Below are 55,621 nucleotides of genomic sequence, written 5' to 3'. Positions count from 1 at the left end.
TACCGTGGAGTACAAATATTGCAAAGTAGTCCTTTTTTGTTGTTGTTGATACCCTGCACACGGTGAAATGGAAATGATCTGATTTATTTAATCTCACCACAGGATTTGGACAGACTAGATGAGGCAAACGACCTTTTTGATGATGCTGTACTTTCGAGCTCAATGGATCAAGACAAGAAAACCACTTTGAACTCAGATGCTGGCAGTGGAACATCATCTAAAGTAAAGGTAATGTCACCACAGTGAAAGCAGAGGAAAAGGAATCAAACCAGGCACGGAAATTCTCACTGTATATTGGGAATTTCTCTTGGGTAAGTTTTACATTGTCAGTTATTGTCAACCAGTGTGCCGGCGCACATTAGTGTGCGGTGAAAGGCTGAGAGCTCAACAAATAACAAAAACTATACTTAATTGGTTCAAAAACGTCTTTTTTTCCGAATAAATAATAAACATTTGTCATCTGTCTATGCCAGAGACTAAAAGTGACAAGTGATCTTCTATTTGAAAAATAATCTTCGATTAGCTGGCAGAAACTACAAGTATAAAAGCAATATGTGTATCCTCTTGCGTGACATTTTTTGTTTTCTTGGTATGCCATGAGCTTTTTCCGAACTCAAAATGTGCGCCTTGGCTTAATAAAGGTTGGGAATCACTGCAGTAGCCTTCTGTACATTAATTAAGATGAGTAGTTAGTCTGAGTACATGAATTTCATCGGCTATTTGGGGGGTTATTAGAGCGGATGAAAAAGTATATAAACACTATAAGCATTTTCATTGGCTATTTGGGGTTATTGAGTAGGAAAAAGTATATAAACACTTTGGAATTTCTTTCATCTCTGCATAAATTGGTCATGCAAACTATCTACTGTAAAGTAACCGGTCCTTCTTCCCTTATATCCATTACCATTTAGTGGACATCTGACAAGGATCTGCTGCTTATGACCCATAAATTAGGGGTGAGGGATATTGATGAAATAAAATTTGCTGAGAATAAAGCAAATGGCCAATCAAGAGGGTAAGTGACTTTTCCATTTCTTCAAGTATGTTAAAGCCTAAATATCCATCCATCCATCCATTTTCACTGTAATAATTCTACTGTTTTACGTTTTACTTATTTAGTTGTGGTCTATATAAAGTGGAACAACGATGCTTTTGTCTGAATTCCATCACGGGTCCCTCTTTTCGACTTGTTCTGAGGTGCGGCTCAGAGCAAGCCGTTTTGGGGCGGTCTCTTTAATTGCAAATGAGATACTTCACACTCCCAAGGCCGCAAGATGTGCACCTCCCTTTCCGGTTGACATTTGTAGTTATGTGATGTAATAGATAAAAAAAAACGTCATAGAAAACGGAGAAATCACTCCTGGATGCTCCAGATACACAAGAAAATATTTTTTAAAAGCAAAGAAAGTTGATTTTCCATGATCTGCGTCTTTAAGTCTTGAACATTTTTTAATGATTTTAAAAACAAAAAAAGTTGCTTTTCCATAATACGTGTCTTTAAGCCTCAATTAGCTACTGAATACCGCTACTTGATCTTCATGCACATTTTCATCTCATAACTACAGCTATGCAAAGGTGGTGGTGACTTCAGAAAATTCATTAAAAATATTGTTGGAGAAAATTCCCCTCTGTACACTGGATGGGAAAGCATAGACTGCCGTTTCGCCACTTATCAAAACTTCAGCGTGTTTGAGGATGTCGCTAATAAACGTAAGTGGACCAGTATTTTTGCGCATGAGTCACATTCATGGCAAATGTTACATGGATTCACCAAAAGTGCTCTGTGCTATTCACAGGTTTCCCAATGCGCGGTAATTCCAAGGACACCGATTCACAAGTGTCCTCGTCAGTTTCATGGGATAACAATCCTCCCAGCATACCCACTCCGTTTCCATCACATCCAATTGGAAATGTATTTCCCCCACATTCCAGCCCGTATCCTGGCCAGCTACCTCCTCCCTTCCCACCGGTGCCGATCAACATCCCTCCGCCGCATCTGTTCCCCCCTCCACCTTTCAATGCACCAAGCCAGCCGCCTCCAAGTCTGCATATAAATCCTGCTTACTTTACCCCAGCACAAGACAGATACAGAAGTCAAGCTTACGGTCAACAAAGTGAGGATGCGTGTGATTTCAGTCTTTTTCCAACCACAATTCAATATTCATAGCTATGAAACAATATCTTAGCATCTGCATTATTCATTGATCAGATTGACTGTATCTCTCTTTGTGCATTGCAAACATTTCAGGGTGACAGAGATTATGAAGAATTGTTGAAGAGAAATAAAGCTGTGGCTAGCAGTGCCATTACCAAGGCTGTGACAGGTGCAACAGCTGGTAAGTGCACCCGATCCCATCGTGTTTCGCTGCAAATCTGAGACATACGGTACTTCATTACAAAAGAAAGAATAGCCTATTGAAACAAGTTTGAATTCTCGGGGTACTATAGTATGAAGGTTGGACTAAACCCTAATGTTGAGGACTCACTGGGACAACTCAACTGTGTGGGATTTCCCAGCATCTTTCTAGTCTATGTATGTGTACGCTACATGTTTTTGCAATCTGCGATCAACACTTTTTGGACACTGCAAATGTTTGCAATTACAGGAGACCAGAGAGTGGCGATGGAAACGCTGTTGACAGCCATTGCTATCATCAAGCAGTCCAGCGTGTATAGGGATGAGCGCTGCCAAGCCCTCGTCACCTCCCTCAAAGACTGCCTGGTGTCCATCCAGGGAAACTGTGGCTATAGGTTTGTTTGCTTTTGCATGCTTCATACCATGCATGGAAATTGGGCTGAATTCAGACAAAGTACATGATTTATAAAAATAAGGGATGTTCGATATCACTTTTTCAGACCGCTACGAGTAACAGTACTCAACTTTTGGGGACCCAGGTAACTGATATAAATAGAGAAGATATAAATGAGAAGGCAGGCTCAATACTTCAGTATCACACCTTTTCTATAGGAGTGGCAGTAATTCTGGAGACCGGGACAGAGACAGAGATCGGGAGCGAGAACGGAGAGAGAGCGCCACAGAGAAGGTTCGCCTCGTTGGGAAGGCGCTGGAACGTCAAGAAGGCACAGAGAACGTTCTTGGAGTCGAGAAAGGACCGGGGCCGTTCACGGGACAGGCACAGAGATTACAGAGAACGCTACCGCTGACTTTGTAACATTGTAGCCAGCACATCCTCGTGAGCCACTCTAACTCTCGGACCGCCATCAAAACCAACAATGACCGACTGGTATGCCCGCCGCCTGTACATTTACTCTCGAGTGGTTACTGATCATTTTACCACCAGAACAATTGCATTTCATTTTAGGTTATCATGTCACTTGAAATTGCAAAATGTCAAAAATTGCTTTCAGAAAGTACTTAGTCCCCCTTCAATGTTTTTGTTTTGCCTTTATGCTAATTTTTTTTTTTTAATTGTTACCTAAATAATTTGAACATTTAAAAAAAAGCAAAAGCAGAATCTAACAATGTTTCCTTTTTATCATAAAACTGAAATGTCACTGATTTTTTGATAACTTGCTTTGACTTGAAATTTAACTCCGGTCCATCTACCTCTTGGTCCCATTTGAAATATTTGTAAGTCCACCTTTTCAAAAGAATTAACCAGATGTGATTTGCCTGTCTGCATAGGGCCTCGCAGCTGACCAAGTATATCGGACCAAAAGCACCTGGTCAAAGCAACTATTTGAAGAGCTTTTGTCACTAAAGTTCCTTCTGTCCCATTTTTGGGTTAGTGTCTGAAATGTTTTGTCAGGTCTTGATATCGTGCCTTGGAAAATCACATGCATCAAGATATGGAAGAACCTGAGTTCAGTTTCATACATCTGAAAAACGGGGAGTGTCAAATTTTGAGGAAAACCATGTTTTGAGCATAATGTTGAAATAATTTTGAAGGGGGTGGAATACCTAGCTCATATTTTGTAGGTTTTTTTTAAAATTAAACTAATTTCTTTTTAGATTCCCGTTGACATACATGAAGGTTACAGATTTTTCTTCCGACACAATTTTTGTTCTGACACAATCTTTTAAAAAGACAAAAGATGTGTCTCCAGAAGTTTGCATCGTCTCTTCATTCTACTCTTACGGGGACTTCAATTGTTCAAATTAAATACTGTGTGCATAGTCATTCGGATTAGAAGGAATCCTTGCATGTGCAAGACACTTAAATGTATTTAACACAGTGTCATTGTTGTCTTTTGTAATATAAAACAATCCACCCGAACATCTGAATGTGTTTGTCACTCTTGTAAGATTTTTCTTCAGGTCTACCAAGGAGATATCTAGGGATACATTTAAATTCCAATTGTTTCGCCAACATGTATGTTACAGTTTTTGTTACACTGGCTATGTTAAAGTAAGCTTATAATAGTTCTCCAAACCTATTTGTCGAGAATGAGCTGTGATGCCGTCTTGGCTCGGCCATCTCAATTCAATACGGCATTTTCTTGGTCTGGTGAATTTGAGACACTCCGTTTTTCAGCATCAATACTGATGGCAGCAAAATATCTGACATCTCAATGTCAAATGAGGAAGCAGGTGGGACCGACAGGCTTACTAACTAGGGTCACCTCATAATTGAAAAAATAAATGATAGATTTAAAGACATAGGCAAGTGATGTGGCATATCTGCCATGCATTAAAATAAACCACAGGGACTATTTGGGCCAATACAAGATGCGACACAAAAATGGTATTATATAATAAAATATATTTATCAAACTTTACAATATTGCTCCCTTAACCCATCAAGACCTCAATATGGGAGCTCTGGAAGTACACTTTAAAATGGCAAAAGTATTATTATTGTCGGAGTTGAATTTGAAAAATTTACAACAAACTATGTATATTTGTAATTAAGTCAATCTGATGCTCCTCCATTTCTTTTATCGAAGTCTTCTTTGATGGTTATCACAGGACATACAGTACAACACTAAGGGGAAATGTGACATTTATCACCTTTATTTAAAAAAAGAAAATATTGTGGTCAAAGCATTTTTGCATCAAAATAAAGAAGACACCTTCCAAAGATCACATTCTTATTAAAGGAGGCCGGTAGCAGTTACTTTTCCAAGGGGGCATAATTCAACAACTTCTCAATAAGATCCACATGAGACAGGAGCATCCTTCGACAGCAGTATCTCTTCAGCCCCAGGGCATCAAGCGCATCACTGAGGAAGTGAGAAGAAAGGGTTCAATTTAATGAAGTTAATGACAGACTGCAGGCTGTAAATAACCTGTATGTACTATAGGCAATCGACATTTGTTAGGAAAATAAAATACTTTTAGATTTGCTTTTCTTACCCCTCGGTGTACTCTGCCTGGAGTAAGCCAAGGTACATCTCCCATTTGTTACCCACGATCTTTCCACATGTGAAGCACCGCACTGGGATGATCATTTTCAAGACACCTAGAAACGTAATTACATTTAAAAAAAACATTAATTCCAACATACATGGAACTTGTATAAATTGGACACCTCACTAGGTACATTCAAAATAACTTCTACCTACATAACTCTAAACACATTTAAAATCGACAAGAGTTTGGTATTTGTTTTTATTTATAGTACCAGCATAGGTGGTGTTTATGTGTACTTCTAACTGCTACAAAGCTGTTTCTAATGTCAGCTTTTTAATTATTTACTTCATTACTTTTCTTCTGTTGTCACAAATTTTGGAGATCTTGTGGCTGGCTACATTTTGTCAGACAGATTCTAATGATTGGACCGGACTGGAGGTGAGAATGAGTCGTGGTTATTAATGTATGTATTACAATTATTTATTATGAGTAAATATTTTCAATTGTTGGACCACTTTAACGGTGGTAAAATCATAAAAGCTCTCATAATGTCTGAATATAGCGTCCGTGACTGGTTCTGGTGGGCTCATGCTAAGCTAACAACAAAACCCCATGGTTTGGCCACGATGTTAGCATCAACGTGGGTAGCTGACTCCATGCACGAGTTTACGAATTACTAACAACATTGAAGAACAAATGTCAAGGTCTTTTTGAACTTACCCTCAGTGGTTCAGTTGCAGTATGTCAAACCAAGTATAATAGCGACCAAAGAGCTCCAAAGCACGAAGGTAGAGTTCTTCGTTTTAGAAAATATTCCCGGTAAAATCAGGTACACGTACATCACTTCCGGTACCATGTTTCATGTAAAAATAAAAACATCTGCGGCTGTTCCTTGAATGATGCATTGTGGGTTACATTCATTACATTATTATTATTATTTGTGTAGAGGCAAAATGAGTATTTTTTACATTTGTCCTTGTTGATGCAGAAGCGTTCTCAAAAACGTTCACGACAAATACTACTCACAGTTCTTTTAAATTGAATTCACAGGAACATTTGTTTTAAATATATATTCCACATACAAATGGGCCTGCTTTAATAGCCATACATATATAAAGACATCAGAAAAGGGTTATTTATGCAAAGGTCTCAAGAATTTGTTTACATAATTATTAAAGGACAAGTCAAGTCAAAAGAAATTCTTTATATTAATGTTCTACGCACACCCACTGAGATTAATACTGCGTTCGTGGAACATGAGTTAGGCAGATAAATCCACCCATATTTATCTAATTCAGGGTACTGATATTTTTCCATTTATTGGTACTTGTTGTTTGACTGGGAATGACATTAAAGTGCCCCAGGCAACAACCAGCACGGCTCACCTGAATTCTGGGTTTGGTCCTGTGATGTTTGCAATTAGACTATTGGTGGCACATGGATATATTCTCCTTAAAAGTAGGTAAGCCAGCAACAACCTTTCCCAATTTGCATTATCTTTGGACTCTCAGAGAAAACAAATACCCATTGGTTCACTTCCTTTAATAAAGGTTGCATCACAACCACATTCTTTGTGTACACTGGAGGAGAGAGTAGTAATATATCAAAAATATAACCATCATTACAGTCACCATAAATACATACTGTACTTTCTATCACCTCTAACATCATTGCCATTTTATGAAACATCATACTTGACCATCACTAGTGTTATTACATCGCATCATCTATGTGAAATAACTTGCTACAGCACAACATAATGTGCTAACTGAGGAATCCTACCTGAATTATTGCATTTATACGCTGCTGTTATTAAGTTATTAAAAGAAGATGGTTTTTTTTGGTACACTTATTTGTACAAGGTCAGATGAAGTTAGTTCTAGTTTTGGCATTGTATTGTTTGGATGCATTAGGGTGTAGAATGCAACAATGTACACACATACAACATTTGTGATGACTATGTTGCAAAAATGTTCACTTGCAACCAGAGAAAAGTGGTGTGTAGTTTTTCAACTGGGACATTACTGTGTGAATAGACAATGCTGGGAACACATGCAAGGGCGCAAATGTGTGCAGACATAGAAATGACGACTGCTTGACTAATCCACTTCCTTTACATTAGCACTCTAATTGTGCCCGGCTATACTTAGATATTAATAAGGTACTGAAACACAAAGGTTGTTCTGGATAGTTGTTCTTGATGGAATACGCACAGTGAAATGAAGCCTGATTCAACTGCAGGCTCTGAACTCGATACGGGACCATTAATGACTGGTCCGCAATAAAGTATTTACGATAAGAGGTGAACATATAGATGCAGAACATTTTCAGATGTTGTGTTGTACATGAAAGGCTATTGATTTGTCACATCATTTGATTCTAACATAAAAATTCTTCTTATTCTACAATCTACTTCAAGAAATAACATTGCAACACTAGTCTGCCATATACGTCATATTCTCCCACAAGACGTTCATAAACCTCAGCATTCTGAATCCCTTAGTCTTTTGTCATATAATGTAACATTTTTACAACTCTGCTCTTTCAAAGAAAAAAAAGTGAATTCTAGAATCTGCATTTTCCACACCAGGAGTACAATTTTCTGGAGCTCTTTCGAAATTGAACATACGACGCAAATACTGTGTGTTTTTGTCAACATTTGAGGAAATAATAAAAAGCAGATATAAGCAACCAGAAATAATCGTCTCGTATGTTCAGCACTATGGTGTAGTTTTAACAGATTGTAAATTAAAATTTCATGCATAAAATGTTTGCAATAAAAAAAAATTAGCTGCTTCATTGCTTAGTAATATTTTACATATATGTTTGCTAGCCAAAAAAAAAGAGCAACTCCCCATCTTCAAAATCTACCATGATTATTTGTGAACCAATTTTACATAGAGTTAATTTTTCGAGATTAGGATTTTAATTTCTCTTTGCTAGCAACATCGCCCCAATCAAAATGGCTCCAACTGCAATCACAGCACCACCAATGAGGAAAGGTTTCAGATGCTCCAGAGAGTCTGTGCAGCTGCCCGCAGCCCCATCACCTGGATCACCTTCTGCCGCCCCATCCTGGGGAGGAGGTATCTCTGGTTCCGGCGTTGCTGGGGCAGGTTCAACTTTACGTGGGGCTGCTGGCTCCCTTTTCTCTGCTTTTGATGGCCCTTTGGGCAGCAGACTTGGCCTTGGCTTCCATGGATTCCGGGACCAAAGTGTGGGCTTGTCGGTGATGCTGCTGCTGCTGCTAGCTCTGTGTTGCTTCACTAAAGAAAAAGAGGGAAGATAATCTCTCCAAATCGGGGTCAGACTTCACATGAAATCTGCTAAATGGAGGAAACACAGACATACTCACAAGCCTTTATACTCATAATCACTGTATTGCATTAGCAGCCCTGTGATTGGAGGGCCTTAAATATGACCTTGCAAGAGCTATCACTTGGATGGGTGCATTTTGAGGCTGTATACATTGTTAGTATTTTGGTTGAAACAGCTATGACATAACCCTTATGTGAAATTGTGCCACTACTGTCCTTTTCAAAACCATAGCTTTCAGGATAACTAGCGCATGGGAATATTAGGCTACTGCAGCTTTGCAGAGCCTAAACTCCTCTTGTCTTCTGAATTTTCATTTGTTCTTCTATGATCAAATCTAATGCAGACAACAATGCAAATACAATGCAAAACAATGCAATGCAGTAATCTGTCAAACTTCCTGAGTCATAGCTCATAGGGCCTATAAATGGAGGACAAGATGGAGGTGAATAATAAGTACTGCGTGATGACTGGGGCATCAGTGAAATATACAGAGCCCACTGAACAAACATTAATGCATAGTAACTGAAAATGAACGTGTCAATGCAGATTGGACACGTTTTACATAAATAAGTGTCAATAAATGCTGCTGTCTAATGAGACAAAATGGACATTACGTACCTCCTCTGCTGCTTCCTAGCAATTACTCGGATAATTAAAAGATGCAAGGACCACAGGACCACAAGGATCACAATGCCCTTAACATTAGAAAATGACAGAACGCTGGGAGATGGAGGGCACTGAAGGCAGAAGGGAGGAGAATGAAAACGCGACCGGAATGTACCATCTGGGGCACAAGATACGGGGGAGTCTTTTCTTTGGTCTGATTTTTCTTTGGTTGTATACAAAATAAAAAATAAATACATGGCACAATTTTTGTATGCAGCGTGACTACAACCACAATAGTTTGTGTCAAGGGAGCTGTTTGAATTTTTTCTACTTATTTGTAATAGAATTATAATTAAATATATATAATAAATTATAAAATAAACATGCTCAAGAAATGTTTCAGTTCGTCTGTCAGGATCTTTTTTCAGTCGGGAAATTGTCTTTGTATTTGAATAAATTTTCACCTTTGCAATGGTGCACCTGCCGTTTTATCACATTGCTTAAAACCTTGAATGCCTGCAGCTGCAAGCATTATTACACCAATGCACTATTATACAAAACCGCTTGTCATTTTTAAACATTTGATTTCACGCATGTACAGATGAGATCTGCGTTCAAGGACATCCTTAAAGAATATGGCAATCTTTCAAACATCGCTACCTGGCCATGGCCCGGCATCGCTTACCCAGTCACGAATCACGATTTTTTTTTTTTTTTTGTAATTACTGCAATACGGACAAAAGCTTCACAATTCGCAATATCTCATTTAAAATTGAAATTAATGAGATTTGCTATGTTTTCAAAATCTTCCAAATGTAGTTCGTTTCATGTGTTTATATTTTGACTTGACAGGGATCCACCCCAGTGCACGACCTATCGAAGAAGACTATGTTTCGAGATAGAAATCAGTCTTGTGTCAACGACACGAAACCCACATTTCAGTATATTTGTGTTGAATTGAAATGCAGGTCTCACTGGCTTTGTTTTCAAGCCAAATCGACAAAGGCAGTATTTTCTTATTTTAATACAGTGTTTCATTATACATAAATACGTTTAACAGACAAATTACAATGTTCAAATATTTCCTTAGTATGAACGCGCACTCTCTTGGTAGGTAACCATCTTGCCATGGCTGTCTCATCTTTGAAGCAGTAGCGAAATTCTTGATATTCACAAACCACCAGTGGCGCCGTTTCTCTGCAATATTCCCGAGTGCCTTCCGTTTAAGAAACGGGTCAGGTATGCGCAATCAAAACGCGCTACGTGATGTGCGCAGCGAAACGCGGAAAGGGGCTTGCATCTTCTTAATACGCAGTTTAATGTAGTACCGGGCCCGTTTCTCGTGGAATGCTGCCTGTTTTGCCTCCTGGCGTTGCTGGGGTTCGGGAGTTGTCCGGCGGCCGGGAGCACATCCACGCCACTGACAATAACGTGACACGGATTCCGTTCTTTCCATTTCTTCTTCAGTGGATTTGATCCAATCCCGAATATTTCTCACTGGTTTGGAGGAGCACAGAAAAGGAGTCACTGTGCTGCCACAGCCGAAGACGTGTTGCTCTGAGGACTGCTGCGGATCCCCGCGACCCGATTATTTGACGTTTCCAGGTCCATTCATCAGCTCGAATGACAGCTGCTCCGTTGTCATAAAACCTCTCCCCGAGGCGTTTACAGACTTTCCTCTCCCTCCTTGCATCTTTGAACTGGTGTCGAGAAGAACGAGTCTGAGGAGGCTTGTCTCCAGTCGGGGGGATATGGGCGAGCAAGCGGAACCGATGCAGTGGTTCGTGTCAAGGCAGCGTCAAAATTCAGGTGAGAAGCAGCGAATACATTTCAGTAAATGGGCACCCACCGTTTCTGTCTACACAGTGTGAGATTTCATTTGGACAGGCCACCTTAATATTTTTTTCCCAAAACTGATTTTGGACACATGAGTAGGCCACATCACAACTAGCTTGGCCCGCAGGATGCTCTCGTTACTGCAACATTGCTTGCGGTCTTACACGTGTTTGTAGGATGCCGAGACACACGCACGCACACCCACACACACACACAACTACACAAACCTGAACTCTTGACACAATTGCATTGCTTCCGATTCATAATTACACTTGCTTTTTTTCAAGGTGCCCGGTGTGTCATCGCAAGGAGGATGACACCTGTCTTAGTGTCACTTCGGAATAACACTGTAACCAAGTGACTGACAATTTCCCTTTGGTTAACTCGTCGACAAATAATCTGTCACGAGGTCCAACTACTACATACAAACGAAGTGCTAAAATAGTATATACAAAAGTAAAGCCTCAAACCAGACAACAATATGCATTTTGAGAAAAATATGTGGGTCACACAATCGCTAATCATCCCCCTTAATTGGCCCGTGGGCCACATGTTTGAGACCCCTGTTTTTTTTTCTGTGCAACAATACAAAGCAATTCATGAAAGAACTGTGAAAATTTATTTGTTCCACAAGTTAGGCATTTAGCAGCCAGGAAATACCCCTGCAGGCGGATTGATTCCAATATCAGATGAGAAGAACAAGAGGATACATTTGAAATGAAAATTCACATGGTTTGAGTTTTGGAAGAAACTATTTAAAACAAGGCTTGAACTTTTCTGATATACAGCAAACTGAACACATGAAGCAGTAAAGTGTCAATTCTTTAGTATATTCATTCACTATAGCTATTCCTGTGTCATTTAAAAGTGGAAGTCAACTCCAAATTTTCCTTGTAATTATTCTGTGGAGCCAAACTAGTTGAAACACAGCGTAATGTTTCGATTGTGGAATATGAATTATACAGGCATAAGCCATCTGTTTTTATCCATCTCAGGAGGTCTGGTACCTGTGATGTCATTTGCTATAACCACAGTCTTAGGAAAGTGGCCATCTCCAGGGTGAATTGGCAAATACGCCTGTCTGTCTCTGTTTGGAAAAACAGTGCGTATTTAAGAATGCCACTACCGCTTTTCTGTTGCCCTGTGCAACTGTTCTCTTCTCTATTGTGCTGGAGCAATAGTATATACAATAGTATATGCAGTACATACTATATGCTATCCATTTATCTGTAAATTGATTTTGTGTGATATGTTGGTTCGATTTCATTTTAATCCCATTTCAGGTATACCGTATTTTCCGGACTATAAGGCGCACCTAAAAACCTAAAATCTTCTCAAAAGCCGACAGTGGGCCTTATAGTCCGGTGCGCCTTATATGGACCAAATTCCTAAATTTAAACCGGCCCGAAGCATTGTGTCATGAAATCAATCATAAGTGGCCCGCTGAAGTCTATGCATCATGAATCAAAACGACTACGGATCATTATTTTATGATTATAAAGTAATTTGTTGCGTCTGAAGTTGAAATAAAAAGATAAAATGGAGAATGATTTGATTTGGATTAAAAATCTGACATGATTAATGGTGCGCCTTATAGTCCGGTGCGCCTTATATAAGGACAAAGTTTTAAAATGGGCCATTCATTGAAGGTGCGCCTTATAGTCCGGAAAATACGGTATATATTTTAATTCAGGTTCCTTCATTTTAGACATGACAATTGCCCCTCAAGAGACAATTCTCATCAACTGCTTTGAGTTTAGCGCCGCCATGTCGGTATGTTGTTTCTGCCCCTTTGAAAAGAGTGCAAAAAAGTCAAAGCAGCATTTGGTTTGTTCTTGTTGTTTATTTGTATTTGTTTCTTAATGAAATAGTCTATGAGACTGTTGCTATTTAAAATGCTTTTTGACAGATGAATAAACGGATACAGTAAGACTCAGATAGCAAGTAGCAACCCTGCATGTATCATCCCTTTATAATGATGATAATATCCTCTAGCTGTTTAATCTGGAGACTCTGCTACTCGTTTATTTGAAATGTGTATTGATGTTGTGAGTGGGACCAAATCAACACGTTGCCATTTAAATAGAAGGGCAAATTTAGGTTCTTCAATAAACCATGTTAGTTCTGTTTAATCTGACTATACGGGAAAGTAAAGACAGGGGGAGGATGTATTGCAGGACCTGCGGATTAGTTTGTCAATCCAAATATTGACAAGGTGAAGTTGAATCTTTGAGTTGGTACGCAAAGAAACAACTTAATCTTCCTGGAAATTATTTTTGTTCTTAACTTGTTTCGTCCATAAAATGATTCAGAATGGCAGCAAATGCATAACAGCGCTCCGTTATTAACATCATGCTGTGTTGTACCCTTAACTTGAGTTGTATTATTATTTTTTGCGGAAAGAAATGTAAATTTAGCTCTATTTGCTAACTGTACAGTAATAACTGGTCCTGTTACAATCGTGGAGAATTAGTTTATTAGTCTTCTACTGACTACATAGCCAACGTAAAATATTCCTTGAGGATCCACATGATGAAATATTATCTTGAGTGGGATACTCAACGGGACTAATGTTTGTTTTTCGATTGTTCATCTTTGCTAAGTGGTTAGTATTTCTTAAAGGGGAAGTCAACCCCAAAACATTTTCTACAGTATGTTGTATGCGCCCCTAGTAGTCAAAACACGGCGTTCTGATGAATATTGCATTTGCAGAATGTGAGTTAAGCAGCAATTTCACCCGTTTTTATATTAGGGGACAGCCATTTTGCCACTTGCTGTGGACTGACATCACAGTTGCTTGTCAGGTCACAACTAATCACGCCTTACTAGTTTTTTGAAGCTGCGATGTCATTTCAGTCTACTGAGAGTGACAAAATGTCCAAGTCACGATTGGCTCCTCTTCACTGAAATTCTATTGCGCTTAATGATGTCGGTTTGTGCAGTTTAATGGAATGGAAAAACAGAAGGAAAAAAGAAATCTTTGGCTGTAGTCATCGAGCGGCCACAGTATCTCGACCGAAACATAGTTTCATTTGCTTTGTGGTTGTCGGCTACAGCCAGGTTGGCAGCTCACCTTTGCAACCCGGCGTTGGCACGCATCCATACGCACAAACAGCCACACGTTAACACTAATGCATCGGCTGCAACACGAGGAAAATGGATAAGGAGGTGAAAAGGATTGAGTGGGTGGTGGCGGTGGGAGAAAAAGATGGAGAAAGAGGCAGAGGGAGTGTAGGAGTGAGTGGCACATGGCTTTCAGTCTAAAAAAAGATGAGCAGTGGTAAACCAAAACCAAAATCTGGCTTTGTTAGATAAGGAAGAGCAAATGTAGGTTTCTTCTGTAGCGGTGCAGATGCACTCACTTGTTTCCATGCTCACAAATGTCCTCTAAAATATGAATAGTGAATGAGTGTGTGGGTAGGAAGGAGAAGAAGAGCATTAGGACAGGGAAGAGTGAAGAATGGGAGGGAGGGAGGGGGGAAAGGAGAGGGAGTGTTCGATTTGGATGGACAGCATGCTGCTGTCTTGTGTGATGGCTTTGCAGAGACAGGCTGATTAGAAACAGCGAGATGTGGATGTGACAAAAGCTGAAGCGACTCTTAAAGCTGTCATTCTCACCCAAGCAGGAATGAAAGTGAACATAGAGGAGATTGAAATTGGAACTGCTCAGTGTATCCTCGCCACTCGAGTCAGACATTGTCTAAATCCTCAATGCATGCATAGAGGAGACTCTGTTTTCATTAGAATTAATATATGTTTCTAATATATTATGTTAGTGAATGATACAAATAAGGCTCAAGCTTCTTCAAATGGTATTTTGTCTGAAAGTGTTGACCAGTTCTGAAGCATAACACAGTACACCCAAATCTCGATTTTACGCGGCTTTGGGGTTCAGAATTTGGGAATCGCGTTAACCCCGAAAGTGCGTTGGATAGAAAGTATTGTTTTTTTTTTTTGTTTTTTGTTTTTTTTAGAAAGGCATGCTATTAGGCAGCTGAAGAAGTTCTTTGTTACGTTAATTTACGCAAGGAACATTGTTGGGCAGCCAAAAGGGTTCATCACCTTGAACGCTCCACTCTCATCGACATTTTATTAAAATGGAGCTATACGCAAATGACAATATCAGGCGGATTGAGTAAGTCATTTTGATGCTATGTGAATTGGATGGAAGCCAGAATAAATCATCCACTCCTTGTCCTACTGTGTCCGGCCACGCTCTTTGACTTGGGGAGTGACTGTGTGGATGAGGTGCTTCTCTGAACTTTCCCCTTTCCGAATCAAAACGAATCCTAGCTATCTGTAACGCTGTAATAAAGCAGTCATAAAGATACGAAAAGATAGATGTCCACAGTTGAAGCATACTTTAACAGGCAAATTATTTGAACCATTTTTATTTATCTTTCATTGTCCATGTCAAAGCTACAATGACGGACTGAGAGCTCTGTCATTGTTGTTACATCATTGTTGTTGGGTCACGTGAGTCGGGGTGAGGGCCTGGCACGCAGCCATACACTGGCTTGCACAAAGGCACTGCTCACGTGCAGGGATGTGTGCGTCTTTTCACAAAAATGTACGAATGACCTTTAGTTTCACAACGACTCCGATGATAATAACTCATGTAGCATTGTCAGTGTTTGTCAGGCTAAGTTTAGCATGATGTAAACTGCAAAACCAGATTCAGATCAGGTACTGTAATTAAATACAATTATTGCTCAAGAAAATCATGAACAATCAAAATTGCTTTCCAACCAACAGCTAATAAAATGTGAAAAGTTAAAGTAGCATCCATTTTGTGGTGTGGTTTGTGTTCTGCTAAAAGGCACAAGGCTTCTGAATTACACTGGCATCTCTTCACTGTTTCTAGCTGCCAAATTACAGGCAGAGAATTACAATAAATATATGCAAATTTGCCACACCATTGCTTTTGCAAGCTGTCAAAATACAACAGAGCAGAAAAAAAGAAGCTGACAAAAGACCTAATTGGTTAAGTAACTTCACATCTGTTGGGTGAGGAACAATTATTTTATCCATATGTGCAATAAAGAGCATTTTCCATATGACCCCTGTAAGCCTTTAGCACAAAGCAGAGAAAACACATCAGTGGATATGATTTGAATCCAAATGTTTTTTTGGTTTTTGTTTAGTTAGGGGCGGCTCGGTGGCGCACTGGGTAGCACGTCCGCCTCACAGTTAGGAGGGTGCGGGTTCGATTCCACCTCCGGCCCTCCCTGTGTGGAGTTTGCATGTTCTCCCCGGGCCCGCGTGGGTTTTCTCCGGGCACTCCGGTTTCCTCCCACATCCCGAAAACATGCTTGGTAGGCCGATTGAAGACTCCAAATTGTCCCTAGGTGTGAGTGCGAGTGCGAATGGTTTGTTTGTCTCTGTGTGCCCTGCGATTGGCTGGCAACCGGTTCAGGGTGTCCCCCGCCTACTGCCCGATGACGGCTGGGATAGGCTCCAGCACTCCCGCGACCCCCGTGGGGACTAAGCGGTTCAGAAAATGGATGGATGGATGTTTAGTTAGGGTCCCACCCTCTTCCAAATTTTTTGTTGTTTTTGCACATTGATTTTCTCTCCTTTGTTAATGAAAAAGCAGGTGACCCTGACCGTACTCCTTATTGTCATCTATTGCAATTTGCCTGGCTGATGTTTGTTTTCCAGACCAGCATTTTTTACAGCTTATTTCACTTTCAAATGTGTCCTTTTTTTATTCCATTTTGGAAGAATATGCTTTGTCATAGCCAGAACCTTTTAATACCGTCTCTCCTGTTGACAGTGGTTCAACTCCCCTTAAATGCTATTAGTTCCCCTTTGAGTAATTCTATGTGCGACTGAATTACTGAAATGATTTCACATAGAATGTGTTTCTTTAAATTGTGTTTTCCTGTGGTTGTTGGAGTGTGCTGTCCTCCAACCGTCTTTGAATTTTACATCTGATATCACCTGACAACTCATTATTTAATGGCCTTTCTAATCACTGTTAATCATCTGGTTTTTCATAATGGAATTCAGTCTGGGTCTCTGTTACGTACCGGTTAGCTTAGTTTATTTTAATTAATGAGGTCTGTCTGTGGTTTGAGCATGGCCAGGTATTCTTGTCACGATATGGAAGCAAATAATTTAGTCTTTCATTGATGACCAGTATGATATTTGCATAGTTACCATTTCACTGATGAATGACAGAAACATGCCCGGCCTGCCAGAAGACTGTGCATTTCGATGCTTCCAGATCTGCTGCGAGAAAATGCTGGTATTTTTCTGTTTTACACGTCCCTGCTGAGTCCTAAGTAGGTGGTGTTGCAAATAAATCAATGGGTTGATGTACTGGTATCCGTCTGACAAAAGTGGTATCAAACATTCCCGTCTTTATAATCTAAAGAGAAAACCATTCTGCGCATGTTGAAAGATGTTAAACATTTGTCTTTTGTATGTAAATATCTGTAAAAATGCATAATTGTTTCCACACTTTTGTCAAAGCACCTTCTGATATTGTGCTCATTCAATTCGGATGAGTCTATCAACGACAGACAATGATTTATTTATTACAATATTTACCCTCTCTTAGTTTCAAAAGCACTCCTAAATAGCTCCCACTCTCATTTTCCCAGAAGATGCCAAACGTGCCAAATATTGACTGACTCCACCTTGACTAAAGCACCAATACCCTTTTCCAGCTGAAGATAAACAACCCTCAAGTTTAATGCTGCCACCACCATGATTGGTATTGTGCTAATACTTTAGAATTAAAACATTTTTGAAGAAGACATAATGCTTTATCTTTCCCATGAACTAAAAAAAGTCACGTCTTCAAAAAGGTCTCTTGCATGCTTGAGTCAAAATAACAATGGGGAAAGAATAGTAGCTCACGTGGTATTCACTTATTGTGGTTGCAAACATTCCGTTTTGAGTTCTGTCTTTTGCAAATGTAGAGAGCGTCTTTCTGTTACCATGACAATTGGGGGAGAAACAAAGCCAGCGGGTGTGCCGTCTTGGCCAGTATGCAACTGTCGCTACATTTAGTGACATTTCCCGATTCACTGTCAGAACTGGTCCTCATTTTTTGATTCACTGATTAGTCAGAGCAAAACATGTTACAGACAACTTAGCCTCGCAAATCACATTTGTAGCAATATGAATAAAAATCAGTATTTCTGGTGAGTATTTTTTTTACATCCTTTTTTTGTCAGACAAATGTGATTTGTCTTTTTTTTTTTGCTCGACAAATATAGATTCATATTTATAAACACCCACAAACCCACACATCCCCTACAAAGCGAGTGCCTATAAAGATTTTATTTCCCTTTTAGTCATCGGGTAGCATTTCATCAACAAGCTGATAAATTACACTTTGTCAATTAGGGTCGCGCCTCTGACATGAGTCAGCCCTCCCCCACTATTCAAGAACTGAGTGCCATTTTTTTTTTTTATCGGTGGCTATTGGCGACTTGACCCTTTTCTCCCACAGCATCCATTCTGCTTGTAAGATACTGTATGCTAAAAAATTGCAGAGTCCTGCCGTGTCACTGTTTTATGGATCCACAGTGCACATCGAAAGGTGGTGACAATTTGGACAGCCCTAACTAGCTTGCTAGTCGGAACTAGCGGCTCCATAGTTGGCTAGCTTGTCTGGTTTGCAGATCGGTGGCACACATTAGGGATATTTGAGAAAACATTTTTATTACCTTAGCTGGTGGCTAGCTCAAAGGTTATCAATCAGCACGTTTTTTTGGTGTCAATGTGAGTCCACATAATCCGTTGAATTGCATCGTATATATCACTGCTTTTTTGCTGCAGTGTAAATCAACTTCTCACCTTCAACAGGGCAATGATGCAGCTATCTCATGGCATTTTAATTAGTATGATTAATTTTTGATGGCACAATGCCACGGAAGACTTTAATAACCGTGATGACTGTGCTATTTAAGGTTGGAACAAGAAGGGTACTGGCACTCTGTTAACGACTGAAAAATCATTGCAACAGACGGAGCAGAACAAGCAATATAAGTCTTGTGCTCAGGATTTCTCCTCTTTATTTGTCTTACATTTATTGTAAAATGTAAATCTTTCTTTTGAGTGTTTGTTTTAACAAAACAAATCTTTAAACAGATATACTGGAGTAGCTCACCGTAAAGGCTCGATCAGCCTGCATCGGCATCATAAGGCCTGCATCAGCCTCTCTGTGGCTCCCCTCTTCCTTCCTTCCTTCTTTCTGTGGCTTTGTCATTTCAGTTCATTTTAGGCCAGAAGCAACTGCAATGAACTCTGCTTTGTTTTTCAACGAGAATGATCAGAGTGATGTTAAGGAATCTTTTTTTACAGGGAACCATCTAATGTCAAAGCAGGTTCGCTTTCTCTTGTTCACTAATAATATTCTCAAAAGCTCTACTTGAACTTGCTCTCGTGACCCTTGATCTCCAACAAAAAAACAACATAGCATTTGAAGACGACCGCCACTAGAGCGCCATCTTGGAAAATTGTACCAGGGAAAGGATTCAGCTTTGCATGCCAAAATGCATCCTGGGTGCCAAAAAGAGTGGCTGAAAAGTACAGCAATGCCATTTTTTTTTAAGAACTGTGTAGTTGGTTAAAAGTGCATGAGGAGTTCTGTGGTGTGTGCCCCCCCCAAAAACATTATTAGTGTTGCGTTTTACTATCCGATCTAACCAATAAATGCTTTTCAGTGCCTATACCAGGTCGTTACGCCATTGTTGTGTGACATAAGGTCAACCACTGCACATCATACATGTTTTTTTTTTTTTTTTTTTTGCGAATAGGAACACTGACTTGGAGCAACATTTCATTGCACTTTTCAGACTTTCCAGTTTTCTGGGCCTGCCAAAAACATTATATTTGTTATTTTTGATGTTACGTCTTTTTCCCACAGGGCAGTGATGCCTGGCATGGTGATGTTTCGGCGGCGCTGGTCAGTCGGCAGTGATGACCTGGTGCTGCCTGCCCTCTTTCTGTTTTTGTTGCACTGCATCTGGTGAGTTGATCTCTGTCACAGAACAATTCTTCTTGACAATACTTAATTGTACTGTTATTTTCAGGCTGGTCGTTCTCTCCGTGGTTTTGTTCGGCCTTCCCTATGGCTCTGACCAGTCCTGTTCTATCACACTGGTGGACCATGGCCGAGGGTACATGGGTATCTTGGTCAGCTGCCTTATCTGTGAGAGCGCCATCATGTGGTTGAGTATGAGAGGCAGCATCCTATACACACAGCCCAGGGAAGCTGTGCAGTATGTCATCTATATCCGACTAGGTAAGCTGCCTCATTTTAAGATATATCTATATATATTAGTATATGTACAATATATCTGTGATATTTTGTACTTTGTGTGATTTATTTTTATTTTTTTTCGCTGCAGCCATTCTCCTGGTAGAGCTCGTATATGCAGTCGTGGGAATTGCCTGGCTTCTTCAGTATTACCAGCCGTGCTCTGATGTCACCGCCAAAAATCTAGCTTTGGGTGAGTCACACAAGGGCTTTAGGTAGATCGTCTATGAGACGGTTAAAATGGTATAATCAATTCTCACTGGAATGAGTTATATTTGTAGTCGTTCATCATCTGCTTCAACCGCCAACGCATATTTTTTTTGTATGCATATGTATATGTATCAACTTGGCAAAAACATTTGATCATCTTTCAATTTGAACGAATTCATGATTTTCTGGGGGGTTATGAAGGTCTGTTGAAGCTTAATCTTACAAACTTAAATTCATTTGATGTACGTTTCTGTCCACACATATTTAAATTGGATCGTGGGATATATCGTGCTTGATTTGAAATGTTATTGTTGTGTTTTAGGGATTGTTGCGTGCAACTGGCTAGTGATATTGAGTGTCTGCATTACACTTATGTGCACTTTCGATCCCACCGGTCGGACATTTGTCAAACTGAAAGCAACTCGCCGGCGTCAACGAAACCTTACGACATACACTCTAAGGTACTAACAAACCTCTTTATTTTGACACATCATTCACATTCATATCCCAATTCTCATGTATGTGTGTTTTATTTCTTATTTCATCTACATTTAGACACAGACTTGAGGAAGGCCAGACCAGCAGCTGGAGCAGGAGGCTGAAATTCTTTATGTGCTGCACAAGAGCCCAGGACACACAATCGGTGAGCCACATGAATTCTGCTTTTGGGATTAGCAATATTACGGATATGGCGATATTGTGATATTTAAATTGCCACAATATAAATAACACAATACTGGACATGACAACCACTTAGTACATACACATTCTGGACACTGTGTAACCATAGAAACTGAACTCTGCGAGAACCAAGACTATATCCGTTTTTAAGTTTGTAGTATTTAAGATACTCTTCATAGCACACCGTGCACTCAAGTCTGCTTCTATCTGCTGCAGGATGCATATTCAGAGGTGGCAAGCCTTTTTGCAGAGTTCTTCAGAGATCTGGACATTGTGCCTAGTGATATTATCGCTGGCTTGGTACTCCTTCGTCAGACACAGAGGTCTAAAAGATCATCTATCCTGGACCAGGTATGATAGTATGTTTACATCTCCCTTTTGAAGGAATTTTTTTAGACACTTTTCCCGTGAAACACAGTAAAAAATTGAATATCACACGTGCAGTCAGCACTTCATGACCAATCTGCCAAATTACACCCTTATGTAATATTGTGCATCTTTGTAAGCATGCAGCAGACTCATTACCATACAAGTCACGTTTCCTTTTAATGCTTGATTTGAAACGTTATTCTGTTATCTTCCCTCCACAGGGCAACAACGATATCTTAGCCTTCCTGTCCGGGATGCCTGTTACTCGCAACACTAGATATCTGGATCTGAAGAATTCGGTGAATCCTTATATATGATGAATACATGAAGCCAAAGCTGAAAACCATATTTTCATTCACACTATGCATCTATGCTAGCACTTTAAAACATTCTCTTTTTTTTTTTTCCAAAAAAGATAGCTCTTTCCTTGTGTATGTGTCTTACACGTGTATTCTTCTGTCGCAGACTGAGATGGGCATGTACAAGGATGTGTGCTACTACATGCTCTTTGCTCTCGCTGCATATGGTTGGCCCATGTACCTGATGAGAAAGCCAGCATGCGGACTGTGCCTCCTTGTTAGCACCTGCCCGTAAGCACTCAAACATGCACCCACAGTTTTCGCATAAAGCAATGGGATTGTGTATTTTACCTACATTAAAGTGGAAGTCAACAACCAAAATATTTATACTGTATGTGCCCCCACGAGTCGGCATTCTGGGTTCTTCTAGTCTGCTTTTAGATTATGAGTTACGGAGCAAAATTCACCCGCTTTATCCATCTCAGGGAGCAGACGCTTTTGCCACTTGTTGTCGACTGAAAATGACATCACAGTTGCCAGGTCTCAGGTCACAACCCATCACGGCTCAGCTTCAGAAAACTGGTTGGCTCTCACCCGAGTCATGGCAGTTGCGATGTCATTTTCAGTCGACAGCGAGAAGAAAATGGCTCTGTCCCATCCTATGGATAACAAGACGGGTGGGTTTTGCCTGTTTAATTTGGATTATACAAGCACACATTAATCAGAGAAAAGGTTTGGGGTGACTTCCTTTTTAATCAACAGTTCCTTTTGTTCCTACTTAATGTTTTACAATCTTTGTATGTCCTGATTTCCCTTCTATCCCCAGCTGCACATCAGTGTCTGGCTCACGTTTTGTCCCAGTCAGTGACAGTGGAGGAGGACAATTGTTGTGGTTGTAATGTTTTGGCCATACGCAGGCAATTCTTGGACCGGGATCTCAAGCAGGTTCACATTGTCTACACTTCCTGCCATGATGCTGTGAGTACTTTACCGTTTCAATTATACCATTTTTTCCGGTCCTTACTAGACATTACCATTGTAAACATTTAAATGTAGTAAATAAAGTGGAGTTGTGGAACCACAGCAACTGAGGCATAGAAAGCAGATGGCACACATTGTGAAGTTAAAGGCCAAGGTCGCGGAAGGATGAGGTGCACAGTGTGTAAGAGTTTCCACTGTCTTGCTGAATCAGCCACTGCAGCATTCCAACTTCATCTGGCATTAACATCGGCACCTAAAACTGTAAGCTTTGGGATTCGTGGCAGTTTCCATGGGCGAGCAACTGTATAAACGCCTTACATCACCAAATACAATGTCACGCACTGGATGGAAAAATGTAAAGTATGCCATCACTAGATGCTGTCGCACTGGAAATAAATTCTGTGGTGTGACAAATCAGGCTTATGCTATAAGACATGTTAGTTTAACATGTTAAAATTCAAGAATTGCTTCAAAGTCTGTACATGTGTAGCTCAGGGAAGGGCGATTTAAATGCTTGAGGGGACCCCGTTTTCCATCAGTGCTGCAGAAGGGCCACAGCTTCTATGAAAGCTCCACTATCCCAACCCAACTACAAAGGCTTTGCAGCAAACAATAAAACAACCACGACTTTATATTTCTTCCAGTGCTTAAGGCTCTTTTCATAAAACTTACCATTCAAGGATGGCACAAAGCTGCTGAACATGAAGTGCAAGAAATAATTTTGAGCATTTTTTTCCACAAAAGCAACTCACTTTTAATATAATTGAGGTCCTATGTTTGTATTGCACATCAATCCTAATCCACAAAAAAATGATTAGGCCTACTCACGTTGTGAGTGTAAGATCCAGTGACAGCACAACAGTGACAGCACAACAAAGACATGTCTGCCATCTAGTGGTGATTGGTGATATTACAATTAAAAACTACAGTCTGACCCCTACATATTTGCAGTTCGGCACCCGTAAAGTCTGTGTTTTGGGGAAAATTTGGAAATTCATATGCTTTAATGTCACAGTGTCACAAATGCCGCCTTTGCATGATTATAACATTACTTCTTCTCAAGTGAGTAACCTCACTTTACCTCCATATCCTGTTCTGAAACCTTGCCTTGTTCAACTCTATCTCATGAGGCATATAGTACTTTCAGACCTGACAAATGACATTTTCTCTTCATAGCATAAATTCAAACTTTTAACTTTCTGTAATTATCTTCACCTTTACTAATGACTCTCATCGCCGCCACCTCACCTTAAAATATGAATATTTTCGACATTTATCAGAGCAACTTCCCACTGTTTGTGAGACAGAGCCTAATAGTCTAATAGCAGAATTGCAGTTATAAATGACACCTGAACTAGTGCATTTTTTTTCCTGAGGTTTTAATAGCCAAGTCGGCCCAAAATGAAGTGTGGCTTCAGCCTCAAAATTTTAGATGCAGAAAAACCCTGGTATTGTGTCATTGCAATGTTAATGGCTTCACTGTCTTTTGTAGTTTTGCCTGTCATTTGTATCTGTTTTGATAACACTTCACTCGCCAGTTCAGTTGCTGAGAGATGGGAAGTGGGGAGCGTTTTAGTGGGTGTTGAAGTCTACTGAGACTGCGTTTTGTCACACTTTTTCTCGATTGTCATGGACTGAATCTCAAGATGCCAAAGAAGAAAAAAAGCACTCCATCGGACTGTAACTGCTAGTATTTTCTGATAGACCTTAGCCTGAAGGTCAATCCGGCTAAATGGTTTGAAATGATTAACTGTGTGATGTTCTGTCGCAGAGACAGTGTATTGATTCTTTCTTTTTTTTTTTATTTGTTATAGTCATGTCACAAATTGCTATGGAGTATCAGTTTCAATGAAACTCATTCAGTCACCGCCCCTAGTTTTATCTTTGCTTTTCTCCTATTATCCATTTATACAATATATTCTGCTGTTTTCTGTCAAATTTCCATCCAGGTTTATGAGACTCCATTTTTTGTGGCAGTGGATCATGAAAAGAAGAAGGTGGTCATCAGTATCAGAGGGACATTATCACTAAAGGTAAATTTAAGCTTTGCCCAGTTGTACTTCTACAACCTTGAATCCTGTGTGTGCCCTAATCTTCTCTCATTGCTGCATCTGCACTGAGGTTCAAGGCAGTGTTCACAAACTCCCACACTGTGCATGCATCGTACCAAAGCAGCACTCCGATATAAATGTGCTGTCCATTGTTTACGTAACACTGAAGCGCTGAAGGGAAATGTTGTAGCATTTAAGTCTATGATTGAAATGTCACAGTCTTGACTCATGGCAAACAACTCATATTTTCTTTTGTGTGGCATCAGGATGCCTTGACTGATTTGTCGGGAGATTCTGAGCGTTTACCAGTGGAGGAGCAGCAAGGGACCTGGCTTGGACACAAGGTCAGAGAGAAAAAAATTTCGCTATAGACTATAGTACATTGACTACAGTCGTTCTCTTTTAATAAAATCTCAGTGCAGCAGGATTCTTGCCCGTACTTGCACCACATTTAATCCTTCTGTAATTTTTGTCTTAGGGATGGTTTACTCAGCAGAGTACATAAAGAAGAAACTGGAGCAGGAAATGATATTGTCGCAAGCTTTTGGCAGAGACTTGGTACATGGACGCATTCACACGCATTGTCTAGCTAAGTGCTTCTCAACTGTTGTCACCACTTTGACAGAAGTGACAAAATTAGTTTGAATATAGCCTCTGCAAAACACATGCAGAAATATTTTTTACACGGCTTTTAACATACGTTTTACTGTCAAAAGCATATTGTGAGCTTTGACGTCTTTTGCATTGTATTTGTTTTACAGAGTTGCTTTAATTTGCTGCTAGAGCGCTATATTCCAGAAAAAAAAAAATTAGTTATATTCTGTTTTGCAGTGCAATTCTAATTTCAATGTATAATTGTTAAAACTATTCAGAGTCTGGTGGCACATATTTCAGCCCATATTAGTGTGCCAGTGTGATGATTGGGGCCATCTCTCACAGAACAAGGGCACCATGCATTATGGACTGGTGATAGTAGGCCATTCTCTTGGTGCTGGGACTGCTGCAATTCTCTCCTTCCTGCTGAGACCTCAGTATCCCACACTTCACTGCTACTCTTACTCCCCTCCTGGTGGCCTTCTTAGGTAAGCCCCCCCCATTCCCTTCGCCCATTTTTTTGCACATACACATGTAGACACAATTAAAGAGAAAGAAAATACTAATCATAATAATAAATTAAGAAACATGATACAAATTAACCAGTTAAAATCATACATTGTTTTTGAAAATGTTAAAATCATACATTGTTTTTGAAAGTTGTTTCAGTAGAATCGTTAATTTAAAATAAAACTCATAATACAAGTTTGGACAAAAAATGATGGTACCTTTAACTTAATAATTCCTCTTTCAATATTTCAATCTTTTGAGGCAATTACTTAAATTCAGTGAGACTTGCTGCACCTCTCAGGAGGTGTTCAATTGATCTACTCTTCATAAGCAACCTGCTCCAAGTGTCTTCTCAGTTTTTTCTGCTCTTTCACAGATGTTCAATGAAATTTAGATCAAGGCTCGTAGAATGCCACCTTAGAATCGTCCGATGTTTGCTCTTAGTCAATCTTGGGTGTTTTTACCTGTGTGCTAAAGTCAAGTAGCGGTTAAGATGCAAGAGGAGCCAAGGATAGATTTCTCAATTAAACTCAACTTCATTTACATAACACTTTAAAAAGAACCACAGCCGTGGTAGAAGTTCAACTCCATGCTGTTATTTGGAAGTGCATTTGATTCAATTTGATAAATGTTAATGCGTAATCAGCCATTTTCCTGCATGATTTATTTCCCTTCTTCTCACCCATTGAGGATGCCATGGAGTACTCCAAAGAGTTTGTCACCTCTGTAGTATTAGGAAAAGATCTAGTACCAAGGTATCCCCTTCATTTGTGCATTGCAAATCCACTCCTTGGAGTCATGAGCTTGTCACAGTCATTTGGGGTGTTGTCTTCCAGACTGGGCCTGTCACAATTAGAGGGCTTTCGTCGCCATCTGCTTGAAGTTCTACAAAAAGTAACAAGCCAAAGGTACACCTCTTCCTGTATCATCATTGATTTGCAAACATTGTTTCATGTACTGCATAAAGTTCAGAAGCCCTGCCCAAGATAAAATGTACTATTCCACAAAGCTGAGATAATGAGTTGTATTGCCACAGTGGAGGATCATCGTGGGAGGTACTAAATGCGTCCCAAAGTCGGAGCTTCCACTGGAGGAGGAGGATCCTCCGTCTCAGCAAGCAGCACCTCCCAGTCGCCTGTGGCTCCATCCAAGTGACCTCAGCATCGCCCTCTCAGCCTCGACTCCCCTCTACCCTCCTGTCGCATCGTCCACGTGGTGCACAACCATCCTCCAGAAACCTGGTGAGAATGAGAAGATGATTTCTGATTTGTGCATTTTTTCATTTTGTGTCATACTTAAGTCCACTCGCTGTTTCTATAATTTTTTTTTTCTTTCATTATACCTCTTTTTTTGTGAATAGTATGTAACAGTCTCATCTTGTTATCTTCATTCATTCCTCACCAATGTTGACTAGAAAAACAATGATCAATGTCCAGTCAACCTTGACTGTCTTATTGATTACAAAACGGTTTCACTCTCTCCTGTAGCTGTGGTCAAGAAGAGCCAACGTACTCGGCTCTTTGGGGGGACAACAAGGCCTTCAATGAGGTCATCATTTCGTCTGCCATGCTGAATGAACACATGCCTCACATGGTGATGGAGGGTCTAAACAAGGTCTGTTTTCATCCTCTGCATGCTGATTCAGTTGTCTTTGTTGGTGTGGTGCTGGGATCTCATCAAATTATTGAGTGGAGAGAATCTTCGATGGTCTCCAACAAAGAAAAAAAAACATTTTGAGAGTACTAATTACTATTACCACGATTCAAAGTTTGAATGCACTCAAAGACGCAGCATTATTTGAGTATCACATGTCAGTACAGAGCCCAATCTTTGTCATCATTTTCTATCGAGACTTCTTTGTCTCTTTGAGGGGTAATTTTAATTCAAGACAGACTGATTTATGTGTTACAATAAATAAAGATGTATTCTAGTATTAGAATTAATTTACAATATTAGAGAGGTTATGTCCAAGCAATCACAGAAATGTATCCGACTATAGAGCGTAAAAAGAAAAACTCACTGATGTGCTTTAAATTCAGTTGAATTGAATGTGTGAATCATCCATTGTTCATCTTCATCTTTCCTGTCATTGTATTTTATTCACATTGCTCTCCTAGCAAAGCATGGGGAGCCTTTCCTTCTATTCCGGTTGGTTCTATGGTGTCTTCTGGCAATATTTGATACTTTGTCCTGGTATGAAGGTATTGTTTGCATGGGAAGAAACCACTCTGAGAATTTCCCCTTTCTTATACCTGTGGCGTTAAATATGAGGTGATGGTCGGTTTGGGTGATGGCACATCTGTTTAAAGACTTCTATGGAAGTGTAGCACTATGTGATTGTATGCGAAACCTCTGGTGTGTCCGCAGGTGCTGGAACCAGGTTGTCGTATGTCTGAGCAGTCGACTCTGGAAGAGGAGTTTAACATTATTGCCCATGACGCACCGTATGACCACCTATAAAGACCCATTTTGCAATACCTCCCTCACAGAGGCTGAACCACTGTCTCTCCCTACCATCTTTTCATCTCCTTTTACGGATGCTATTAATCCCTCTCACCACCAGTCATCAACTCTTTCAGTTGAAGACAATTCATGCATTTCACCACAAACCCAACCAGACTTAACATTTCACCATCCGTTGCATAACTGCAATTCCCACTCCTGCATTTTTACCCAATGAGTCCCAAGACAAGAAATACTATCAAGATCGGAACATCACATAAGCCTTAACAACAAGAGGAAGTCTGTAGTTGCATGGTGTCCAACGTTATGATTTACCTTTTTATCTTTTATGTCTTTGAGCATGAAGGATTCTCATTCAACCTGTGTTTAACAGTGCACGTCAACATACACAGAGCTGCGAAAATGAATGTCATAATGCTAGTCATTTGAATGAAACCATTTTCTCATAACTCTAACACTGTCAAATCTATCAGTGAGATCATGTTTCTACCATTGAAGGGATCAAGATTATTCAATGAGAAATCTTTGATTTCCGATGCCTTTATTTTGGCTTCTTTGCACCTACAAATATGTGGCCGGAGGCAACAACAAGTCTAGGCAAGGTCTCCAGAGGAAGAAAAGAAATTATAGCTGCATTCCAGTGAGCAAATGACTCTTAGAAATTGCAGTTGGAGAAGTGACTCATCTGTTCACTACATCAAGCTTATGTAGAGCGTAAAACCCGCTAACAACTTAAATTGTGTGTGTTTTTTTGTTTTTGGCTCCTTTCTGTGCCTCTGCTCAAGTGCTGTGACATGGAACTCCCCCACTTCTTCCTGCTAACACATTTTCACAAAGCTTCCATGGTGATGCCTTTTCACACGGACTGTGCCTTCTTCCTCATCTCTTACTTTCTCTTAAGACACCTTTCTCCCTTCCTTCCTTCCGGGGAACTGAATTGTCTCCGTATTTTCAAAATTCAGAGTCACACATTACAATTACTGTTTAAGCTGCTACTACGCCATCATTTCATTCTCTTTTTTCCTGATTTGAAACAGCGGGAACCATTTATAAACAGACGAAAGGATGACTATGTTCTACCACGCATCTATTTAGTAATTCTGTCGTCTGTGCATGTACATTACCGAAGCAGATCTACTGTAACTAAATGGATTGCAGATGTAAAAGTGTGTCTCTGCATCAAGTTGTCATTTTAATTTGATCTGCTTTCAGACCGTTTTTGTGCCTTTTTATATTTCTGACAGTGTTGTGCTCTTGGCAGCACAGCAGCAGTCTTGCCATGAGCAAGCCATCGGTAGCAGTGTACAAATGATCCTCCGTTTATTCGCAAACATGCTCCTTGACTGATATTTTACCTCTCATTCAAACCTTTCTTTCCATCATTTTTTTATTGTGTTGTCACATTTGCATGTCCAGTCATTTCTTTGAACCTAATGTGTCTCCAGCATGTGTTCTAACCCATTAAAGCCAACCACAAATGTGTGTGTGTGTAATTGCTGTACTCATGTGATTGTCTTGTGTTTTGTAAGTTGCATACCCTACAATCATATGGACTGCTATTTCCTCTCAAACTATGGAACTTGTGTGAATCTTCCTCAGGCAGCCATGACTCCACTGTGGGTGTTTAATGTCAGTTGGAGTAGGTGTAAGCTCACCTTTAGCTCGCACTTACATTTATCTCAACCACTACGTACTATCACGATAGATGTTTTACAGTATCAGCAGTTAAATATAGAAAGATTGCATACACAAACTATCCAGGTAAAGTGGAAATCACTGATTCCACTTTTTGTGTTTGTTTAGAAAATCTGTCAACTCTGCGAGTACTTATTCCAGGCTCATTGAGTTTAGGATACCATAAAGTACATTATGAATTAATTTTAACAATACTTCATTATAATGGGTCCTGTAATTATTGTGGAGTTACATAAAAATAGTGTTAGTTGAGTGATATCTGATGTTTTTGTGCATTTCTGTATCCTTTATGTTCATCCTCGCCTTTTCTCTGACTTTAGTTTGATGGGTTTTTTTTTTGCCATGCTCCTAGTCACGAGTATACCGCTGTGTTTGTGACAGGTACTGGAGAACTACAACAAGGGAAAGACGGCTCTGCTGTCTGCAGCCAAGATCATGGTGAGCCCGACAGAAGTCGACTTGAACGCTGAGAATGTGTTCATGGCTGCATCTGCGGCAGCACAGCAGCCGATGGCTACGACCCACCACCACCGCAGGAACAGTAGTGTTCGGTCAGTATTGAGCACCGGAGTGGATGTGTTGCGGTCTAAAATGATCAGTGTCATTTATAACCTGCTGGAAGTGATGTAAAAATTCCAATAATATTTATTTTTGTGAGTTGGCAGTTTATTGCTAGTTAATTGGGTTTTTGTCTCATGTTGAATCAATATTTAAATCAATTCCTGTGATGCTAGGAATTTATTTTATTTTGAAAAATTGACTTGTTTCTATACAAGTCTCCAGAAATTAAACATTCAATTAAATCTGTTAGTTTTCCGACTTTTTCTACGTAATGTCTACGAGCAAGGCGTTTTCTACCACACTCACTAATGGTGCTAATTAACATAAAAAGAAACAAAATCACATGATCATCGAAATGTTTTTGCAACTTTGTCTTGAAACTGATTTAAATACAATCAAGAGAACAAAATTGCAAAAGGCTCACAGCTAACAACGTATATGGGAGTAAAAAATGGGAGCTAAAAATATTTTTTTCTAAAACCAAAGCGACTGTTTGGTCTAGATATTTGAGGAAAAAGCGATTTCCTAGCACAATATCTTAACATGATAGTTTGTGTAAGCACCATAAAGTATGTTTATTTATAATATAACGTATTCTCAAACTGGCATTAAGACTGCTACTAATTTCTACTTTTGTTTTCTCAAACTTTTAATTCTTGTCTGTTTTGTTTGGTTAACAAAAAAGACAAAAAACATTATTACGGTAAGGAAAGCATGTAATCACTTAACCCTTCATAATGTGCATCATTCTCTCATGCACGCTGTCTGACCACAGTGCAGTTACAACGTACGGTAGTATTCAGTTCTCTCCACGTCCCCCTCCGGTTCTGTGTTCTGATAGAAGTAGTAGATGTTGTTATCTCTTCGGCTTTAGAAGCACCCAGTGGGATGCTGACCTCCCCCTGTCAGTGGTTCTCCCTGGTGCTTACTTAATTTGACACGTCATATGGACAAATGTATTGAGACAATTACACCAATAGGAAGTGGAAATGGAAATAAACACCTTCCAGTGTCCCGTGCAAATGTTTGAAATGTCTCTTGGAATTTCTGAATCCAGAAAACCAATAAGAGTCTCTCAAATTCTTTTCTAGTTCGTCATTGTGGTCACTCAAAGGGCCTTTGTTGGAAACACAGAAATGCTCCAAATCTCTCAAGTCTGCTGTAGTTGGGCAAGTCCCACTCCTCCTTGACCAAGTGTTATGTCCCAAGACCTTTGTCCATATTGTATATGTTTTGAAACCATCGGCCATTTTCCCTTCTTAAAACCCTCCCAATTGTCGTTGATATTTTCTTGATGCCTTGCGAGTCCTACTTCCCTGTCACTCCTATCCTTTCTCATCCTCTCCTCTAGTTCCTGTGCCCAGTCCGAAATATCTCTGGATGGTTTCTCTGAGTGCGCTCCTCCTCCAGTGCCCGTAGTGTTGCGTGGAGCACGGGAGCGCCTGACTGTGGAGCTTAGGGACCGCAAAGCTCCGTTGGCTGTCATGGAAAGCCTGTCAGACGCTGAATCGGTCTACAGCCTGGATTCCAGGCGCTCCTCTGCTGCACTTAGAGGTTCTCCGATGCTTAGTAGCCTCCCGTTCCCTTTGGATGCCCCGATTCCTGAAGAGAATCCGTCTCTCAGCTCTCGCACTGAACTGCTGGCAGCTGACTGCCTCTGCCAGGCCACACCAGAACACATGGGGGAGATCGGGCCTTTCTTTACGCCACTGGACCCCGTGTCTAATCCGGAGTACTCGATAGAGCTTTCCCCCGCCACACCTCGCTTCAGTGGACATTATTCCCCTCAGCCTTTTGACGCAGAGTCTAACATCTACTCTAAAATTGACCCTGATGTGGAAGAGATGCCGGGCGTCTACAGCCCAGGTAGCACCCCTGACGCTCCCCGCAGTCCACAAATTGCTTCGAGAGCAATGGATGGCGACAAAGAACAGTGGGAGTTTGGCACGGAGACTGGACGGGAAAATTCCCCGCCGTCACCCCAGTTATCAAATGGGAACCCCAGCCGAACAGTGCTGGAGTTTGCCCAGTACTTGGACTCTCTATTTAAACTAGATGGCAGCAGTTCACCTCCAATGGATCTATCTGATGGGGAGTCGGAGTCGGGACGCGGCTCTCTAGGCCACGTGGAGTGTTTGGCGGATGAACCGGATGACAAGCGGCTTCTGGCCAGGGCAACATTGGAGCCCAACTTGGTCCCCAAACCCCCACGCACTTTTGCTGGATCTGCTGACCCCTCTTCGGGCATCTCCTTGTCACCTTCCTTCCCTCTTTCATCATCTGAGGAACTCAATGACCTTTCACCCGGTGAGGGTGCCCCTCCCGCCATCGAATCTCTACGGACATCTCTCCCTATCCACTGTCCTGAGGAGAACACTCTGTCCTCTATGGTGTAGTCTTCTAACTTCAAACAACTCCAATTGAAGTGACAGACATCCAATATTTAAATAAAGAAAAATTTAAAAAAATCACAGTATGTGCATGCGATGGTCATGGAATGTATGTAGTCACATAAGGACAAAACTTGACTTGCCGACTCACAAACAATTTCCATTCTTCAGGTGTCCTCCTCCCTCTTAAAGGATGCTTCTAGCATTTTCGCACTATTGCAATGACTACAAAGAAGATACCTCTCTGCATGCCAGGGGGCTGTGCTGCTTTTGGGTGGAAATGAACAACTGTAGCTTCACAAATATCGTTCCAAAACAATGTCATGGTACATTTCAGCATATGTTCATCCCCTGACTTGACTCTACAAAAGAGAGAGTCGTACGTTAACTTTGCAGGGATTCAAAAGCTAACACTGTAGAAGAAGCTATCATCTTAGGTTGGGTTGATGTGCTCTCCTACTTCCTGCACCCTCAGCGGCATATTTTCTTCCTGCATTTTATTTTTCATTGCTCATTCAGGAATGTGAAGTATGTCGGTTAGTAGGAGTGTGAAGACGTGACACAATGTTCCTCAGGTCTATACGGAGTTGGTGTCGAGAAAAAGATGGTGTGGGTGGTTGAAGTCGTGTCTTAAAACATTTGCTGATTGTGACGTTATTACAGACGCTTATGGATGTTTTTAAGCCTTTTTGGTTACTCTTTACAGTGCATGAAAGTTCTTTTGTCTTTCTTTTCAAAGAGGGTTTTATCACTAAGCCACTTGGATTGACAATTAGGTAAATCATGTTTGCTTAGTCCCCCTCTTTACTAAATACCTTGATATTGCCAAATGTATTTCTCAGATGTACTTTTGTATATGTTTATTGCTTTATTTGAACACAAAGAGCTATGTTTATGTCCCAGCCCTGTCATTCCCATGGAGACTGTTACACACCACAGGGAAAACACCGGCATGGCTTCTCTGTTACCACTGCTCATTTGTGTCAACCTTCAGGCCGCAATAACCACCTCGCTCATAATTTTCTTTCTTACCTAGAGACGGTACCGTTCTCGCGGTGTTTTTTTTTTTTTTGCAGTTTCACGAGGACAAATGCTGCCATCATGTCAAAGAAATCCAAACCAGGCTTCTCATCACTTGTTCTCAAGGTGCTCTCAGACATGATGGACATCAGGTGTTTGCTTCCCTTTAATGGAGTTCGCCCCGCTCTTCCTCTGGGTTGGACTTCATGGATAAATGAGCCGGTGTCAATTCTACATGTGGCAAACAATCTTCCATATCACCGAGGGTGTAACAGGTGAACGGGTGGTTTACTACTTGTGTTATTTATTACGATAAATGGTTTCACTTTTATTGCTGTATTTGATGGTAATATCTTTAATGCCCTTGCAACAGACTGATGTTGGTGTTTTTTTTATTCTTTATCTTGAATCTTTTTTGGGGGGTATTTTTTTAAGAGGTTTCCCAGAAGTTGTGCATTTATGCTTTTTTTCCCCTGTCCAAGTGGGAAAGTATTTAACATTCGGCCACGGCACATTTACGAATGTTCCATTGTGATGAGACATTCTGCAGAATGACCGTTGGTGGAATGCCTAGGCTGGAGTCATCAACGCGATCTGCTCCGTTTCTTGTTTGGAACAAGAGTTGTAACTCACAGCACATCTCACATCTTGCCAGTTTACAATCTGTCACTGCACAGATCATCTTGCCAGCCCCTCTTTCCTCTCACAAATACTCTTGGGTTCTAAACCCATTCAGCAATGAAGCCTGCAACCAGTCAAAGCACTGTTTGGCCATGATGTGTACAGCACCATCCCCTGTGTGTATTATTTATGCAGATGGCTAAAAAGAATACTTCCAATAGCCTCATAGAGAACAACTGTATAACAAAAAGAAGATAGCTATATATTTAAAATATCAATATTGACATATAACACAAGAAATATATGATCTGTAAGTTATTTATTGAAACTCTTGGAAGATTTTACAAATTGTTCCATAAAGAAAGAGGAATATTTGCATCAATGTCTGTCTTCATGTTTATCTGGTTTGCTTGCTACCCCCAATGGGACTGTATGTGATCCCTCCTCTTACTGAACTTGCCCGTTATGGAATAAATTAAAAACCATGGTCATAATTGTTCCTGTTTCTTTTAATACATTACAACTCTGTAGAAAGATAGTCAACTGAGCTAAGCAATATGTAAACTCAAAAGCTTGTAGAATCCAAGCACCCAGCGGAGGTGAGTACTCACACTATGTATTAGACAAATTATATTCTAATTATTATATTATTACATTATAATTATATAAAAAATCAATCCCCCGCTCTCTGACTGGCCTACCGATTTGACCTTTACATGTACGTTGACCTCACGCCGATATTGGTAAGGTAAGTAGAAGAACGTCGACGCTGGACACCTTGTTACTTCTCTCCACTGGTGCAGCCGCTAGAGGGAGCCTCTCTCTCGTGGCTGCACATCCGGGAAGAAATCCGCGTTGCACAGGAAGTGACGAAATGTTTTCCGGTTGGCCCCTTCGGTTGTTTTGCTAAACTAGCATGCTATCATGAATTGACACGGAAGTCAACATTTCATTTGTTGAACGTCTTGGTAAGTAAAACACGCATCGACGGTGTCCACATTTAATTAGACAATTGTGATGTTTTTTCTTGTTGGTAACGTTTTTTTAAGATGATTTTAGTAAGCTAATGTAACTAGCTATATTTTCTACGTTAGCTTTCAGATTCATAATCATGTCTAAAATCTCACATAATAAGATAGTCAATTGTGTGATATCTGTCTTGCCATATCCATCCATAACGTGTTTTTTCGTTGCGCTTTATGTACAATAATATAAAGAATACAAGCAGGCGCGATCGTCTTAGAGTAAGGGGTGACAAAATGTATAGGAGTAAACTTGTATTATAAAATGTATTATCAAGTTATGTATGTGTGTATCCGCCACAAAATGGTTGTCCAAAGTGGGCATTCAACTACAGGTATAAACCACTAATGATGACGTGAGCAGGTCCTACTTTTAAAAATCACAACTTCGACATTTGGGGAAAAACAGGTTAGCTGGCTTTCTGGGTGTGCCGGGAGAACTAGTACTGTACAATAGACTACAGATTGATGACGTGATTATTTGAAGGCGTTTTCACAAACCTCATTATTTAGCAGCACACGTAATGTATAGTTGTCACTGTCATTCCAGAGGCTGGGCAGACAGTCAGGAGGCAGCCATGTATGCATCTGGCAAATACAGCTCCCGGGGACCTCCTCTGATCCCACGGATGAAAATCAAGCATCGTATATACTATATCACACTCTTCTCCGTGGTGTTGCTTGGCCTCATTGCCACTGGGATGTTCCAGTTCTGGCCTCACTCCTTTGAGTCCGCAGCTGACTTGACCGTAGACAAACACAGTGCTCAAGATGTTCCTCTGGTGCGCCTCCAAGTCTCCAATCCGATTCCTGAGAGGGGAGACCTTGGGTGTCGCATGCACACTTGTTTCGATGTGTATAAATGTGGCTACAACCCTAAGAACCGAATTAAGGTAATAATCCCTGTGAAACACATCCACCCCACATTTATATGACTCAATCTTGCTCTTATTTGTTTCTTTGTTTAGGTTTACATCTACCCGCTGCAGAGATATGTTGATGAACTTGGAGTTCCCATCAGCAGCACTGGACTTTCTCGAGAATATAATGACCTTCTCAGTGCCATTTCGGACAGTGACTTCTACACTGATGATGTCAACAGGGCTTGTCTTTTTATCCCATCGACTGATGTCCTGAATCAGAACTCCCTGCGAATCAAAGAGACTGCCCAAGCTTTGGCAATGCTACCCAGGTAAATATCTCGCAGTTAAATTCTTCTGAATCAAAATCGTCTTTACTGGACAAGTTGTGATGGTATGAAATGTGCCGAGGCTTCAGGGCGGGTTTCGAGCATGCCAAATAAACCCTCAATTCGGAGCACGTGTTGTTGGTCTCGGATTGTGTTGTTACTCCTTAACACTCAAAGACCCCGTTTCGTTTTGCGGGTGTTGTCAGCGTTTGTTTTGAGCTTCAATGACTTGGCAGTTCGAGAGTCACTCAAACGTTGGCAGCCATGACAGCTGCTCCTTTTGCTGTTCCTCCTTCTATGTTATCGTCGTCATCTTCTTGCATTTAATTGTTTTGTGAATCAATTAATTTGGTTTTCTTTTTTAACTTGATAATGTAAATCTATCATTGCATCAAGTAGTCTTTTTGTGTTTTTATTATTTATGTATTTTTTTAAGGTGGAACAAGGGGATGAATCATCTCCTTTTTAACATGCTGCCAGGGGGCCCACCAGACTACAACACTGCTTTGGATGTACCCAGAGACAGGTAGCTTGTTCAGAAACAATCTTTCTTTTTTATAAATGTATAATCATATTTTCAGCAGCACTGGTAGAAGACAAAATGAAAACAATAAACGTTTACTTTAGCATTTGTCTTGCACAAACAAAGCAATTTGTGAGTTAGAGGGAAAAGCAAAGTGCATGTTGGTAGGTGCAACATAAGCAAAGAAGTTAAATGTGTTTTTATGTTGAGCGGGGGTGGGGGGTGGGGATCCAATGGCATCCTCAGATGACCTCCTACTACAGTCAAGATATTGTGTTTGAAAACAGACATCTTATAAATGGACCGTGAGGTAGGTGGCACAGCGCCCCAAAAATGATTGATTGTGTGGACCTCGACATTTTGGCTGGATCACACGGTCGAAGCAGAACACACATGTAAAAAATTATTTCCAGGAGGTGAATTATATATTTACAAATAGCTACAAATAGATATCCGCTACATTAAAGGGATGGTTGGTGGTTTAATGTGAGACGATGAACAATATCTTTAGATGTAAGGAATATCCTGAGCTCATCCAGAGTCCATTTGGCATGAAACTTTATTGGAACCAGGTGTAGAGGGACTTCAGTGCATTGCCTTTGCATTTTGAGTTGAATGGAATACCAAAAGTACTTCATCACTCAAAGTTGCACTTGGCCATAAATCATGTAAGGGATAGTAACCTAAAGAGCAATTTTGCAGGCATTTTGTTAGTAAATTCTGTTAAAATCCTTTGTGTTCCAGTCAAGGCTGATTGGTCTTTTTTTTTTTTCCAGAGCGCTCTTGGCAGGAGGGGGTTTCTCCACATGGACGTACAGACAAGGTTACGACATCAGCATCCCAGTTTACAGCCCCCTCTCTGCTGATGTTGAGCTACCCGAGAGACAGCCTGGGTGAGGTCATTGCAACCGTACGCAGTGCCTCTGTTTGCGGTTCTCTTCGTGAAATATATGCAGTTGTTCAGTGTGATTCAAAGATCAAGCCAATCATTGGATGCAAGAACAGGAAAAATGACAAGAAAATCTAACACGTTAATGCAAAATGATTTGGGTTCGTGGATAACCATGAACACGAGCACTCTGAGTACCTATATTGACACATGGCTTAAACATTTTAGTGAGTAAACCTTGCGATGAAGTAAAGTTTTCATCTTGAGCCAATGTGGGGCAGTTGTGTGATGTTGCGATAAATCATTCTCAGTGTCTGGTCTTCATTCCTCCAGGCCTCGCCGCTACTTCATCCTGTCATCTCAGACAGCCATTCACCGTGAATATCGGGCTGAACTTGAACGCCTGAAGGAAGAAAATGGCGAGGCACTACTCCTTCTGGACAAGTGTAGCAACCTCTCCCAGGGAGCTACCTCTGCTCGAAAGCGTTGTCACAAGGGACAGGTGTTTGACTACCCGCAGATCCTGCAGGTAAATACACCTGCATGCAAAGATTTTAAGATGAAAGTTGTCAGTGTGAAACACGGTGATGATGCTTGTCCAATGTCTGCAGGAATCCTCCTTTTGTGTGGTTTTGAGGGGCGCACGCTTAGGTCAGGCTACTCTCAGTGATGTGCTGCAAGCTGGTTGCGTCCCTGTCATCCTTGCTGACTCCTACATCCTCCCTTTTTCTGAAGTTCTTGACTGGAAAAGGTCAGACTAATTCAGAGCAGCTTCCATTAAGCATGAAAGAACTTGATTCAACTCACTTAAGTCGTGTCGGTTATCTGGCACAGAGCATCGGTGGTTATCCCAGAGGAGAAGCTCTCCGAGATGTACACCATCTTGAAGAGTATTCCGCACAGACAAGTGGAGGAGATGCAGAGACAGGTAACTGTCACAGTGGTTTGACACATTTGCTTTCTATTTAGCTGCATTTTCACCGAGTAAGGGAAAATGAAAAGTCAGACAGGCAGTGTGTCATACTAGTGATAGGCATCTGCTTTAAGTTAAAGTTAAAGTCCCAATGATCGTCACACACACATCTGGGTGTGGTGAAATTTTTCCTCTGCATTTAACCCATCCCCGTGTGAAAATGGACACAAACAACTTTGAACTTAAGCTGGCGCTAACACAACACGAGGTGACCTGCCTTGTTTAACAGGTTCTTATCTATACCACTGATAGTGACTACGCTCGCTGTCACTTCGCGGTACCATCACCATGAGTTTTAAAGCTATTAAAAAATGACTCACTGCATATTGTTGCTTTAAATACCAAAACAGAAAGTCTGACTGATATTAGTACCACATTTTCAATTTTATTCTTCTTGTCGACACAAATGAATAGCAGACATCTAATCTAATGTCTCCATTCGTATCCACTACAATAAACAGGAGATTTGCTGCTCTTCATTCCCTCATATCAACTTTGATCCATTCACCAATTACACCAGAAACTACTGGTACTCCTTTTAAAAGTATGGGCCGTGTGAGTTGGGTGTCAAAATATATCTAAAAAAATCTAAAACATGGCAAGATTTTGCTGTCCAAGGCCCATGTTAACTGAGGATAACCCTCAATAAACTGTCACCAGTCAAACGCATAAAAATAACCTTTTTTTTATCTGAAGCGTCTGTTAATTGGATATGTGAACTCCTCAGTGATTTCTCCAGTTTTGTAACAAAACGGTGTACATCTTAATTCCATTGCAAGGGAATTGCTAGTCATATTTTACATTGCATTTTGGGCATTGTTATGGTTGCAGTTTATCAGTTTTACCAGCAGAGGGCTCACAAGTCTCGGGACTGAAGCTGTTGTTTGATTTTTCAAAGCTTCATGGAAATGTATTTACATTTTTGGACAAGTTTTTCTTATTCAATAGCACCGGAAAATGTGCCTAAACGTTTGACGAATAGGTTTTTACTTTTTAAATTATGTAATATTAGGGAACAATTTAATAGAAGTTGTTTACACTTCATTCGTATTTGTGACCAAAATAGCTTTCCTTTGGAAAGATTCATTATCATCTTGTGGTTAGTTGTCGTCAGTCATCAGTTGTCATGTATGTATGGATAGGCACAATATATATAATTTCAAGCCAATACTGGTAAATTCTTGTTCCTCGCGACAGATGCCTATCACTTTATTTTTAAAGATTTTGAGTTAACTGTAATTTGTGCGCATCCTGGAGAAACGGAAGCTGTTTGATTGAAAACATATTTTCTTTTTAAATCAAAATGTCAATTTTTAAATATGCTGAGTTGGAACAAAAGAGATGAGTGTATTTAGGCATTAGACCACAGGTAAAAGTCAAGTAAGTGTTAATTAATGTGTAGCACAACATTATTCCCAGTGAGCAGCTGACATGCGGTTTGGCTGCTGTTTTTGATTAAGTAAGTCCAAATCACTAATGATTGCCTGGTTCTCGCCACGGCTCACTCAGTGGCTAGCAGATCTGCGCTATAGGTGCAGTCATCTGTCACATACTTGACAAGTAGACTTAAACAAAGACTTCTGTACTCCCAACTGTTTCTGCTCATGACTTTGACCTCTTCTCTAATGATTTAAATGGTTAAAGAGAGGGGGCTCTTGAACTTCGTGCTTTGGTTCGCTACTACCAGTAACTCTTTATTAACAATGTTTGCAATGAGATGTGTGTGTATGCAAGCACATCTTAATTCATACATTTCTTTTTATTAATCATTATGATTTATCGACTGTTCAATGTTCTAAACAAGGATGAAAAGGTAAGTTGTTTATGTTGCAATTGTGTGTGTGTGTGTGGGGGGGGGGGGGTCTTTTTCATTCCAGCACGTACAATTTGTGCAGCAATGGGGGAGCTGGAGGGCTGAGGGTCATTCCCTCAGGCCAGCACAGTTTTCTTACATCCTCCTCCCAGTTAGAAAAGAAAACTTTCATCACCAGCTGATTTATGAAGTGTTGGGATTCCCCCAGGAGATTTGAAAGTCTGTTTGGATTTTCCTCACCAGTCTTTCAAAGTAAAAGTAAAAGATGTATTTAACATGTTAAATGATACAGCACCATACTCACATGGTGACCAGATCAAATTAGCCATCTTTATTTAACACTGAGACAACAAAGACAAACCTTGACCTCCTTTATTGGTAACTGCAACTTCAGTGTTGGTCAAGAATCCGCAAAACCAATAGTATTTTTTGCTGGGTTAATGCCAAAATTTAATAGTTTTAGTTTAGTTTAGTTTATTGTTTAGCACATATTATTATAACAAATAACAGTGCAGGGAGGGAGACGAAGCCTAGGGCTTGTAAGGAGCTCCACTCCTGTATAATCAAAGTGCACAACAAACAAAGTGCTGTGACATCAAATATTATTCAAGTGTTTAAGAAAGAAAAAAATAATAATAATAATATATATATATATATATATATATATATATATATATATATAAATGAATAAACATCAATGAATAAACACAAGCATAACTAGCTAAATATTAAATCGTCATATTTATATATGCATATATACGAAAGTGAACGTATACATACATAAACAAATACACTATACAAAATGAGAAACAAGAGAAACAAAATTTGACACTTTAGTGATGTTGAAACAATCAAAAAACACCAGGTAAGAAAATAGCTGAGCGGAAGCAGAAGAACTGCAAACAGAAAATAACAAAACAAGGAAGAATCAGGGTATAAATAGTGGTTTAAGTTGATGTTCTTAGTATGGATCAGCTGAGTGCGGTGGAGTAATTTTGGACTGGTAGGATCATGAGTGGAGAAGGTGGTGTTTCAGGTGCTTTCTAAAAGCAACCTGTGAAGATATGGATCGAATATGGATTGGTAGCTCATTCCAGAGTGAGGGCCCTCTAAAATGGATATTGTATTGATGGCGTGATGTTCGACAGGACGGTGGGTGGAGATTGTCCCCCTGTCTTGTAGGATAAGAATGTAATTCCGATACAAATGCGAAGAAATTATGAAAAGTGGCTGGAAGACAGTGTTTCCTGTATATATATTTATGGGTGAGTAGACAGGTTTGATGAATATTTACTTTATCAATTGGCAGTAATGAATAGTTTCTAAACAATGGTGCCGATGGTTCATATCTATTTGAAAAAGAGATCATTTTTAGGAACTTCTTTTGTATGATGAGTAATTTGCTGAGGTATGTTGGATATGTAGCTGCCCAGACTATGTTGCAGTAATTGAGTAAAGGAAAGAGGAAACTATAATACAGAGTGAGATGAGCAGACGGATGGACCAAGGGACAAACTTTTCGTAAGATACCTAGCGTTTTCATGGATCTTTTGCAAACCAAATCAATGTGTTCAGACCAGTTTAAGTGTTTATCTACTATAACTCCTAGGAATTTAGTGCTAGTAACTTGATGGATTTCGTTATTATTTATGTAAATTTTGGCCTGTTCTTTGGGGTAAGATTTATTTATATTGCAGAAGATCATGAAGTTACATTTGTTTATATTGAGTGACAACTTATTTATTTTGAACCATTTTGTAACAGCGTGCAACTCAGTATTCACACAAATTCAATACAAATTGTTATCACTCAAATTCCGACCCTTAATTACACTCTTAAAAAGGCTGGGTTAAAAACAGCCCAATTTTGGTTGAAAAGTCGGACCGACCCAAGAAGTCAGGTCGAACTGACCCTTTTTTTTTTTTTTTTTTTAGTACAAAACAGCCCAACCCTTTTTTTGTATGCCTTTTTAATTTAGTGTATGCACAATTGAACAGATATACAATTATAAGAATATAAGAATGTCTGCTATAATTGTTATTGATTAATAATCAGTTCATGTTTAGTATTAAATGGAAATATTAAAACAGTATTCCTATAATTCCACTGGCAATTATTTTGACATTTCTATAGTGCTATAAAATTACCATATTTGGTCAGAACTACTTCTAGATAACAAGGCATTCTTTTATATTTAAGTCTAGAGCACAGATTTTTAACAGTAGAACAGAAAGACTAATAGAATAGAATAGAATGCCCTTTATTGTCATTTTACAACTTAGTTGTAACGAAATTCGGATAGATGCTCCCTTCCTAGTGCAAACATACAAAATTTAAAAAAGTATAATAGGAAGTCTGAGAATAAAAATGAAAGATCTTATTTACAGTATAGCTATTAGTCTAAGAATGAAGGTTAAAAAATCTTATTTACAGTATGTTCAATGTGGGTATATGTATTAACATGAATGAGGTTTGTACAGAAAGTAAATAATAAATAGTCATTCTTTTTCTCTTTTTCTTAATTTAGCTCCAGTATAATATTGGCTGGAATCCTGCACACTGATTTATCTATGACAACAACATTCTAGTTTCCGGCTCTCCATGTCAACATCAACATTTCTAAAAGTGAAATGATCTGAGGCAATTAGCCAAAGATTCGGTTTTAAAGGATATTTGATCCACAAGGCTTTAGGTAGTAGCTAGGGTCAAAGGTCTGTTGGTATATCTTCATTGGTATTTATAACCATGGAAGGTGGACGTTAAGAGGCCAGTGGAGTCGTGTAGTTAATTTTGACAACATGGCTGTTGACATCCCAATGTCGTAGAATGCATTTCTCAAATTGCAGAGGCTGTCCAGTCCACATGTAACATATTGTTTTATGAAACCGCAGATCAGTTTGCATTAACATTGTAATGAGATTTATGACTCGCTGACTTGTTAATGGTGTACAGTTGTTGTTGTGAAAGCAAAACAGTGCAAAGTAATACCACTAATTGAAGTAGATATATCATATAATTCATGGTTCCGTTGCCTTTATTTTAGCACAAGTCTGACCTATAAAAGTATAATATTAAAAGTATAATATTGATGGATAATATTTTTTGTTTATTGTAATACAGATTAATTTATTGCTTGCCTTTCTTTAAAAATGGAGGACCTTAAAAAATTGTAATAGACAAAAAATGTTCACCCTTTGTTTTTTCCCTCATCATGTGCAAACTACTGTACCATGTAATGAGTTGTATATATATGTATTTGATTTGGGGAGAAAAAACATCTACGCAATTGGGATACCACGAGTGATCTTTTTGTCATCAAATTTGAAGCGTTCTGTTTTTGTTTGTAGGCACGCTGGTTCTGGGAAGCCTATTTCAGCTCCATGAAGGCCATTGGACTGACTACGCTCCAGATCATCAATGACCGCATCTACCCATATGCCGCAAATACATATGAGCAGTGGAACAATCCAACTGTTGTGGTATGTAACTGTGCAATCTTGATGTTTACATGCATCGTGATAAGATGGGCCTAAATGTAAATATTGATTCAAGCAAAGAATGTGTATTTTATTTTTTTCAGGCACGTTTTCTGTGATATAACTAGACTACTTGATTCATTACAGATTTTTTTTTTTTTTTCCCATGCTCATTTCGAAACAGTGCAATATTTGCTAAGACACTCCAAAGCTGTGAGATGGCGGAGCATTTCCTGTGCTCAGCGTTCATCAGCTCACTTTGCTGATTGTCTGTTTTCTCTCCCAAAAATTGTTTTCTAGTGAAAATATTCTTTGTCAGTTTGCTTGTATGCTTTAGATCACTGTCATGCCGAAAGCTCAGATGTCTTGTCGGCGTTCTTCCAGATACTTAGTGTTTAGTGCCCAACTACTCTGTTTGAAGTCTTCTGAGCCAAAATTACTCTATTGTGAGTTGTGACTCAAGACCCAGTTTTAGAAAAATTGCCCCAACATGACACTTCTGTCACCATGCGTCACTTTACATATGGTCTCATCTTTTCGTAATCTGCAGTGAATAAAACAGATAAATTCAAACTCGAGCTCGTCTAACCATAGGACACACGCACACACACACACGCTTGTGTAAGAGAGTGTTTTTGAAATAAAACCAAGAGATTTTTTTCTTTGTAGAATGAAGAATAGAAATCATTGTCACATGTGGTAAACAGTTAGTGCTTGCCAAAAATATTCTGATGACTTTAATGTTGCTGTAGGCCTCTTGGCAGCAACTCTGTCCGATTTTCTTTGGCTTTTCATCATTTTAGAGGAGCTTCTCGGCCGTGTCACTGTTGTTCTTCCATTTGTTTTTGATGGTTTACGTTGACTTTGAACCTTGATACCTACAGCCAAAGTCTTTAACCTTAGTGCATCCTGGGGAAATTTTGTGACATTCCGTTTTTTTTTTTTTAGTTTCCTTGGGGTTTCTTTTTCTCCTCTTACTTTGTTTCTTTCTTTTCATTTCTCTTCTATCTCTTCTTCTTCTTCAAGTTTTGATCTGGACTGTAGAATTTCAAACTCACCCTTTTCCACCCAAATTATAGCAGACTCGCTGGGCTCTATCAGAAGTCAGGAATCAATCAGGCATAAAAATCTTCCACTAACTGTTTTTATGTTTGTGAATTTGAGTAAATATGTTTTGACATATTAATTATATGGAGCTTTTATCATTATGTTAGTTTGTCAAAACAGTAAATTTGAAAAATATTTCCATGTAAACATTAAAAATATCTGCTTCTCTATATGGGTAAATAACAGGAACAAAATATAGATTATATCTCGATTATCTAGACTAGATTTTAATAATATGGAGCTTTATTATTGTGTCAGTTTGTCAAAACAGTAAATTTGAAACATATTTATATGTAAATATTTGCACATTAAAAAAATCAGCTTCTCTATATGGTTAAATAACATGGGAAAAAAATATGGATCATATCTAGATTACTACTGATTTTCTATTATTTTATTTTAAATTATGAACACAGAAAATTAAGAATACAGGATAATACATCAATTTAGGAGGGGGGGAGGCCAAGTGGGAACTATCAGCAAATTAAACAAGAAACAATAAATCTGATCGTAACATAATCGATATAACATAGGTTATACCTGCTTACACATGCAGATGGATCACAGTTGATAGCTTCTGTGAACCAGCTCAGGGCCATTGGACTACATTCCGCATCATACATACACTGTGGATGCCATGGTGTTTTATTTATTTTGTACCACACAAGCAGTGCATTAGACTTTGATATACACCTAACAGTCTCAGCAGTAGTGCTAAATGAAGGGGATGCCTGTATTGTGGTGGGAGAAAAACTTCTTGTATGTCTGTTTGTGAATGATAGGGTGGGTTCTTAGCATTCATGTGGTCATGAAAGTTTGTGGCTGTGCACATCTTGGCAATGCAATCTTTGGAGTGGTTATTCAGCCCAGTCTCTTGTCTTAAGTCAGCACAGAGAGTCATGAATGTGAGAAAACGTGTACGTTTTTCTCAGTCTATCAGGTGTACAAAACTGTGCTGTTCACATACCTTTGTACGGAATTATGAGTTGTTCAGTGGAGAATTGCTGCCTTTGCATGACATTTGCCCTTTATTTTCCACTTCATTCGGATCCCCAACCCGAGTCCAACTTGGAGGTTAATTGTCTGGACGTAAAGATTTTTTGTCGATCCAGTCTGAGATTGGAGGTGAAGTGTTTCAGGGATCAATTCCGTGAGTGAATGGTGAGAAGAACTTGAACAGAACACAAAATAAATCAGCCAGAGCTCCCACCCCCTCACCTCATGTAGTCTTTTAGGCTGGTAATTGAAAGCACATTTTCCAGAATTACTGGTGCTGTTATGCTGGGTTTTCAGAATGAAGGACAGGCTGCTTTTTGTCTGGGACTTGTGAGTAAAGGGTTTACTTTTAAGGCAGAGGCCTCTCAGACTTTAAGATGTTTTGGTCTATACAACGGTGTTTTGGCTGTCAATTAAGCCGTGGAGTAAATTGAGACTTTTTCCGCATTGATAACCATCTCAAAAGTGAGGAGTGCACGTTTTAGTTTTCTGTTCATTTTTCATAAAAATTGTTCTGCCTTATATTGATTTGTAGATGAATGCTGAAAGCAACCCAAACAATAAAAAAAAAAAAAAATACTACCATAATACTGACACTGCGCCCGCCATGTGTTAAGACCTTTTGTCCAAACCTTCTTCCTTTTTGAGCATAAGGCCTACTTTGTCTGTGTTGGGTAGCTTGACGTTAGCCGAAAATGTTTCGAAAAATATCTAGTATCCACTCAATAATGTAGTTTGTGTCATTTAATGTGAAGATAATTTCTAAGATTAAAAAAAAAAAACATGAATCAGGAAAGACTATTCAGCTGTTACGTCTGTCTGAAGTTGTTAATCTATATTTATTTGGTTTGATGAGTGTTTTTGTATTGAATGTGTGTTTTGTATATGTGTTACTTTAATTATTTCCCCCTCTACTGGCTTGACAATGTGAGAACAACCACAGGGAAGTTTCCACTCGCCAGCAAAGGGAAGTTTTTACTGGTGCATGGGTAACGGATGTTGTATAAAAGGTTTGTGGCTGTCTTTGACTTGGCTTAATGTTGTGGAAGGTCCCATATTATCGTAGAATCAAACTTTATATGGACTTCAAGAATGCCACAGATTTATTGTCCTTTTTTGACAAATTTTCACTGCAACTGGGGCGGAACACTTTCAGTTTGATGTGATCGCTGTCTTTGTTGGAATATCATTTAAATTTGTATTGTTGGACAATGTTACTTTCCGTGTCAAATTGATGTTTATGATAATGATCTGTTTTTGGTAACTTGGAAAGCTCACCTGTTGGGGTCAGTGAAAGTCCCACATTTTATAGGCCATTTTAATGGGGAGCAATGAACGAGGAGTACAACTTTGAAGGTCGTCCGACAGTCGTCGTTAACTACCTGGCAAACTCGCTTCGCTTGATTTCCACATGTCAACATCATCTCATTTCTTGCATCCCGTTCTCGGCCCCAACACTCGAGCACCACAAAGCGTGTAGATATTTAAGAGGGGACAGTCAGCCTCGTTGTAAATTCACATCTAGTCTTCACGTCATGATCTCTTGCTTCCGTAAGGTTTATATGATGGACTGGGCCAATGCTCTTTGCCCAGCCTGTTAGCCCTCATGAGACATTGTTGCGTGCTCAGAGAATCCATCATTTGAAAACTGTTACAATTGAGTCTTGCAGTGCATGTTACACTATCGAAGCTTTTGCTGCCAAATATGTTTACAAATGTGTGTTAACTGCGTTGCTTGTATGTGTCTTTGCCTTTTGTCTTATCCAGAAGTGGTCCAGTGTAAACAGTCCCTTATTCTTGCCACTTATCCCACCGAGAGCTCCTGGGTTCACAGCAGTGGTGCTGACCTACGATCGAGTCGAGAGCCTTTTCCGAGTCATCACAGAAATTTCAAAAGTTCCTAGCTTGGCTAAGTTGCTGGTGGTTTGGAACCACCAGAACAAGAGTCCTCCTGAGGGTGAGTATATTCACGTTAGGTTACAATACGGTGAAAGTTGAGAAATGTGTGTGAACAGGTAAACTGCTTGCCACGTTAACCATATCAGCGCGAATGTCACGTTTCATGCAGACACCTAATATAATGTTAATATCTGAGCCGAGCCTGAAAAGCCACACCCGCAAAGAAAGTGGGTGCGGAAAGGATTTGTGTATTTGCTGTGATGGATCCTTCGTGCACAACATCCCTGCACGGATGCACGGAGGGACCATTGTTTGTTTACATTCAGCCTTAAATCACTTTTGAATAACCAGAACCACATAGAGCCGTTAACACACTTGCAGCTGACCGGTACCAAATTCAATTGGCCTGCAATTTTGTATCGTCCATCGGTGGCCTGCAGGCCTGCTGATGACGTCAAGTTTTCCTGAGAATAAGCGTTTTCGCATTTCTTTGGCCAAACTGGCAGCGATGTCTCGTTTGAGCCAGGCTGCAAGATTGTATGTTTATAATGTGAAATATTTCTGAATGAAACGTGTTTATGTTTTCACTCTGAAAAAACATGAACAATATGATTCCCAGAGCTACGAAACACTGACGTAATAGGCACGCAGGCCACCACTGGCAGCAATGTAATTTATTTTAATTTTTTTTATTTAGTAACTCAAAACATAGAAATACAACAGCCAGAAAATGACAAACATAGTGCCAAAGAAATATATAACAGAAAAAAAGTGCGACCTCAGCAGCAGGCGCCCAGGACCCTGGTACTAAATTGCAAGCATTTATTTAAAAAAATGTTCGTTTGTTTTCCAAGCATCAGGTCCGCTCTTCGCCAATTTATTTCATTTCGCTGTCAGTTTGCTTAGATTTCCCCCGCCTTGGAAATGTACTTAAATGTACTTGATGAAACTTTAACCATCCTTAATCGCTGGCATAGCAATGAGTCTGGATTTCATGTCAGCAGCAGACTGCTGTATTTGTCATTTTTCACCGGAAACTTATGATTTCTTCCACCTCTAATGTTTGTTAGCGTAGCAGTACAAATAGCAAAGCACCATTAAGCTGTCTTACTCTCCTATTGGCACCATTTCTGATCTTGACCAGAAATCAAATCAACCGTGAGTTGACTTAATACTGTATAATGAAGTAGTGAGAAGACTTTGAAGTGCTTTCTCGTTGTTGCGTGTTTCCTTTTCATCAGAGGCGTCAGCGGCGCCTGGCTGGAGTGGCGTGACCCATTAGAATTAATGAGGGGACTCTCAGGTCTCAAGTACATGGGAAGTTTAATGGCTTGAGTGTTGGAATTACTTTACACAGATTTGTTATTTTCGGATATCTCACCTATTCTATACAAGAAATTAGCTTCTTATTCTGTACGATAAGATAGGATTCCTATCCTGTTATTAAGTCAAACATCTACTGGTACTATTTTCAGAATTAGGCGTCAAATCCGATTTTTTAAATTTATTTATTTATTTATTAAACAATACCTACTCAAATTGAGCATTTACATTCTGGTTCAAAACTTTTCTTCCTGGAGATACAATGACTTGGAAGATAAAGAGAGAACAAAATTGCCAATATCGGTAATATGACTCATTTTCATATGACTCATTTACACTAAGAGATATGACATTGACATATGGCAATTGTTATTAGATTCGAACGTAAATTCCTCCTATAATGTCTCATGCTAATTATCGATAGCCGGGCAATAAACTTCATTGCAAACCATAAGCTGGCAAAGTATCTAAAACAAATTAAATATCCATCCGTCCAGCCATTATCCATTTTGTAATTCTTTGTGTTGTGTGTTTAGTTTTACAGTGAACTCCAACTTGTGTGTCACATCTTAAAGCACACAGTGAACTCCAACTAGTGTGTCATTAAACATCTTAAAGCTTGCACTCTTTGACCACAGTTTTAAAAAGCAACAAATAAATAAAGATTAATACCTTGTAAAAAAAAAAAAAACACTAGCTAATTGCTTAAAAGCAGTTAGAGCAAAATTGTACCCGTGCTAAGTTCTGACGAGGCCTATTGACGGGTCTCTACGTAGAAGATGCTGCAGTAAAATGTCATATCTGTGTGGTTAACACCAAGAAAGCTCATCTGACGTGTTTCAGCATCAACGTTTGTGCAAGTGTTGCATTCAAATCTGTACAGTGATATTTGTGCGAGAACGTGTCAAGGGTCAAGGCTGGTGCGTCATTATCATAGACTATTAAGGTTTAGTCATCATGGCATTAACACAGACACTATTCTCTTTAGTAAAAGTGATTTTATTAGATAATTATTGTTACTAAATGAGTCTTTGTTTTTTTTCTTGTCAGAATCTCTTTGGCCTAAGGTTGGCGTGCCTCTCAAAGTTGTGCGCACCAAAGAGAACAAGCTGAGTAACCGCTTTTTCCCCTACGATGAAATTGAGACTGAAGCGGTGTTGGCCATCGATGATGACATCATCATGTTGACATCTGATGAACTGCAGTTTGGCTATGAGGTGAGCAAGTCCCAAACAACCTACACCAATTGTTTCCCATGTTTCTACTGACCTCCGTAAGAGCCAGGAACTACTTCCTCGTGATCTCAGGCATTAAAGTTACCGGAGAAGATTGGAGTCATATAACAAGGCTTTGACTGTGTTTGATGAGTGCGGAATGATGACGGGCTCTGAGCCTACTAATATCCCCTGCCCTCACCTGACTGCATTTAGAAGCAATTTCATAAAATTGTAGCCAGTTTAAGGAGAATTACATGGAATTAGAATCAGCACAGTAAAAGAGTTGACACTCACTGGCTATAAGTTTCAAGCATAATAGTTTAGTTCATTATAAAGCCACTCAATATTGCTACACTTGTATTCAGCCTTACACCAGTTTTCCTTGCCCTTTTCCTTTCCGTTAAAAACCTGGTTCCCACTTAGCGGTACAATTTACTTAAGCTTGCCACAATATAATTTAGAACAACGAATCCTGATTTGGTTAGCACTATTTAAATGTTGATATTATTGTCTTTATACTCAGTCCAACAAAACAAATTTAAAATTCCACTACTGTAGGCATGTGTGTTGAAACAACATGGCATAGTGCTGGCATAAACTACAAACATAAATATTTTTGGACTGACTGTGTTGTACAGTTGACCACTAAGGAAAGAGGTACCTCGTATTTGTAGCCTTCAGACTCTAAATGATTATGTCTATCCTAATATTCATACTTGACTAAATAGTCCTTCGATCTTTGTTGATTTGAGCTTCTATCCTGACAACTTCAACAGGTATGGAGGGAGTTCCCTGACAGGCTTGTGGGTTATCCAGGCCGACTGCACTTGTGGGACCATGAAATGGGAAAGTGGAAGTACGAGTCAGAATGGACCAATGAGGTCTCCATGGTTCTAACGGGCGCTGCTTTTTATCATAAGGTAGTTTCCACTTTTACTTTTGTTTTAGCGTCGTAATGAAAATGATGATAAAAATGCTGATGTGTATGTAACTTGTATTGGGAAGGATGTTTTTCATTTTAACTGGCGATTAAATGACATTTGGTTGGAGTGGGGGGAGCAGTTTCCTGTGGGTGGACGATGAAGGTTATAAGGCAAGATTACGTTGATGGATGAGCAGAACGTTGCAGGTCGGGCAAGGTTATCACACCTCCTATCAGCTTCGAAGCAAAGTCTAATGCAGCGACGCCCACCTATGTACTCTTGGGTCATCCGGTGACCACTTTATTCTTCTTAATCGGCAGTTTCATGTGCCTCTTTTTGTTGCAGTACTTCAACTACCTGTACACATACAAGATGCCTGGAGACATCAAGAACTGGGTTGACGCACACATGAACTGTGAAGATATTGCCATGAACTTTCTTGTGGCCAACATTACTGGCAAAGCCCCCATTAAGGTACATTCATCTCATCAGCTAGTTTGGGGGCTCTTAGCTCATAAAAAAGGGGGGTGGAAGTGAAGACAGACAGAGCGGACCGACATCTCTGGGTCCCATCAGTTGTCACCCCGACACTTCGCTGCATGGCCTCCCTCATTCAGGTGTAGGGGCCCAAGTCCGTTCCTTAACCTCCCTTATCAGCGGCAGGGTCAAACTCCCCCTCGAAGCTTACAGAAACACTCGCATGCTGCTACCAAATCACAATATGCACGCACCCAACCTACGCCTTCACCCTGTCGCACCGTTTCTCACACGGCTTCTTAGTGTCTTTCACTGCAAACACACATCCACTGTGATTTTGTTTAGGTGACACCCAGGAAGAAGTTCAAGTGTCCTGAGTGTACAGCCATCGATGGACTGTCCCTGGATCAGACTCACATGGTGGAGAGGTAATGCAATTAGCCAACTCTGAATTGAATGCTCATTTGTTTGATTGTATGGACACAACAATGAGCCGCCGCAAATTTGCATTAGCCAATTTACTTTTTTATTTGGGGGGGGGCACGTCTTTTGTTATTCGCAGAAATTACCCACTTGCTCTTTTTATGCTCAGGCTATCATTACGTAGCCTTGTATAAATACAGTCAGTTTATTTTGGTTCCATCTTGTTGCCAAGGACCATGTTAAAGTGAATTGAGGAGCTTTACAGCATCTCTCATCCAAATCCATTCACTACATGAGATGAGATGTGAGGTGGACCACCTTTCCACAGGCGCTGCCATGATAGCTGAGGGTGTCTTCCTGCAGCTCTTCTTCTGATTAAATAGACATCTACATTACCTTACTTTTTATTGTGTGTTAAACGTTGCCCACTCGGCATCCATTGCAGCCTGGTCGTCCGAGAAGGGGTATCCTCCCATTTGCGGTCTCAAGGTTTCGCATTTTTCCCCAGTTTGGGATTTGTGAGTTTTTCCTTGCCCTCAGGAGGGTTAAGATCTGGGGATGTCCGGAATAATTGTCAACTGTAGCCATGTAAAGCCCTTTGAGAGGTTTTTGTGATTAAGGGCGATATAAATAAATTTGACTTGACTTGACTACAAGTTCAAATTTGAAGAAACATGTACCAAATTGCTCACCCACTATATTCTTTAGACTTCAACATCACATGCACAAATGTTTTTGTTTTCCTCACTAGATCGGAGTGCATCAACAAGTTTGCATCAGTTTTCGGCACAATGCCTCTGAAGGTGGTGGAGCATCGGGCCGACCCAGTTCTCTACAAAGACGACTTCCCAGAGAAGCTCAAGAGCTTCCCCAACATCGGCAGCCTCTGACCCGCATGTCATCTGCATTTAGAGCTCACCACAGCGTCAGCAGAGACGCACTTGACTTTTCTGACATCATGTCTTGATTTTATGTTCCCCTCACCACTTTTATATTAATTTAAATTAATTGTTTTTGGGTTGTTGTTTTTTTTTACACCTAATGTGTTAAAATCATGACTAATGTGAGATCTTTTACTGATCTCTTGCTATTATGGGATCATTTATTTCATTTCAATTATGCTCCAAGAATGATTTGTAGAGCTATTTGATTTTCCACATTTTACATGTTGAAACAATTTGGTGGACTTAAATCAGGGTTGGGAAGTAAAAAAAAAAAGTCATTTTTGCCGATAGTTAATTTTTCTGTTAGCTTCAGGCAGATAAGACAAGTTACCAGACTAAGCTGCTTTTAAAAATCTAGTATGTTGAGCTACTAGTTTGTTTTCTGTGCATGTGATGTGAAATTGGTCGTGTGTTCGACACTAGTCCCACGTTTATTACAGGAGTTATGTCCCCAAAATGCCAATAGGCAAAAACCATGAAGTAGAAGTCAACTTTTTCTTTTTCATCCCGTCCCAACGCCGCTTATTCTGTTAAGGTTTGCGGGGGGTGCTGAAGCCTATCCCCGCTCCCTATGGTCAAAAGGCGGCCCACACCCTGAACTAGTCGCCACTCAGTTGCAGGGCATACATAGACACTTATTGTTCAGACAAATGAAAACCCTCAAAAGAGTGAAGTCTCAATATCTGAACCGCAATGCAGCAAGGCAACACTGAATACAGTACGGACGTGTTCTGAACTGGTGTATAATTGTTGATGCAATGTTATTTATCTGGTTGAGTTTTGTGTCTGAATGTCCTTTTATATCCTTTATTCATTAGATGTTACAGATTTTATGATGTTACTGTTGCCTTGCAATGTTTGGTTTTGATATCCGTGAGGTCATTGGTGCGTATTCTAACTTTGTATTATAAAATAAAATGAAAACTCCCAAAACAAGTCGGCTTTAGTTATCTCCTCATTTTTCTCCATTGTGTATGTAATTGTTAAAAAACTTTTATTTATATTTTAATATCCGCCTGTACTTGGAATCTGTGAAAGACCAAATCAGCCTTCATGACATTGTCCCCGCCCTCGCCGCCGCAGCCTGTCACCTGTTGTTAATATAGGCCGCCTAATCCGCCCTGTTCAATGTCAGCAGTTCAAAAGACTGCACTACGTATTTTTGTCATCTTCATTTCGGAGCATGCTCTTGCCAGCTGTGCAACCTCATTTCATGACTTGTGTCCCTTCAAAGTACTGAGAGGATCTTGGGATGAGACCGTTTTTAGTGTATTGAAACAAAATGCAGGTATACAATGCAAATTCATAGCATGTTATCCACCAGAACCTTCAAGATTTGGGGATTTCCTCAACACTGAAGAAAAAAAAGAGAGTGGCAATTGAGCATTATTCTAAACTTCTTTTTTCCTGTTTATTCTTATGCAGTTATTGCAAAGTGTATTAAATGTTCCATTTGCAGATCACCTCTTAAAAAAAGAAGTACAATAACTTATTGACCTTTAATCACACAAAAACATCACACATCTTGCTTGCAACGATAGCTTAAAAGCCATCAATTCCTATAGAAGGGGAACCAACACAAATACTTGATAAGCAAAAAAGACCGGATCATCTCCAAGACTCCTGCACAC

The 55,621-nt window shown here is 39.8% G+C and overlaps 4 protein-coding genes across 4 annotated transcripts; 3 read left to right on the top strand and 1 right to left on the bottom strand.

Annotated features, from left to right (window-relative positions):
* Window positions 1-81: 81 nt before the first annotated feature.
* On the top strand, window positions 82-4,246 carry LOC119120839 (cleavage and polyadenylation specificity factor subunit 7-like; the record flags this gene model as incomplete). The annotated part of the gene is given in 11 exon segments (XM_037248056.1): window positions 82-222; window positions 255-311; window positions 912-1,015; window positions 1,566-1,645; window positions 1,648-1,710; window positions 1,797-2,124; window positions 2,257-2,336; window positions 2,607-2,751; window positions 2,969-3,021; window positions 3,024-3,107; window positions 3,110-4,246. Coding segments are annotated over 11 exon segments (1,191 nt in total), but the record flags the coding sequence as incomplete, so codon positions are not given.
* Window positions 4,247-4,947: 701 nt separating this feature from the next.
* On the bottom strand, window positions 4,948-6,158 carry LOC119120979 (DNA-directed RNA polymerases I, II, and III subunit RPABC5). Its single transcript, XM_037248274.1, has 3 exons — window positions 6,035-6,158; window positions 5,318-5,423; window positions 4,948-5,184 (listed from the first exon to the last, which is right to left on the bottom strand). The coding sequence occupies exons 2-3, from the start codon at window positions 5,410-5,412 to the stop codon at window positions 5,076-5,078; spliced, it is 204 nt and encodes a 67-aa protein (XP_037104169.1). The 5' UTR covers window positions 5,413-5,423; window positions 6,035-6,158; the 3' UTR covers window positions 4,948-5,075.
* A 4,752-nt stretch (window positions 6,159-10,910) lies between these two features.
* LOC119121009 (diacylglycerol lipase-alpha-like) lies at window positions 10,911-35,283 on the top strand. Its single transcript, XM_037248343.1, is given in 24 exon segments — window positions 10,911-11,047; window positions 19,959-20,060; window positions 20,125-20,336; window positions 20,443-20,544; window positions 20,884-21,022; window positions 21,117-21,204; window positions 21,459-21,593; window positions 21,833-21,910; window positions 22,077-22,201; window positions 22,737-22,761; window positions 22,763-22,888; window positions 24,841-24,924; window positions 25,209-25,285; window positions 25,419-25,500; window positions 25,882-26,024; window positions 26,733-26,801; window positions 26,883-26,938; window positions 26,941-26,954; window positions 27,083-27,242; window positions 27,245-27,287; window positions 27,534-27,660; window positions 30,586-30,755; window positions 31,451-31,468; window positions 32,117-35,283. Coding segments are annotated over 23 exon segments (3,213 nt in total). The 5' UTR covers window positions 10,911-11,047; window positions 19,959-19,965; the 3' UTR covers window positions 33,162-35,283.
* A 355-nt stretch (window positions 35,284-35,638) lies between these two features.
* Window positions 35,639-54,927, top strand: LOC119121007 (exostosin-2). Its single transcript, XM_037248339.1, has 15 exons — window positions 35,639-35,764; window positions 36,369-36,711; window positions 36,787-37,010; window positions 37,444-37,533; window positions 38,307-38,423; window positions 38,753-38,948; window positions 39,031-39,170; window positions 39,254-39,347; window positions 44,553-44,684; window positions 48,552-48,741; window positions 51,057-51,223; window positions 52,000-52,143; window positions 52,492-52,620; window positions 52,969-53,051; window positions 53,798-54,927. The coding sequence occupies exons 2-15, from the start codon at window positions 36,397-36,399 to the stop codon at window positions 53,934-53,936; spliced, it is 2,160 nt and encodes a 719-aa protein (XP_037104234.1). The 5' UTR covers window positions 35,639-35,764; window positions 36,369-36,396; the 3' UTR covers window positions 53,937-54,927.
* The last annotated feature ends 694 nt before the right edge of the window (window positions 54,928-55,621 follow it).

This window comes from Syngnathus acus, chromosome 3 (assembly GCF_901709675.1).
Source record: "Syngnathus acus chromosome 3, fSynAcu1.2, whole genome shotgun sequence".
Classification (NCBI taxonomy): Eukaryota; Metazoa; Chordata; class Actinopteri; order Syngnathiformes; family Syngnathidae; genus Syngnathus; species Syngnathus acus.
The sequence above is the reverse complement of the archived record's forward strand: the minus strand, read 5'-3'. Positions and strand labels throughout refer to the sequence as shown.

What these genes read in the sequence shown, in the direction of transcription:
- LOC119120979 (XM_037248274.1), bottom strand. Translation starts at nt 5,412, where the DNA reads ATGATCATCCCAGTGCGGTGCTTCACATGTGGAAAGATCGTGGGTAAC. An exon ending in CAGGCAGAGTACACCGAGGG is followed by an intron (nt 5,185 to 5,317) that starts GTAAGAAAAGCA and finishes TCACTTCCTCAG; the next exon opens with TGATGCGCTTGATGCCCTGG.
- LOC119121007 (XM_037248339.1), top strand. Translation starts at nt 36,397, where the DNA reads ATGTATGCATCTGGCAAATACAGCTCCCGGGGACCTCCTCTGATCCCA. An exon ending in GGAACAATCCAACTGTTGTG is followed by an intron (nt 44,685 to 48,551) that starts GTATGTAACTGT and finishes TGTCTTATCCAG; the next exon opens with AAGTGGTCCAGTGTAAACAG. An exon ending in CAGACTCACATGGTGGAGAG is followed by an intron (nt 53,052 to 53,797) that starts GTAATGCAATTA and finishes TTTCCTCACTAG; the next exon opens with ATCGGAGTGCATCAACAAGT.